This window comes from Ostrea edulis, chromosome 10, assembly GCF_947568905.1.
Source record: "Ostrea edulis chromosome 10, xbOstEdul1.1, whole genome shotgun sequence".
In the NCBI taxonomy this organism is placed as follows: Eukaryota; Metazoa; Mollusca; class Bivalvia; order Ostreida; family Ostreidae; genus Ostrea; species Ostrea edulis.
Genome location: NC_079173.1, coordinates 25,547,780 through 25,619,868, shown reverse-complemented (window position 1 = coordinate 25,619,868; position 72,089 = coordinate 25,547,780). Strand labels below are relative to the sequence as shown.

Here is a 72,089-nt window from a genome sequence, read left to right as displayed (position 1 = left end):
TTGCAAACTATGATTTGAATGAAACAAAAAAGGGCTACATGTATTTCAAACATCCCCACTTGGTATAAACGTATTATTACGTATACTATAATTATTGGTGGCTTTCAGAAATGAGAAGGCATATATTTCTGTTTATTAAAGGCAATATACATGTGTATCTTTCCTAATCATTGTAGTATATAAAGAATAATTCCAAGACGCGTTTGAAATGAATGATTTATATCGAAAATCATCAATGCTAAAGAGGTGTGTGGTTTTAATCATGACATTAAGTAGATCCATAACATAGAGCGCTGACAACCACACAAAAGTACCTATGATTTATTGGGTTCCAGGTAATTATTTACTCCTCAAGCAAAAAATCAAACCATGGACCAGGACGTGTTGTATTGTGTATTTCCAACAGTCAAACAGTTCATGGATCAAGCTTACGATCAACAAATATTGCACTATCTATTACCAACAGCCAAAAAGTTCATACATGTAAATCAACAATCAGAACGTGTTGCATTGTCTATTACCAACGGTCAAACAGTTCATAAATCAAATCAACGATAAACACGTATTGCAGTGTCTATTTCCAACAGCCATAAAGTTCATAAATCAACGATCAGCACGTGTTGTATTGTCTACTATATACAGGGTTATTTTCACCATGTGTTATTTTCGCCCTTCTATATGGCAGACGGTTTCGCCCTGTTTTAAATTCGCTCTAACGCTCTAACACCGCTGTGTGAAATGAGAGATAGGTGGAAGACAGCTTTGCCCAATCTTAAATTCTCCCACTGACAACAAGGGTGAAGGAAATAAAAACAAGGGCGAAGATTTCCCTGTATATAGTATTACTAACAGCCATAGGTTTTAAGTATTCACAAAGAAATTGGAGGACAATAATTATACTAAGGTAGGACCGTCCTTTCACGTTTCCAGATTAAATCTAAACACCGACTTTGAACTGCCAGTTATTCAAGGAAAGGAGAAAGTTTGCAAAGGTTTATATTTATAGAACTATTCTGCGTACATGAGTTAAACTGTCTGGAAATGTCTTAACCTTTACAAATACACGTATATTTCTAATACAGCGGTGTATCGTCCTCCATTTCTATGTGTAGGCAAATGTGAAAGCCAGAGGCCTACGAGGAATAAGGATCCCCTGTTGACCGGTCATACCCGCCGTGACCCAACCCTACAGTTTGATCGGGTAAACAGAGTAATCCAAATCCAAAATCAGTATGTAAAGAACATCACAAAATTGGTATAGAACACGTCAGCCAGCATTCAACCCAATAACAAATTGTATTTGCAAATTAAATCATTATACACTGTATAACAACCATAAAATTTTGTGAATTGCTGACTTTAAACGAGACTGTTGCAACCTCTGTATCATCATAGTATTTTTCAGTAGTTTGTTTCGATTTTTAAATTGATCATAGGCAGAACAAGCTCTACCGTATCGAATCAGTTGAGACACATAAACACCATATTCATATGAAGCAGAATTTATTCGGAAACTTCTACGTGAGAAGAAAAATATCTTTTGCTGTGGCCTTCAATTCGACATTTACATAAAATTTTATTTTTCAATTCTTATTGTTGACAATGCTTAACTAAAGTATTACTATTGGTCAACCAAAATTTGAATATCAGTTGTTGAGTTATAAGTGAGATACGGCACTTGCAATTCTTTATTATGTAAACAAGGATCGTGCCATGTTTTTGTTTACATTAGACTGTTTAATAGAAAATAATGTGTTTAAAACAAAATGTGATGTGCCAAACACTAGAAAATATTAAATTGTGTTAAGAATTCACTTATAAATTCAAAAACTCTGCTTTAAACGAAACTTTTACTAGTTTATTTAACCTATGTAAACAAAAACATGACACGAGCCCTGTTTACATAACAAGGACTTGTGACCTCTGTATCTCCCATGTACCTTGACTACTGACGTTCAAATTGTTGCTGATCATTCGTAATACCTTAGTTAAAATTTCTAAACATTAAAAATTAAAAAAAATAGAATTTTAAAAAGCTCAAATCGAGTCCATGTCCTAGAAAAATGAATATATTGATTGAAATAAACAACAACAAAAATCCGGCTCTTGAAATGGTTCAAATTTATTTTGTATACTGTGTAAAATAAAATAATAATTTAAAAAAAACAGCGTATGACCTATGTAAGAAATGTCCAGCATCTACATGTACGACTATCGACACACTGTACATGTATTTACAGGTATGTACAGGTATGCACCAGTAAGAAACAAGGATCACAGTACGGAGTCACTGCCCACGTGCACAGATATTTGGGAGATGCAACGCCCATGCAACTTTATCAAACTCCATCTTCTAAAAATATGAAATTCGATGTCGTTGAGAATGTTTGCTGTCAAAACACGGGTGATACAGAAGATTTGATACAAGATCAGTAATAAGTAGAATACAGGTACGAAATATCCTGAAGGAAACACTAAATATTGTAAATATTCTAATTTATTGATTTCTAAGTAACTTCCTATTTCTCTATTAGAGTTTATTACACATTATTGTTTCTGGAAAACCAACTGCTCATGAACTTCAGATGAAGGGGTTTGAATTTGACCGCTATCAGATTTACTGTCCTCGGTTTGCTCGACAAACCACTGTCTACTTTCCAGACTAGTTAGAATGACATTCTGTTTAAATTTTTACCCTCTCTCGAAGGACAAGTGGCTTTTCTTTAACCTTATAGACGTACTCTCTTTCCTCGATTTCTAAAAACATCTTCTGAGACAAAGCCAATAAAGCTTTGGGATAGTATCGTACTTTTTCATTACATTTGAATTATGATCCCAATAATCTCCGAAGTTACACGATAAAGATTTTCATGATAAACGGAAAACCTGATACACGCAAAACACGTTAGACGATAAGACACGATGGACGACAAACTTGATAAATGCAAAATGCGATACGATAGGATACACGCGAGATACGATGTAAAATGTAAAGATAAAGAGCAGTGACCAATCTCAAACCCTATAAAAAATATAATCAAGAGTTGGGCAAACACGCACCCCTGTATATACCAGAGGTGGTATCGGGAGCCTAGGAGGGGTTAGCATCCCCTGTTGACCGGTCACATCCGCCATGAGCCCTATATTTATCAGATAAACGGAGTACTTCGTAGACAAATCAAAGTGTAAGGTACGGCTTAAAAATTGATATGAAATACGCCAGACAGCATTTGATCCAATGACAGGCTGTATTGGCAAACTAGATTGTTATGATGACCATAGGATTTGGAAAATGCTGACATTGAACATCACAACCATATTTTACTACACGACCACAGTACATGTGCGTAACAACGACAACATTTTACTTACATTATTTCATTTCTGTCAACCAGCAATTTAAACTAAGGTATTTGAAAAAGAAAGAAAGTAATCATCTACAAATATTTTTATATTCGCAACTGTGCCCAAAGAATATCAGAAAAACAATTTTGGTAATTCGCAGTTTGTTTTTGTTTTACATCACATATGAAAGAATAACAAGAATACCATTGCGTGAATTTGTCATTGATCAAACTAACAATTGACTAGAAACTAAAATTGCATATTACATAATCTTATATAAGACATATTGGTTGGACTTACAATGTACATCAGAGAATTGACTGATAACTACAAGATAGAGTTTAAAACAAGATGACAAGTCATATGATACAAAGTAGCCCAGCCAATGAAACCTGTCCAAATGCTTAAAACACTAAATAGAGCAAAAGGTGCATATTCACTGTAGGATCCTTTGTATTTTGCGAAATCGCCGTTTAGCGTAAATTCGCAAGAACCGGAAGTTGCATGTGCTCTCCTCGGTGATACGTAAAAGGAGATATGTATCTTTCTTTCGATGTAATGGTTGTGCAATTTATACGTATGTAAATATTTCAGGCATTATCAGTACAATATCGCACAAACGAGAAAAAGCTTGATTTCTATTGTTATATTTTTTTTTACAAACTTAAAAACATTGGCATCTATGAAAGTGCACACATCAAGATAAGCTTTAAAAATGTATAAAAACTCTTATCAAATAACACGTCTTTCTTAACCACACAAAAAAAAAAGGATTCAGAGTGGTTGGTTTGATAGTTTCACTCATAACTAAGAATTTGATGAGTCTAACATGTTTTTTATGAAATGAAGAGACCTGTATTTAAATTTTGGTTAGACTATGTTTCACTTTAAAGGAACATGTGTTTTAAATTAATTTAACAAAAATTTTAATTAAATAATATGGCAGGCAGGATGATTGATCCCGGTTCGTGTTACTGGAAATTACATTTAAGACTTTAATAAACGTCATATTTTGCTCGGTGAATCCGCATCTGAGACAAAAGTGACAAAAGTGACAGCATTGAAATTAACTTAAAGAACATTTTCTACGTGACATTTTATATTGAATAAAACACATTGCTTCCTTCAAAGAAATCCTGTGCATCTATTTCATATAATTCTAAGTTAACTGTACTTGTAAGAAAATGAACGTCCGTATTGTAATGTGGTGTAAACCCTAGATATTGCTTTGGGGACTTGTAACATGTATTAGTATTACAGAGTGTCAAAAAGTGTTAAATAACAACACTATTAAAAACTGAGAAGAAAATAAAAATCATCCGTCCTTAATAATATATCATAATTACTATAACTTCCTGTACTTTACCACGGCTTTATCATTGTTATATTAAATCAAAGTATCTAAAATATTTGTTTGCTTTTACTTACATTCATTTGACATTTCAACAGCGCTTCCCCCACAAACAAGGTTTTTGATTTACTCCAGAATTCTTATTGTTTACATGGGAAATGAATGTGCATTATGGGTAATCAAATGATTAGAAAGTGGTTAACTCGGTTAACAAGGTGTTAGCTAAGCACTGTGTTAAGTTGCTTTTGAAAACACAATTAAACAATTGCGTTAGCTGATCGCGTGTTAGGACTTCACATTGTGTTAAACTTAATCTCTGTTATTACTAACCAGCTTTCTAAAAACCGGGCCATGTAATATGAAGATATAACACAGGTTCTCAGGGATACCATATCCTCCGGAGGGTTTATTCAACATTTGAGTGGACTGTCACTTTCCTCCAGACGCAGTGGATTCAATATTACATGGGCGCCATGTTGTGGCATTTCATCCACAGTTTATGTCGTCTCAGCATGAGGGAATTCTCGAAGGGATGTACAGACAAACAAACAAACAAACATGATAATGCGCATCACTATACATGTATATTGAAATATAGTCACATCGACTAGCAGTAGAATCAACACAGCCTTATATCAGACTATAAATTATTGACATTTTGCCAACAGCTGTGAAATTTGCTTTCGTTTAATATTGTTATATGCAACTTTCTTTCAACGTTTATTTTTCTCTCTCTCCAAACCATATAATTTGATGTTAAATTTACAGCTGTGAAAGTAAGCTTGGATTGTGGTCTAGGTAATTCCAGCGTTTTAGGTATGTGAGAATTTCATATTTCATTGTCAACATCACCTTGTTACAGACTAGATTTACATTTTTTCTAATTCCCCAGCACGTGTGACCTTTCTCGAACGACATGGTCTGCTTACTAGGTGACAAAAATTGATATTCAAAGGAAACAAATGAGGTGGTTCTCCTTTTACCATATTGCAATGTCTAAAGGACATTGTTTTTCCAGAATATATTACTTCATAATCCCAGTAGTTAGATATTATGATGTTACCATTTTCATCACGTTTCTGGATAACAGCGTATTTTCATAAAACCCAATGACTGATGAAGTTAAGGAAGGCTTTGCATACAACAGTATTCTATTAAACACATAACCTTTAGGATGTTATATGAGCATACATCCAAGCGACGTTGCAATGGTCATTGCATGTACATCATTTGTTGGCAGTTTTTCTCAATGAAAGGCGAAGATAACGAACAATAATATGATGTAATCATACATATAAAAATTAGGGTACCGCGACGCGACTTGTTACATCGACGAACAAAAACACTGAAACAGAAAAGGTGTATGATATATACTATTCTTATTTTATTAATATACAATTACACTGATTCACGATTTCTCTCTTTGTACAGAAACGGTCCCGACCAAGCTCATGATATAACATGATTCAAACAAATAGTTGGGTTGAACAGCATTGCCTTTGTAAGTCGGACCTAAATTATCGAGTGTCCCATACTTCATCAGTCTTATCTTACAAATGCGAGAATAAAGAGTTACTTCAAAGCAAAGTGGATTTTACGAAGCTGTTCGGTGGATTTTCTCCATGGGTTAATTGATTGATTTTATATTATTTAACGTCCCATTCGACAATGTTTCACTTATACATGGATTCGAGTTGGAATAGTTGCCTAGATGAAAATAGACTCGGTTTTTCATAATATAGGGTCTCAAAAAATATAAATTATAACTACGAAAATCTCTTTAGTTTAAAAGAATGAAAAAAAAAAACCAAAAAAATTTGTTAGCGTCAAATGTTTCGAAAATGGAAACATAAATTTGATGTTTGATGTCCACGATTACAAGAAAATGGAATTGTAGACCACTTAATCATCACCCACCCACCCACCCACACTTCGTTTTAAGGCTTATTAAAAGTTTTAATTATTAGAATCTTATTCTTACGTGTAAATACTGATGGGCTGTACTGCTCAAAGTTGTATCAATGAAGGCATAAAGTGTTAATATATCCAATGAAGTAATATTGATGGGTGCTATTAATTAATGTTAAAATAATCAAATAGCGATTAATTTTGACCATTAATCTGAGGGATTTTCCCAATGATCATGGAAAACTGCATTCTTGTATCAAATGAATTACCATCGAATTAAATCGAATTTTGTCTCAGATGTGCACATTTGAATAAATGACAAGAAATAACTACATGTAACTTTTAGTTTGTCTTTTTAGATATCGAAATGTTTGAAGTTAGGAATATAGTTATATTTTCCTCTCTTCAAAATAAAGATTTCCGATTTTCAAATTAAACGTGCGCTTTTTAATGTTGCATGTCAAATGTATCAATCGGTGACCCAAATTATCCACTTCTGTGTTAGACTATCTTAAGGCATAGAGTAAACAGGACCTCAGAAACACATATAACCATTGCTGATTCCGAGGCATTTCTTACTTTAGAAACGCTATTAGCAAAGATATATGTATAAGATACATAGTTTATGTTCTGGGTGTTCCACAGATCACTTCTAACATTGATATCACGTGACATATTAACGAAGCAAAGTACTGCACTCCACAAAAATTATCTCCTTACGCCACAGTTAAAAATGTACATGGACCTTAGCTAACTCTTCCCCTGATGTTTAGTCCGGTGTAGGTCTGTCTGTTTGCATGTACATGTATAATGTATCAAAATTTCGTATGTTTTAAATTCCTAATTCCATCTAACCAATGACAACAAACTTCACACAAAATATGTCTTTTCGTGTGTTCAATCAACAACACTCTGTGAAAAATTGTAAATTCAATTAGACAATAAAGCATGGCTATAATTTACAAACATTAATTTACAAACACGTTCATATAGGTCATGATCAATGGGTCGTCCGTGAGATCAACCTTATGAAAGGCGAAGACAACGAACAGTGATCAATCTCATTACTCCTACAAGCAATACAAAATAGATAGTTGGGCAAACACGGACTACAACAAAACACAATACACGCATCTATTGTAGGTGAAGATAACGAACAGTGACCAATCTCATAACTCCTATAACGAGTACAAAATAAAAAGTTGGGCAAACACGGACCCCTGGACATACCAAAGGTGTGATCAGGTGCCTAGAGAGAGCAGGCATTCCCTGTTTAGCGGTCACGCCCGACATGACCCCTATATTTTGATCAGGTAAACGGAGTAATCCGTAGTCAAAATCAGTGTGTTAAGAACAATCTAACAATTGATATGAGTCAAGAACAGCCTAACAATCAGTATGAAACACGACAGAGAGGGTTTGACTCAATCATACGTTGTATTGCCAAACTAGATCAAGCGACCATAAAATTTGCAAAATGCCGAATTCAGTCGAGACTGTTGAAACCCTTGTAACATCTACTTGTTTGTCAGTAGTCTGCCTCGATTTAAAAACTTATCATACGCAGAACAACCTCTCGCGTATCGAATGAGTTGAGAGATATAAACACCATATGCAGGTGATAATGGAATATTGCTACATGCAAGGTGAAGATAACGAACAGTGATCAATCTCATAACTCCTACAAGCAATACAAAATAGATAGTTGGGCATACATATGGAAAGTTTACGATGGTGAATCTGAAATCATCCCGTTTGTTAAAAATTTGAGTTGTCAGTTTGCTGTTAATATTAATTTTCAACAATATATTTGCATGTAGCAGATTTGAAGGACTCTGTGGTGTCTTTTATCTCGAGTTCACAGGGATATATCGAATCGATTTATAAATGAAAATGATTATTATTAATAGATAAAACATCGTCGATATATCTAAAGATCGAGTTGAAGGCAACAGGAAGAGATTTTTGTTTCTTATTTAGAAGCTTTTGAACAAACTCTTCTTCATCAGACTATTAAAGAGGTCATCTATCAAAGGGGTACAATTCATGCCAATGGGAATTCCAAGATACTTTTGGAAGATCTGATCGCCAAAGACTACGAAGATATTGCCAATAAGGAACTCTAGCAACTATTTTTTTTTTAAATTTCAACTTCAGAGTACTTGTGTGTGGAATAAGAGTGGTGTTTGACAAAGTATTCTTTTACTGACAAATCACTAGATACGAATATTTTCTTTTACCATTTTTGAGAAGCAACTGTCTCTGATGTCAAAAAGTCTAGTCAATCGTTAGGAATAGTCATGTAAGGTGTTGAAAAGTCATACGTTTTGATGTTGTTGATTTGGGGAACATTTTGCGATTTCAAATTTACTGAAAGTTCTTTAGATTGTTTTAGAATCCACATTTGATTTATATTACTTCTAGCATATGTTGTGGCACAGGACCTTTGAAGTGTCATCTTCACAGCCGTTACTATTTCATGAAGAACAAAGATATGAGCTTGGTAGAATAGTTACTCGATCCAGCAATGTATCTTTCTTTGATAAGGATTTTTGTGAAGTTTGGGAATCCAGTAGAGGTATAATAACATATATTCACCCATCCCATTAACTGGGATATCAAATGTGTCTAAAATATGTCTAAAACTGAAACATGATTTTGAAGAATTTCATTTGTTGAAAGGGCAGTTGGAGTATAAGTACGATTTTCAAATGTGGAATTAATACCAAGTTCGTTAAAAATACAGTTGTAATGATGAGGCTTACAAAGACATTGTTGTTAAAAGCTTTGTCAGCTAGAATCAAAACATATTTCTCATCTAACCTATCTAATTATTTTATCACTTTTGGTTTACTAAAAACAGAAGGATAGTTGTTTAAGTGTAAATTGGGATAATTACAATCATTAGAGTAAAAACTTCGATATTTTGATTCACATTACACTAGCTCCATTTACCTGATCAATATATAGGGCTCACGGCGGGTGTGACCGGTCGACAGGGGATGCTTGCTCCTCCTAGGCACCTGATCCCACCTCTGGTTTGTCCAGGGGTCCGTGTTTGCTCAACTCTCTCTTGTATTGCTTGATTGGGTTATAATATTGATCGCTGTTCATTATCTTCGCCTTTCATACAATTATATTTTTGACCCATTGATTCACTAACAATAGTAATCTAACAAATATTAGCTGTCTACATCTGTTATTTTAATTACATGAAAATGGAAGTTAACGAACAGTGATCAATCTCATAACTCCTACAAGCAATACAAAATAGATAGTTGGGCAAACACGGACCCCTGGACACACCAGAGATGGGATTAGGTGCCTAAGAGGAGTAAACATTCCCTGTCGACCGGTCACACCCACCGTGAGCCTTATATCCTGATCAGGTAAACGGAGTTATCCGCAGTCAAAATCAGTGTGCCAAGAACGGCTTAACAATCGGTATGAAACACGTCAGACAACATTTGACCCAATGATAGGTTGTCCTGACGAACTAGATCGTTATAATGACCATAGCATTTGCGAAATGCTGACTTCAATCGAGACTGTTGAAACCCCTGTGCCATCAACTTGTTTGTCAGTAGCTTACCTCGATTGAAAAACTGACTATACGCAGAACAAGCTCTTGCGTATCGAATCAGTTGAGATATATAAACACCATGTGCAGGTGATAATGGAATATTGCTACATAAATATGGGAAGTTGACGATGAGTATGAAGCAGAAGTGGACGACTCTGTGGTGTCCTTTATTTCGAGCTCACATGGATATATCAAATCGACATATGAATGAAAGTTATTATTGTTAATAGACTAAACGTCATCGATATATCGAAATGTCGAATTGAAGGCCACAGTGATAGATTTTTTCTTCTCACGTAGAAGTTTTTGAATAAATTTTGCTTCATATGAATATCATATACAAGTTTGTATATGTACTTATCCTCTTTGATAATTAGGGAGAGGACTCGTATACGCTAATCATCCTGTCCAATCCCATAATTCATTAATTAAACTAAGAACATCGATACTTTGGTACCGTATGTTGAATTATTTTAAAGTAGTTTGCTATAATATCTTTGTTAGGGTCACCTTCATTCGTTTCCCCTTAGTTTCTAATGTATCATGGAATTACAAGGGAAGAAAAGCAACTCTTGCATTTTTAATGCAATTCTAAAATCTAACGTTAGTGCATATTGCCATGTACAGTGACGGTTATAAATTTGGTGAATTTCTTTGATCTTAAATCAGTGAACATACAAAATGATCTCTACATTTCAGTAACTGTAAATAAAAAAGAATTTCTTTCAAATACTGATCCTATCCGTGGAATTCTCTACATTAAGTGTACAGTAATATGAATATAATTTTATTTATAATATATATACTTGTAAAAAAAAAACCAATAGAGAATATCCTTGGTAAGATGACCAGGCTGATGACAAATATCAACAAAGAGAGAGGGAAATTAAATCTAAAAGGATACAGGCGTATTAGAAAAATACCCTTCTCATTCTATATGACTGTGTTTGTAGTCATATGAATAAACTTGAGGCCGATTGACTTATTCAAAATCCGGCTAGAATTAATTTACGAAAATTTCAGGTGCATAATCATGTCCTGTATATTTCAAAATAAGTACGAACACTCGAAATGATAACGTCTCATTCAAAATATGCAGGAAAGAAATCTGTGTAGTCTATTTACATCTGGGAATCAATTTTATTTCCAAACTAAATATAAACAATCCAATCCTCTACTTGACTATATCTTTGTCCCTGAATATATTTCACAAGAAGTTAAATGATTGCTGATTGGTTGTATATCATTAACGTCCCTCTCGAGAATTTTTCACTCATATGGAGACGTCATCATTGCCGGTGAAGGGCTGCAAAATTTAAGCCTATGCTCGGCGCTTACGGACTTTGAGCAGAGAGGGATCTTTATCGTGCCACACCAGCTGTGACACGGGGCCTCGGGTTTTAGCGGTCTCATCCGAAGGACCGTCCCATTTAGTCGCCTCTTACGACAAGCAAGGGGTACTGAGGACCTATTCTAACCTGGATTCCCACCGGAAGCTAACAAACAGTAAATAAAAAGAAATATTTCAAGACTTTTAATACAACGTGCCTGATCATTTCCCCCTCTTATGTGAAATCGATGTTTCTACGTTTTCGCCAACCTCCCTCCAGATTATTCAAGAAAGGTTATCAAATGGAAATCTGCCGACAGGAACGACTTACCAGCATTCCAGAATACACGTACTAACGTTCTGAACACAGTAAAACAGTACTCCTATCGAGGGAAAATATCGATATGTTCCTTTTCCGCCTATTACGAAATGCGGAGTTCAAGAAGGATGAGAAAATCTGAGGGGTCACGAAAAGATAAACACAGAGAATCATACATAAAGTATAGGTGCTATTAAGATAATTAATGTTAAATATAATCAAATAACGGAATTGGTCGATTTCGACCATTGAACGGGGAAATTTCCCCAAAGATTGTGAAAAGCTGCATTCTTTACCTTGGAATCTGTTTCATAAAAATTCGAATTCTGTCCTAGACATGCACGTATTAGTAAATAACAAGAAGCCGATAATTTTACTTTAACTTTCAGTTTCTGAATATCGAACTGTTTGATGTTGGAAAAATCCTCCAAAGAATGATTTTCTATTTCCAAATTAAACGTGCGCTTTTCAATGTTGCATGTCGGTGACCCAAATTTATACAGTAAACAGGAATATAAAAAACATATATCCAATGTTGACGGCGGGTGTGACCAGTCGACAGGGAATACTTACTCCTCCTAGGCACCTGATCCCACCTCTAGTATATCCAGGGGTCCGTGTTTGCCCAACTCCATTTTGTATTGCTTATAGGAGTTATGAGATTCATCACCGTTCGTTATCTTCACCTTTCATACTTTAGAAGGTATATTTTGAAGAGGAAAATGCTACTGTTATAAAATACATATATTCTATGTTCAGTATGTTCCACAAATGAAAGGTGAAGAAAACGAACATTGATGCAACATTCATATAAGGAATACAAAATAAAGAGTTTGGCAAACACAGACCCCTGGACATACCAGAGGAGGGGTCAGCTGCCCAGGTGGAGTAAGTATGCCCTGTCTACCGGTCACAAATCACTTCTAACATTGATATCACATGACGGATTAACTAAAATAAGTACTCCATTCTACAAATTTTATTTCCACACGCCACAATTATGAATGTACTTGGACATCACGTGACCATTATATATGTTTAGTCCTGTGTTGGTCTGTCTGCATGTAAATACATGTACGCTTTAAAATTTCATATGTTTTCCCCAGGGGAAGGTTCACTCTAGAGTCAGGCTTCCGGGGGAAGGCTCACCCTAGCGATAGACTTCCGGGGAGAAGTCTCATTATGGGGGAAGACTCACTCTACAACACCGACAATGGTGATGTCTTTATAGGAGTGAAAACGTTCTCGATAGAGACGTTAAGTAACAAAACCAAACATATTCTCAATGAAAACAACAACATTAAATTCAAACTGACTGCGTTCATGTCAGGTGGAGTTACTGAGCAGACCTAAATGGGTTGGACGCAATTGTTAAAAGATGAATTAAATATGAAGGAAGAGGACAAGCGTTGATTCTATGTACCGCTAGGATGAGAACGGGGAAGACGCATTCAAGAGGAAAGTAGTCCCGAGTATTTAGAGCAAATGAACTTCGGGAACAATTTTTTTCATTAAAAAAAAACCACACGAATTTTCCATCCAATCAACATCGTTATTAAGTCATCTCTTTAAAAGTAATTAGATGATAAGTCTGGGAATGGAATCGGTGCTTTTTTTTTCCAGGCATTAAAAACTTCGGAACAATACGGACTGAAACAGATGCGACAGAAGAACACCCCTATCGTAAATCAATCGTATCTCTTACATTGTCTGAACTACCTATATACCAGTGACTGAAATGAAAGTTTAGCCCGGTAGGTATATTACTTAAAGATTTAGGAGGAAGTGTTTTACAAACCTCTATTAGGTATTTAAATTTTGTTTCTATAATCCGATCTATAATACACAACGTACCGGTATTACTTCTTCAAACCCACATTTTAACGCACCTTGGTAAGGTAAGAAACACACATGTACATATGTATCTATAATTAGTCTAGAATTTTTGTTCATGCTACTATGTTTCATGTATTATGTTTTTGCCGTATTCGCAAGATACATGTAGTTTTAAAATTGAAACTGGAAATGAAATTTGAAATGACGCACATTTGTATGAGAGTTTCTGTCGTTTTGGGGTTATTCTTATCTCCTTATTCAGGAGAAGGAGATGCACGATTTAAAACCTACCGCGAAAACACGTTCCCTCCTTTCAAAAACAATCTTTATTTCCACAAACTTATATTGTGCTTTTTAAGATCCCCCATTTGGAACTACGTTCTTTAGTTGACTCTTTACACACACATTTTATTTTAATGGTCCGCATGAAATATGGCTTTACTATCGAAAAAGTAATGCAAGCTCTCAATTATTTTATGATTATTGTTTTTTTTTCTCTCGGGAATAATGAATAAGGTGTTTTATTCGAAAATAAGAGATTTTAAAACAAATCCTCGTTTTGAAAAAAAAAGCATCGATCCCGATCAAGATTGATGAAAATTACTAGAATAAGCACATTGCTGCTAATTCTATGCAGTGATCGTTTTATAATTCCGATCAGCTAGGTTTAGTTCAAATTTGAAAACTCACAATATTTCTGAAATTTAGCCACTTCATTTGTCCGATATATATTTGTTCTAATTGACATGTTTCTTGAAGATCTCAGTTGTCAATGCAAAGCGAAATATGGACTCTAAAATTACTTATTCGCAAACAAAACACCTTTTTTATCATTCCGGAAAAACAACCAAAAAATGATATAAAGGAATTGGGAGTTTACATGTCACTCTATCAATGGTGAAACCATACTTCATTCGAAATGCTTTAACGAGCCATTTAATAAAGTGTTAGCATAATGAACCACTTAAAGTGTCCCCCCCCCCCTCAAATATAAATTTTATTTATGAAACACAAATATCCATGCCTATCCGAGCCCTAGTTGATGCTAGAATGAGGGGGGATTTTCCTCCAATTAGCTCTGCGTTTCCGATGATTTCTATCTATCCCCACCCCGTCATTGAATTTATAAATAATCAATGATTAGTTGAAATCAAGGACAGGGTACAGGGTATTTTGCCTCTGGTAAAAAGATCAACATTTAAATCCCCGAGGATTAAACTTGATAAATCACTTCCTCTTTCCAGCCGACCCTGATAGGTTTTGCCAATATTTACTTAATAAGATTTCGAGGACCCATACACAATATGTTCATCCTCTAGACGGAATACGTTTTCTTGTATATTATTGAATGAATTTCTATCCTTTCTAAAGGGACTGTTGAAACCTTCAATGACTATGTTACTAATTAGAATTTTGCTATCCAAATATCTTTCTGTAAAACAGAAAATATCAAAATCGTGTACCAAATGTAAAAGGAAATTCATTTTGTTATTTCTTCAACTTCTTACATTTAGATAAATGAAATCACTATCGTTATGCAGACCTCTATCTTATGTATAACATCTACCGGTACCCGGTGGTTGTGTGTGTGCGTGCGTGCATTCGTGCGTGCGCGCACGCGTGTGTGTGTGTGTTTAAATTCTTTATTGGCACCGTATATATAAAAGCACAGAAATAGCAATGAATTCTTTTAAGCATGAACATAACATATACTTCCATTTAAGAGTTCATTGCTATTTCTGTGCTTTATATGAAATGTTTCGAATGCAATGTGTATCATGTATGATCCTCTTAAATGTACGTTAAATAACTGTATCCCATTTCCATTCTCAATGACCATGTAGCGTGTGACAGCGTGGCGAGAATTCCATCATCATCGAAAGCAAGATTTTGACTTGCCTAGATGGTGGAGTGGTCTAGCGAGCTGGTTACATGTTGCTACGAGATTTGGTTCCGCAGGTCGTGAGTTCAACCCCGGGTAGGGGCGGAAGTGGGTATCCAAATAAAGTGAAATTTTCTGTGCTTTATATTAAATATATCATAGGATTAAACATTTTTTTTGAAGAATTTATCGATGTGTAAACTTTATACAGTTACATGATGGAAAGGGGTTGCCAAGAATTTGGAAAATCATATGGTCGACACAAGAAACCAAAATTATTAAAACCTTAGTTAAACTCTGGACAATACCTCCCATGATAAACATATATACATGCCAACTTTGTAACTCCGAATATAATGATATGTTTAAACACATTGCCTGCAGTTGTCCCAACTTTTCCTCAAACAGAGAACAATTTTGGGACGATATTACAAACCTTGATCTGTGTGTCTGTGCAGAATTCTGTGCCCTTGATGAAGAAGATTTATATACATATATGTTAGGTAAAGCCCCAATTTATCCACTGTCAGAACAGAAGGGAAAAAAGTTACTACTTCTATGTGGGAATTATTTACTTAACGTTTTTGCTATATACAAAAGGTGCATATGAATTTCAACTAAAAGTTAGTATACAATAAGTTCCTTTTATATCACATTTCCTTTCTTTTTTATTCATTTACATGTAATTATGTAATGGTAGTTTTTTTTTTTTTTTCTTTTCTTCGTTGTTCTCACATTTTCATATTTGTACATATGTTGTATAATTCATCCTTAATGGAATATATATATTTCTGATATACTCTCTGCAAAGAGGAATAAAATATTGAATGAATGAATTTGTTTTCATGTGTGTATGAATACATAGCGTTTTCGGATTTATTGATGTATAAACTCTTGTTCAGCTTTATTTTTGTCCAATCAAAACAATTGTAATAAATAACATTGGAATTATATATATACAATGCATATATATATATATATATATATATATATATATATATATATATATATATATACATACATACATACATACATACATACATACACACATATAATGAAACAAACTTTATTTTTAAAATTCCTGAGGGTATGAACAGTGGCGCTTCACGCCGGCGGACGTCATTACGCGCTTCATGACGTATGCCGGCGTCAACATCATCATTCATAGCATTATGGTGTGTATTTTTAAAAATGATATTTATTTTTAGACACACAGTATATCGTGTTACTTTTTGTGTATATGGTTATTTGACCTTGAACAATGCAATGCTGTTTCTAGTCTAGAGAAGCCACATCTACTAGCAACAACACACGTTGTTTTAAGCAGTTTATAAAGCCTGGTCAGTCAGCAAACCCAAAGATTTATACCTGTAGTAACATTTAACTAGTAAATACAATACAATGCATGCAATAACAATCTGTTCATTCACAAATATTTACATTCCATATCTAAACCAACTGTTAGAGTCATTTCCTCATGAATGAAAGGTAAAGATAACGAACAGTGGTCAATCTCATAAGTCCTATAAGGAATACAAGATGGAGAGTTGGACAAATACGGGCCCCTGGATATACCAGATAACTAGACCATTATAACTACCATAGAATTTGCGAAATGATGACTTTAAACAAGATTTATGAAACCCTGCACCATCAGTTTGTTTTTCAGTAACCTGCCTTGATTAAAAACTGATCATGTCTACAATGTGCGTATGATGATTTCATATGAATACATGTATTTTAACGGTTGGAAATATTCCGTCAGAAATGAAAGTAAAATGTAAATATACATGATAAAAATTTATAATTATAATAATAATAATTTGATTTTTGAAATTACATGAAGGTATGAACAGCAGACACTCACAACCGCATACACTAATGCGCTTCATGAAATATGATAACATAGTGTCGCATGTATGTTGGAAAATGAAATATCCCCCTCTCTCTTTCTTTCTCCCCACCCCCTCTCTCTCTCTCTATCTCACACATCAATTTTCTGATACATTTTCATATCATATTTACATTCAATTTGTGTATTCAGCTTTATTTCTAATAAAACCCATTGCTTGTCACTTGCAACTATGAAATAACGCTTCCCTATATCATACGATGGTGTATATGAGCTTAAAGCACGTTCTCCTTCGATTTTATTTGTGGAATTTATTACCTAATACAGGTATGGAGAAATGTCAAGGTCAGGTGATTTTTAGGTCAATAATATCTATACTTTCCGTACTTGAAAGTATTTTATATAAAAATACAGAAAACTAGAAATATGAATAATATAATATCTTTCTTTGCTTTCTTATTCGGGAGAAGAGGGTCTGCAATAAACTAATATTTCATTCCTTCTGTTTTATTATGTTTGTATCTAACAAGATTTATAAAAATTATATCCCAATGTTATTCTTGTTTAGGTTGTCTGAGTTGTAATTTTGACACTGGGGATCTCTCTATTATAGGGGTTGTAAATACGTTGTCAACTTCCTCAATCGTCATTAATAAATTTCAACCAACAATATGTATTCTATTGTTAAGGAGATATGCTACACCAGAGAAATTTGATATGGGTGAAAAGTGGAGGATATGTACAACAATATTTTGAAATTGAAAACTTTCAAAAATAACAAAGCTGCGGGACATGAGAAAACCGGTTTTTTCGAATAGTATTCATATATTCTTATAAAAATGGAGAGCATATATATTTTTCTTGCAATGTTTACGACCTACATAGCCTGTTTAACAAACCAAAGAAAACACTTTACTATTTACTTTAAAAATTAAACTCATTATATTCATCGACATTATATTTAGCTCAGTCCCTATTCAGATGTTGATGCTGGTACTTAATTTTAAAACTTTCAAAATACGCATGTAAATATTTGAGATAGCAACAGTAAAAATGCCTATCTTAAATGTTTACAAATATTGAGTTTAAAGGCTTTTAAGGAGTTGTACAATTTGGGGAATGCCTCCAATGTGCCGTTAAAGTTCTTTGTCTTCAATGTGCCTTTAAAGTTCTTTTTTTTTTCTTTCTTCCAATAAGCCGCATGCCACCGTGTCGAGAACTGACTCTCTACACGTACTGATATTTTTATGTAGAATTCGTTGTCTGAAGAAACACTAATGATGTACACTCTGATATACAACAATGTATTTATACTTTACGTCATCAGACGTACAGATGTACGCCTTGATCGGTACAGAATATGTGACTTGCCATCGATCTAGCTGGTGTAAAAAAAATTATTTGGGAAATAAATACTATTTGTCATGGTATATGTTTGTTTTAGGAGGTATTTTCAAAATGTAATAAACTGACTTTTGTGTCTGTAAAATCACACCATTGCTATGTACCTTTTACGTCATAAAACTTACGTCTTAAATAAAAACAATAACGATTATGTGTGTACAGTATTGAAAGAAAGAAGAAAACAAGGCTAGCAATAAATCAAACAACTTTAAAATCACAAATTGTTGCCTGATTTCATGCATTAACTATTATGCATTATCTGTTACAGTAATATTCAAGCTAAAGCGAAGTTTGGGGGAACAAACAAACGAAAGAGAGAAAAAAGAGAGAGAGGAAAAACACCGACAGTAGACCAAAGTCCACACTATCCACGATAATTACATGTTCAGTAATCTTAAAAACCATGTTGTAACATTGGGTTTGAAATAAGATATTATGCAAACTTACATGAAATTAGTTATTTAAAATATTCATTCTGATCAAATGATTTTCGACATACTTGTAATACATATAGGTAAGCGCCATTTGAAAATAACGAACAGTAATTACAAAATAAAGAGTTGGGCAAACAAGAATATCAAATAAAAGTAGAGCATAGGTTTTACTTCATCGTAAAATCAATAGACACTGTTTATATTTCACGGCGTGGTATTCAACTCTTTGATAGATGCATGTCGACCACAAATAACTCCCGAAGACAGTGCTCAAAATGGACACGGACATTACCGAAACTCCACCATCCCCTGGTGAGGATCTCCTCAAACAAAGACAGGTAAGACTAACGAACCCCCCTCTCCACAGGTGTGTTCCAGTACCTGTTTATCAAACGACAACCCCTGCACTTCCGGATCTATATTTGGATACGTTGATTTTAACGAATGTAATGAACATTTACTAAAAATTACACAGATGGATTTAACTGGAAATTAGCTGTCTAAGTCACATGTGTTGATTATCTCGGATTACTAAACAACTGACTAATATTTATGTGTGTTAAAAAAAAAACTTATATTTTTTGTCGTAATTGGTCAAGCAGCAATAACAGGGCCGTAAATTACATGGAGGCGGAGGAGGCAGCTGCCTCCTCCAACTTTTGAGCCAAAAAAAATTAAAATTTAAAGTTCATTAAAATTTATGTTGTTTCCAATAACTAAGAACATGATACCTCCCTTAAAAAGCATTCCAAATCTTTCTTTTAGAATGAGTTAGTCAAGTAACATCTTAGAAGGCCCTAGAATCAAGGATTTTGCACGAAACGTGTTCAGTGTGCACAAAATGTGCTCAGCGTCTGGGGGCCTGGGCGGCCCCCAGACCCCCGCCTAATTTCCTGCCTCCTCCAAATTGAAGGTTAATTTACGGCCCTGAATAAACAACAAAAGTGGCGACACAACCTATGAAGGCACTCATCCATTTCAGGTGCGTGCGCCGATAATGTCCGTGCGCCGATAACCATTATCAAATATGCCAAGACAACACCGCGACGTTGGTTTAACCACTAAAGAACACATTTACAAAGCAACAATACATAATAACTAACCAAGGTAGAGATGAGAGTGAGTGGGTTTTTCAACATTTTAGTAGAATATAAATAACCTATCGGACAATTTTTTAGTTATCTCCAGCTACATGCAAGATGTCGGCTGCTTGCAGTGCAAGAATGGCGTCACGATTTGTAACTTCTTATATATGAATGAACTAGAATCCAGCTGACCTCGCTTCCTCTCGTAAAGTGACGTCAATCTTAAAGTGTGTAGATTGTAATAAACTGAAGGAGTTTAAAAATACAATACTGGGTACTTTTTGTCTTATTTCATTAATTTGGAAACATATCATACTTCAGGTTTATAATCTTTGATCAAGTTGATAAAGTCTTATATCCATCCATTTAAAGTATTCCCAAACGGATGAAACAAAATGGCTATATGAAATTCCCCTCCCCCAATTTATTTACAAAAATAAATTTTCTTGTTTCATGTTCACGAATCATCTCATTAACAGTTGCACTTTTATGATTTAAATGTTACACGGTGCATACATTCGCCACCACAGGCGTAGCTTGGGTTCGAATATTACCGAGGCAGGGGATCTGGGGGGCGCAGCCCCCCAGAAGCTATCGACATTTTAACAACGTAAAAGGTGTCTTTTTTTTTTTTTTTTTTTTTTTTTTAACCGAGGCAGCTGCCTCGGTTGCCTCAATGGAAGCTACGCCACTGGCAACACACAGTATATAGCTTGAGGTTTCCTCGTTAGCCGAAATTCCCATAGGGATTTGGCCCCGCCCATACCTTTACAGATCTAGAAATATATGGACGATAGTAGGTGCAGTTAGATAATCTAGGCTATGGTTGTATATTATCAAAAACTTTTTTTGTATGGCGATAAACGTAGCCCATATCGCCGATATTAAAAAAAAAAAATCAGCAAAACTTTTAGGAACATAAACACGCCTTCAACATCATGTACTTTAGACAGAATGTATTCGATACATACGGTATACATGTATATGTAATGTATTACACTTTTTCATAAATTGTTTTAGTTGTAAACGTGTAGATATCATTATCAGAAATAAGTTTACGTTTCTGAATCTAATTTTATAAACAAATAATTATATATTTTGTTTACATTACACGCAAGTGGAATGCACTGGTATGGTTTTATTTTCTTTATTAAAATACACACTATACAGGTAGATCTTTTGGTTCATTATTCTACTTGTAATATATAATTAACCAAAACATAAGGACTTACGCGTATACTACACATACAGGTATTTTTACAGCACGTACGTTCTTTTTTAAATATCAAAATAAATAATCAAGGTAAATGTATCCTAATATACGGGCCCAGATATTTATAGTATTTTGCTTCAAGGGAAATGCGATCAAGAGCCTGAGAAAAGGAGAGCAGGTCGGGCTAAGTATTTTTTATTCATTTTTGTGGGCACTTGTGACTTATATTTAGTACAGTGTACATAGCTATATTATATAGAGTTTGAACGAAACGTATGTTGACGGTTAACAGTTCTGCATAAAACTTCCGTATTTAGTTGAAAATAACTATTTGATGAATAAGATTTCTAATGATTTCTAATTTCATTTTTTTTCAGTGGCGATATCTCTGACCGAATATATTTTGATAACGTGTTTAGGTACATGTATTAGCAGTATCATCACAATGAATAAATAACATGCATTAAAAATACCAAGATTCTATAACACAATTAGATAAGTCACCCAATTCGTAAACGGGGAAAGGATATTCCTAAAGTGAATGTTGTCCTTTGTGTTAAGACCCGCCCATTTTGTTTATCATTATTCATGAAAAAGTACCATGACGAAAACTGCTAGTTATGGGGGTTAGAAATCAAATGATATTTCGACATTCCTCGTGACAAAAGTGAACTATTAAAACTATTCAGAAACCATTGCCTGTGGCGTCTATGTATAAGATTTAAACTGTTTTACAGTAGAATTACTTTTAGTGACCACAGAAAAGGGAGCCGTCTCCAATGGCTGGTTCACCTCATCCTTTTGATTTGGTTCACTAAAACCGGATAGGTTTATGACGGCGCGTAGGCGACGTTCTATTGATTGACAAATGGATTGAATTCTGCCACTCTTCCAACAACACCCTTCCCGGTTCTTGTGGATTCTGGGACGGCTGCATACACGTCTACCAAGCTCGTCACAATCATATCCAATCGCATTAACGTCTGGGGAAATGGCAGACCAATCAAGGACAATGCTACCATTTCTTTGAGGAAAATTCCGTGTCAATCGCGTAGTTTGTACTCGCGCATTGTCCTTCTGAAAATCTAATCTGTTACTTTGTTTGTGTAAATGTTTCAATGGCGCCAACACAGACTGCGGAACATGGTCCATATACGACTGTACAATTAAGTTTCCGTGCAAAATACTAGTAAACAAGTGGGGGAGGGGGGTGTTATCCGCACCCCAAACCAAGACTTTACTTCCGCCAAATCTGTCTCGTTAAAGTACATCATAGTCTACATAACGTTTGTTCACATGTCAGAAAACTCGTATTCTGCCGTTCTCGTTACTAACGTTGAATCTTGATTTGTCGATGGTTGGGTTTACCCTGTAAACCTTTAAAAGGTCTCCTGAAGAGAATCTCATGACGTTTCAGTTCTACGGTGAATTATCCTACCATGGTATTCAATTGTTTCCCCCCTCGTCGTCATCGCAGCAGACGTAACCTATTCCGCAAATGGCGTTGCCGCACGAACGCCTATTGACGTTGTGTTGTGACAAATGGTCGACCAGGTCTTGATTGATCATTAATGGACCCTGAAGTCGTATCAATCAGCTTTTAGTGATAGAGTGAACGTTAAACCGTCAAGCTACTTCCCGCTGACTGACGCCTGATTGCACCATACCGAATGCTTGATTTTGCATATCATTACTTAAACGCGGCATTTTTTACCTTTCTAATTTCTTAAACCCGCGCTTTCTAAAAATAAGTTCGAGTATATCATTGTTACATAATGTACCCTGGTCCGCCATACTTTCTTCTTCCTGAAACTCCTCCTTCATTTTGTCCCGCGGGGATCCGAGTTAAAATAGGTCTTCAGTAACCCTTGTTTGTCGTAAGAGGGGACTAAATGGGGCGGTCCTTCGGATGAGACCGCCAAAACAAAAACAAAAAAACCGAGGCCCCTTGTCACAGCGGGTGTGGTACGTAAATATTCCTCCCTGCTCAAAGGCCGTGAGCGGAGAGTATAGGCTTAAATTTTGCAGCCCTTCACCGGCAATGGTGAGTGTAAAATTCTCGAGCGGGATGTTAAACAATATACACCAACCAACCTCTATTATTTTGGAATATGATATGTGGTGTCCTGTCGATGTGCAATAAGGTTTCGAAATTTTCAATTTTACCCTGTGGGCCAAAGGGGGTTAAAAAACGATGGGTTTAGTTCTTTCAAAATTTTTCGTTCTCAAGACTCCTCATACATTTTATGCAATAGCCAAAATCATCTTTTGGAAGATGATTGGTTTTGCGAAAAGCATTTTTTTTTCAAACATCCCTCGGTGCCCGAAACTTTTCTTACATTTTACACAGTAGCTAGATAAAAATAATCTTCGAGCCAAGTACAAAGTGTAAAAAAAAAAAAATCAAAAAAAAAAAAACAACAAAAAAAAAACAAGGAAAAACCCGAAAGTTTTCTTTTATTTAAATCCTGGCTCCCATTGCTCCTCATCATTGATGGTGTGCTGTACATTCAGATTTTCATATTCTCATGTATTTAAAAAAACAACCCGAAATTTGTTTCTCAAATCAATATAAAACTGCATGCCCTCAGTGCACCTATCCATTGCCGCGGTGGTCTAGTGGTTATCTAGAGTGTTCGCCCCGCATGCGGAAGGTTAGGGTTCGAATCTTGGCCGCGCATACCTTAGTCGTTAAAACAGGTAGTGACAGTTCCATCGCCAAACGCTCGGCATCAGGTGTGAATGTCACGGGTCCTCGGATATCACGCTAAAGAACCCTCACTGCTCAATGGCCGTAAGCGCCGAGTAAGGGCCTAAATTTGAAGCCCTTCACCGGTCTTGGTGACGTCTCCATATGAATGAAAAATTCTCGAGAGAAACGTTAAGCAAGATACAATCAATCAATCAATCCATGAATGGGGAAAAGAAAAACACTTAAACATCTATCAAATGATACCGAATTATTTCTTATATTTATTTGTGTTCTTCATCTTGATGTATGTACTCACAGTAAACACTATAAATATCAACTCTATTTTTTATTTTTGTCGTAGATTCTTGCCATTCGTTTACAACGATCGATACGAGAGAAAAAACTTCACGAAGTTAAGAAATTTATAAAAGAAAAAGCCGATGTGAATTACAAAGACGCAGTAAGATATACTTTCTGTATGAAACGATAAAACAGCGTTATTATTCTGAAAAATATATGATAAGAAGGTCATATCCTTATATTAAATTTTGTACTCAGTTCTATATGATGATATATTCTTACCACCTAAAATCATCAGATAATTGCAGGTATATTTTGAAGCTTTTTACTCATTGCATTGTATTAATCGTTTGCATGGATTTCAATCTTAGACAGGTAGTTCCGCCATTCATTATGCATCACAGGAAGGAAATCTAGAGATTGTGAACATCTTAATTGATACCGGAGCCATTGTCAACACATTTGATAACGTAAGGACTAAGACCGTTATTAGTGGGAGTTTTAGCGAGATACAAATATTAGCGATTTTTCAATAAAAATTGGTATACATATATATTCAGCGAAAGCTAATTTTACCAACATTATAATTCCAAGAAAGGTAACTATTAATTCCAATGTGTAATGAATTGTTAGCGATAATCAATTTTAGCGATGTCAACACCCTCGTTGATAATTCCAAAATTAAGTCCTCGCTAAAATTCTGCTTATACCTCTGTTAGGGTACAATAACAATATTTGCATGTTATCTTTTATTTATGAAATAACAACGTGCAGTTTGTGTTATGGAAACATGGCAACCATGGAAGTGAAAATCTTCTCAAGAACCACTGGCCCTGAAAAGTTGAAATTTACATGCAATCTCCCGGAGTTAGTGTAAATCCAACTTTGTTCAGATTGTGGTCCCTTTATCTTCACAAGTCCAGGGTTATCAGGGCCGTAAATTACATGGAGGTGGAGGAGGCAGCTTTTGAGCCAAAAAAATTAAAATTTAAAGTTCATTAGAATTTATGTTGTTTCCAATAACTAAGAACATGATACCTCCCTTAAAAAGCATTCCAAATCTTTCTTTTAGAATGAGTTAGTCAAGTAACATCTTAGAAGGCCCTAGAATCAAGGATTTTGCACGAAACGTGTTCAGTGTGCACAAAATGTGCTCAGCGTCTAATTTCCTGCCTCCTTCAAATTGAAGGTTAATTTACGGCTCTGGTTATTGATTCGTTACCTCGCACTATTACCCTTGACACCAGTCATCATTTAAGGCATTCAATTTCTGTTTAGAACTACCACACTCCTCTCCACAAGGCCGCCATGAGGGGACACCCCCTAGTGGCTGTTGCCCTGGTAGCCGCTGGGGCAGAGGTCGGGGCTCTCGATTGGGTAAGTTCTAATTGCATTATATTTATAGCTAATTTAGAGGATTAGACGCAGACGTTAAGTGACATAATATCTATAACCATTTATTAATTCTTTTGCATGTCTTAAAATCATCAAAATTAACATGTACATGGCATGTGCATTTGGGTCAAAAAGGATGATTAATGATATGGAACCAATTATGCCCTTGAATTGACCTTTAAATGTTTTATAGTCACAAAATATTTTAATGAAGAGTTATATGCAGATTTCTGTGTTCCTATTTATAGAAGAAAGGTGGTTCCAAATATGACATCATCAATGTGCGCCTTCTACTCGTTTAAACGTTTATGAAATGTGCACATTTGTGTACCTTTTTTTCCGCACGTCAAGGGTGTATCGAAGATGTAGGCCTTAATGAAAGAACAAAAGTGTCCCCTAATTACATGCAAGGTGAAGATAACGAACAGTGATCAATCTCATAACTCCTATAAGCAATACAAAATAGATAGTTGGGCAAACACGGACCCCTGGACACACCAGAGGTGGGATCAGGTACCTAGGAGGAGTAAGCATCCCCTGTTGACCGGTCACACCCGCCGTGAGCCCTATATCTTGATCAGGTAAACGGAGTTATCCGCAGTCAAAATTAGTGTGCCAATCGGTATGAAACATGTCAGACAGCATTTGACCCAATGCGAGGTTGTACTGACGAAGTAGATCGTTATAACGACCATAGAATTTGCGAAATGCTGACTTCAATCGATACTGTTGAAATCCCTGTACCATCAACTTGTTTGTCAGTAGCTTACCTCGATTTAAAACCTGACTATACGCAGAGTAGTGATCATGTACAACAACGAAACAGACAATGAGTCCATTTCTCCAATACACTCAATGTTTAAAAAAACCCATTAAAATCTAGCATAAAATGTGACATTCTCATTGACACGACAGACAAAAAAAACAAAAAAACAACGTCATTCCGACACCAGATAATAAGAAATGGCGCGAAACTGGTTTTAGATATGGTGATTAATCTGAAGTGTGAAGAAGTATATTTAAAATTCCGAAGACTGTACATCGATTGTTGCTAGGGAATTTTAAAAATCTCGTTACACTAGTGTTACTTCACTTTACCCGGACATCATAATGAGGATAATTATGCCACATGGACCTCGTTCAGGACCATCCGGCATCATTCGGAGCGATCGCAATTCTTCGGTTCTCTGGCATCATTCGGAACAGGGGGGAAACTCAGAGGAGATGATATACATTATTCAGACAAGGGAGCTTGATTGATGGTATATTGTTTAACGTTCCTTTTAAGAATATTTTACTGACAAACACTTATGGCATTTGAACAGGGAGGGATCTTTATCGTGCCACACCTGCTGTGACACGGGGCCTCAATTTTTGTGGCCTCATCTGGAGGATCGCCCCATTTAGTCGCCTCTTACGACAAGCAAAGGGTACTGAGGACCTATTGTAAACCGGATCCCCACGGGGTCAGATAAGAGAGACAAAATGTGAATGCGATAATTATACAAACAAGAAAGATATTAAAGACAAATTGTAAATGCAGTAATTAGACAAAAAAAGCATGTTTTGTTGAAACTGCCCTCTTGTACTTGTCTCCCCTTTTCAGGATAATTGTTCTCCGTTTGAAAAGTCCATCATCTTCCAACATTATAAGTTGAGCAAAATCTTGATGCTCTTTGGTGCACATCCATATCTAAAAGACAGGGTAAGTTACAACAATGCCACAATTAATATTAATCCTCTATAGAATATTTTTTACGCAATTTACGTTTGGTATCGAACTGGATGTTATGAATATTTGTACGCACTGCTCCAATTCAGATCCATAAATTATTCTGTTACTGTAAAGATAGCAATTTCCTCACAAATGCGTTGCAGTTCTGAACAATGCGCGCATGAATCTTGATGAATATACAGTACACGACACGAGTTTTATATACCCCACCTTGGAAAGACCACGGTGGAAAATCCACGGAGACACACCGTGTCCTCCGTGTTCCACGGTGTGTGTTATTTGCGAATACACATACCTTCAAGGAGCTTTGATGTGGCCATGGGCGCCTTGCAGGATATGTGAAAATGTACTGCAGGCTAAATAATCATGATAAAGGTGGAATGTTAAGAAAAGAAAAAAATTTCAATACCTCCCCCCATACTTATATTGTTTTACAGCATTTTGAGCCAATTCCAACGATACCAAACACTATATATTATGTTTTTGAGAAAGCCTGATTTTGAAATTTTTTCTTTTAGTCTTCTAATCCCTTTCTTCATTAAAATATCCTTAAATTATGCGTACTTTCAGGCAATTTCTGTTTTGAATGCGAATTAGTATATTCACTAAATGAAAAGCATGCATCTCTCTCTCTCTCTCTCTCTCTGTGTGTGTGTGTGTGTGTGTGACAAATGCGCTATTTAAGGTACATAATTACTTCCATCATATTGTGTTACAAATATAACTTGATCCAATATAGAAATTGGAGCATTGTCGATGATTAACAAATTGGAATTAATTTATTACATAATTCATAGAAGCAAAAATACACAACCATCGAATGATTTATTTTTAAAATCCCGAATTAATTACATTTGACCGAGACTTATGTTCAATGCACTTTGATAGAGATTTTCTTTAAAAAAAAAATGTTCATCGGGAGTGTCTGAATAATGCAATTTATGATTTTTGTATAACAAGTATATACCAAACAAATTTCTAGGGTCTTTGTCACAGTATAACTAAATTACGGTTAGCTAGTTTGGGTATTTGAAATTGACAGCAGTTTTTGACTTCTTATGAAAAATGTGAAATATATTGGGTCGGCGCGATATCAGAATTAGTCTAAGATCACGGGTAACTTGCGCCGACCCAATATATTTCACACTTTCCGCCAGAAGCCACGCACTTCTGTTGATTTCAAAGACTCCCAATTGTTCTATTGAGGCGAAAACCCCTTCGAATTTGCATGGAATGTACAAGTTATACACAGGTAATTGTTATAGTCATAGATCATAGTCCCGCTAACCCGACAAATTTTTTTTTTATTATTTTAAAAAAGTTATTGAATGACGAAGTGTGACCAAACGAATGTAGGACAGAAAGTCACAGACAAAAAGTCACGGACAAAACGACCATGGACAAAAAGTCACAATAACAAATTTTATGAAAGTACAAATGTAGGACAAAATGTCACAGGACAAAAAGTCTAAGTTTTAAAAGAAAATAAGACAAGAAGTCACAATTTTTTTTATGAAAGTAGAACAAAATGTCACAGGACAAAAAGTCACAGTTTATAAGAAAATAAAAAATATTGATTTTTGATATATATTTGAAAACATATCTGTTCTTTTTGTAAAGTTTAAGAAAATATTTATGCAAAATTTATATTTTCTATGAGATTTTGATAATAATTATAAAATTGTTATTCCTTTTATCATATCTATTGTAAAATTTTGTTTTGATTTTTGAAAGAGATATTTTTTATTCAGATAAAATAAAAATAATATATATGGGGTCTCATTTGCGAAGTCATTTTTGTGACTTTTCCTCCCGATTTTGTGACTTTTTGTCCAGTGACATTTTGTCCTGTGACTTTTTCTCCTATCTGATCCAAAGTCATCATTGTGACCTTTTGTCCTACGGATTTTGTGACTTTTTGTCCTGTGACTTTCTGTCCGTATACCGACCAAACTGCAGATTGAACATTAAGATGGTTGTTAAATTGTCCGATTATGAAAACCTTCAATTGTGTACATAGGTGTGTGTGTGTTTGGGGGGGGGGGGAGTAGTCTTCATCCGCTGGAACTCTCAATCCCCCTTCCGACTTCAATTTCTTAAATCGCGCAGTGGGTAGGTCGCTACAAGGATAAATTCTTAACTTTCAAATTACACCCCTTCCGATTCTACGTGCCTGTAATCAATATTTAAGGATGTAAAACCTCAGTGTCAAATGCAACTAGTTCATGAAAAAAAAAGACTAATATCAATATAAACAAATATGACTTTACGATTTGCATTTTATTTGCTTCTATGGATTATTAAAAATTTCAATTGCCATATGAAATAATTTTTAAATTTAGATGCATTGGATAATGAAAGCAACAGAGAGAGAGAGAGAGAGAGAGAGAGAGAGAGCATTGGTAATCATTGATTATAATATATATGAATGTATGCAGATACGGGAAGTTTAAAACGTTCAGTATTAATCTTGAAAGTACAATTTCTTTCTGATTAATTATCCATCCCTTTTCATTCTGATATTGTTTTTTTATTTCCCATATTGTTTTCTTTACATGTTAAATTTTTCGGCTGGTCCGGGTTAGGACTAATGGATGAGTCCTCCCCCCCCTTCTAAAACGATGTCACGTGCTTAGCTGTCTATCACCCTCTCAGTCAAAATTAAAATAACTACAAGCTATCCTACAACATTTGGATTTACTGGATAATTCTTCGATTTAAACTTCATAATACATGTTTATGAAAGCGGACGCGGACTATCTAGGTATTTTTTTTCCATCTTCGCTAACCAAGATTATTCGTCCACGAAGGCACAGTTGACCCAAAACCCATTGCTGGCGGAGATTAGATGAATTGTACCCCCGTATTACATGTATGTTATACATGTCACTGACCAAAACCTAGTGCGTTTGTTTTACAACTTTCATTCAGAAGACGGGCAAGTTTGTGAGTCACTGAATAAACGAGAAAACGTCTGCATTTTTATTTCAATCGTTGTCAAGTGTATACTTTGTGATATTTCAAGACTACATGTACTCAATTCAATTTATTGCAATGATATACAGAGATATAAAGACAAAAAGCTGTTATATATACATTTAATGAATAATACATGCGTGAAATAGAGTATTTATCAAGTTAGAAAAAAAAAACCGTGTTATTATTAATGTGAAGTATGGGCATTCTAGGTAAGGGAGCACATTTTATTTATTTTCCTAATGAAAGTAGAGTTTTACAACAACAACAACAACAAACAAAAAAAAAAAAAAAAAGAACATTGATTGTTAGACATGATTTGTTTAAAAGTAAAGATATTTTTAATTTTTATTTGATTAGGTGATAAAAATTTCATTCTTTGTTCACATTGCATCACAGTTGAGTACATAATGAAATTCATCTCCAATGCAAACATGTATAAAGCAGATTTTAATCACATATTCCTAATTACAATGGAAACCTTACGTTAGAAAACCCCCACTGCTTATGTTATACATTTCTTTGAGCTGCTATTTTACTGGCATGTGATTGTCGTTATTTATGACCCTTCTTTTATTTGGTGAACTTGTGCTGCACGTGCCGTGAAACAATGTACCGACGAGTGGTGGGAATAACACAGGTGTGTTTATATACCAGATGTCGATAATTTGGCTGCACGTGCCGTGAAACAATGTACCGACGAGTGGTGGGAATAACACAGGTGTGTTTATATACCAGATGTCGATAATTTGGGCGTTTCATTAAAAGATTTGAACGTCTGCAAGAAAGTCTACATACGAATATGTACCGAAAACACCATCGTATCATTAAACAACAATTACGAAATTGAATGATTTATAGCTAACTTCTAAATAATGAATGGTGTGGGTTGCATGCATGCTGGCCAAGCAAAACGGTTTTGTACAGGTGACATCCACGGAGATGCGCGGTGGCATCCACGGAGACCCTCCGTGTGTTATATAACCCTCTTTGGCTATTTTATGTAGAAGTACAGCCACCCAACTTCACAGGCACGTTTTCATCTTATTTATTTCGGAACTTACTCCAACAACAGAACACATAGTAACAAAAGCCAGCATGGTTTATGATATCCGAAATGCAATCCAATGTCGTGGTCAATAATATAACACACACACCCCCCCACCCACCCCCGCAAAAATATAAAATTATGTTAATTTTATAAGAACCATGTCATTGAGAAAGCAATCCAGTTACACTGACCAAAATGTGTGTGTGTATATATATATATATATATATATATATATATATATCACAGGGCATAATGAAAAGTGAAGATGATATATAAAATGCAGTCACGTGTTTGAAGTGAACACCAATGCTACCGGTAATATTCATACAATCTGAGTGCAAAATATACACCTCAGCAAATAAACTTTGCAAAGTGAAATGACATAATCAGTAACATGTTACTTTCAACCTTCTGTCATTCATGTTATGTATGCAAGTATATAATGGTGTGTAAGCTCACAAATCATTCCTGGGTCAGTGACTAGAACATTTACACAGTGGTAATACAATAAATGTAGTTATATATCAATACTTCATCATATGATATGAAACCACTATCATACGCTGACATTAAACTGATAAATCCACATAAAAGTAGACCTCAAAACAAAGTGGTCATATGCCCATAAATGCAAAATGTGAGAGAAAACAAAATTATTAGGTACCTACCTCTTGAGTAGAAAAAAAAATAACTAAAGAGGCAAGAAAATATATCCATATAAAAATATTCATGGTTCATAAGCAGTCTCTTGGAATGATTATTCATACACTTCTTCAAAATTCAAACAATACATACATATACATGTATACATGTTTATTTAACCCTAACATGTTAATTCACAAAAAACTGTAATACCTATAACCCAGTAAAATATACAATTATGTCAAACCCATTAAAATATACAATTATGTCAAACCCATTAAAATATACAATTATGTCAAGAATGGAGGAGGATTTTGCTTCACTAATTGTTGAGTTTTGGCATTTAACGCTTCCCATGGTAACCACATAGAATTTTGAGCAGTTTCACCATAAAAGTGAACAAGGTATTCCTTTGAATGACCTTATCCTCTTTGTCCAAGGACACGTTTCACTTTGTACCAGAGTCTGACATTGAACTAATTTCAACTGACAAAGGATCCTGATGGTCCAAGTCTCTATACCGAAGATGTTTCTTCCGGAGACGAGAAGGTCGCACTCGTTCTTGTGGCACAGATGGCTTAGGATCACTCTCTTCTGGAATAGCTTCCCGGGGTTCCTCAGGCATAATGCCATCCTTAAGATCAAGTTCCAAGTTTGGCTGAGCGTCTGTCTGTTTATGTTTATCAGAGGATGTAAGTGACACAGTGGTACGAGTTACAACTGGTCCAAGAAGATAAGGCTGCGGTGATGGTGCACGTATATAGGCCATTTTCAATCTGTTGACATTGACAGGTTCACTCAAAATCTTCCCTGTAGTCTGATCCTGGATCATCACACGAGAGTCGGAGCAGACTGAATGAACTATGTAGGGTACAGAAAACGTGTCTTGAAGTTTGTGCGCCGGTCCTACTGCAGGTATGGCTTCAACTCTGTCTGGTGGTGGGGAAAGACCGTCTTTAGATATTACATGTCCAAGGAAAATACATTCCCGTTGTGAAAATGACCATTTGCTTGGATTGAGTTTAAGACCAGCCATTTGAAATCGTTCAAAGAGGTCCGATAGGTCCTTCATGTGAGAGTCAAAAGTATCAGAACAAATAATCACAATGCTGAACGAAAGGTAAATCCATGTAATACTTTGTTCATCAATTAGTTAGGTGCTGTGCTGAGTCCCATTGATAGTCGTAAAAATTTGTAAGTCCCAAAGCATGTGTTGTATACAGTGTATTGTGACGATTCTGGAGCTATTCCCATTTGAAAGAATCCGAAACTCAGATCGATGGTTTGGTACACGATGAGTGAATGATTCTGCTTACTCCTTTAAGTTAGGTATGGCATACCTGAAATGCTGCGATTGGGAATTCAGGTAACGAAAATCACAGCAGAAACGATACGTCGACAGATTAGACTCCTTGGAGCCTGGTTTTTACACCCGGTTGTGGTTTCTTTCTCTGGCTTACTAGAACAATAGAGCTTGTAATGGGCACATTCTCATCAGCTGCTACAGATGCGATGATACCTTGATGTAAAAGTTCCTGTAAGTGGTGACGTAACACTTCCTTTTTGTCAGGGTTCAACCGATATGGACGTTGGTGTTTGGGTCTAATGTCTGGATTAAGATGTATATGATGCTGAACCAGTTTTGTGAATCCTAAACTAGGATTTTCCTTTGTAACAAACAAATTTTTGTGTTCATAGTGTTTTTGGCAAATCAGATTACTGAGAATCAGACAAATGTGTTTTGCTAAGTCAAAGTTTGACATAAATGACTGAACATCATTAATTTTGACATCTACATTGTTACACTGGTTGTCAGCTTGACTGGGGCTTTGCAATGAAATGACGTGACATGTGTCATCTAACGGTGACAACTTTGCCAAACATTGGCCTCTTTTCAACAAAATATAAGAAGAGGTAGTATTAAAAACTTTCAAATAAATAACATGATTACGTGGAACAGTAATAACTGCTTTAGCAACTAGCAATCCCAAGTCTACTGCTTTGTTTGATGTCATACAAATACCTTGGGTACTAACATAAACAGACCTAGATACCTTAACCTGCACAATGCTCTCTGTGGAAGGTGGTAACTCAACATAAGTACCACATTTCAAATTACATGTTTTAAACTGTCGAGAAAAATCCCTATAGTTCAACACAATTTTGTGAGATGCTAAATATTCTGTACCTAGAATCAAGGGATGTGAAGTATTTCTAAGTATGTAAACAGATATAGAATGTTTACCAGAAGGAACTCTAACTTTCACAAAGAAGTACCCAGTACATCAACTTTCTGTCCACTAACAACCACAATCTCATTGTCTTTACAACAAGTTACTAAAGGGGTACAAGATTTTTGGGGTAGTGAACTAAATAATTCATATGACATAATATTGATTGTACTACCACCATCTAATAAAGCAGAAATGTTAACATGTTTAACTGACACAGGCATATTCAATATCTTTGATGAATTCTGAACAGTAACACTTGTATCATTGACAATATCAGAACTGTCTATATCAGAGGATGTTGACAAAACATTGCTACCATGAGTATGATTATGAAGACATGAATTTGCTACAGGTAAAGCACTGTCATTATCAGTGCAGGAAAATTCACACCTGCATGATTCACCGTTACGAACACACGGACGTGTACCAGGTAAAGAACTGTCACTGTCAGGAGAAACACAGTCACGCATATTGCACGGTTCACACAAATTCATCAGATTCATAGCAGGTTCTAAACTGTCACTGTCAGTAGAAACACATTCACGCGTTTTGCACGGTTCACACGAATTCATCAAATGCACAGCTGGTTCAAAACTGTCAGTAACAATGCGGCATTGTGGTTGACTGCGACGACGACGCTTTAGTTGCCCCTTTTGAGCTGCCCGCGTCCGTTGGCGCCCGAGCCTCTCTGATTTTCCGGAGAATGTGCAATCAGAGTGTAAAGTGGAATCTGAAGCAACATGTCCAAATTGCATGCAGAGTTGGCATTGCGTAGCTGGCTGACTGGCTTTGGATCCATTCCACTTACACATATTCCGTCGATGACCTGGACCCTGCCACTTGAAACAGATATCTATGTTGTCAGCACCACTGTGATGTTGGATTGGAGTAGATGTTGATCGTTTCAACATGTCAGTCAAGGGCATCACCTGGGCAGCAAGATTGTTGATTTGATCCTGCAGGTCACGTGCTGGCACATAAACTGCATTACATGAATGTGGAAGTGAAGTGTCAGTGTTGTGGTTTTTCGCACCGTTACCTGTACCATATCCCACTGATTCTCCTACTCGTGCACTTTGTAGTTAATCATCAAAGTTGGTTGGTCTCCCTGCACAAACAAAGAATTTTAACTGATGCGGGAGGCCATCAATAAATTTGGCCATCCAGTCTAGTTGGGACTTCTTCAGCTTTTTACCCAGCTTGAGGATATTAAAATAAAAGTCCTCCACAGTCAACCTTCCCAGATCCAGATTGTTAAACGCCTCCATCTCAGCGATAAGAGAACCATTTGCGCTTGGACTGAACGAGACATATTTATCCCTGAATGCATCAATCAAAAGTGACCATGATGTCTTAAATGTAGGTGGTAGGGTCTCGAACCACAGGAAGGCAGGTCCTAATAAGTATAGGGAAAACGCAGAAATTTTTGGAACATCATTTGTAATGCCCTGTAGTGTCATAGCAGCAATAAAGTCGGACACAAACTTCTCTGCATCTTCATGGGCGTACCCACTGGACTTTGACAAAGTAATTGGGATCATAAGTGTGTGGATGATAGGTGGCATTACACTTATAGGGGGAACGTATGGAGTAGATTGGTGCACAAAAATGTCATTTGGGGAAGGCCATTCGTGTGAAATACTCTGAGGAATGCCATGAAACAAAGCATGCTTAGGTAAGTTCGTATGTATGGGCTAGTTACACAATTCATCCATGGACGACAGAACACGGCTAATTTCTGGCGGGTTTATATCCCCTCGATCCGTACTGGGATCCATAATTATAATGATACAGTCGTATTTAAAACTTATCTTAGAGATTCCCGAAAAACGACATCACAGCAAAAATTCAATATGGCGGGAAACGTCAGCCATACGCACATGTATCTGGCCCGTGAATGTTTGTAGTTTCTCCAACTCACCCAAATGTATGACATCAAGTGACGTAAAAGTTTAGATTCTACACCATGTTATATAACCCTCTTTGGCTATTAAATATTTATGTAGAAATACAGCCACCAACACACAACTTCACAAGCACGTTTTCATCTTATTTATTTCGGAACTTACTTCAACAACATAGTAACAAAACCCAGCATGGTTTATGATATCCGGATTGCAATCCAATGTCATGGTCAATAACATAACACGTGGACATCAATTTCTAGCTCGCGCGGAAAAATAGGACTTCAAAGGTGCCGACAATTTTGAAAGTCCACCGTGTTTGGGGCAATTTTTTTCCACCGCGTTGCGTGGAACACGCATAAAACTCGTGTCGTGTACTGTAGTACGTCTATTTTAATGGCTGTGATTTCATACAGAAATTAAAGTAAGATGTAAACCAAAAACAATCGTTTTTGAAAAAAAAAACAACTGAGGGTATGAACTGTGATGCTTCACGTTGACATATGTTTCATTAAGCCCTAACACTTATATGAAAGGCGAAGATAAGGAGCACTGATCAATCTCATAAATCCTCTAGGCAATACAAAATAAAGAGTTGGGCAAACGCGGGTCCCTGGATATACCAGAGGTGGGATCAGGTGCTTAGGGGGACTAAGCATCCGTTGTCGACCGGTCACACCCGCTATGAGCCCTATATGTTGATCAGGTAAACGAAGTTTTCTGTTGTCAAAATCAGTGTGCCAAGAACGGCCTCAAATCGGTAAGAAACACGCCAGACCGCATTTGACCCAATGATAGATTGTGTTGGCAAACTAGATCATTATAACGACTTTAAACGAGACTGTTGAAAGCCTTGCACCATCAACTTGTTTGTCAGTAGCCTGCCTCGATTTAATAACTGATTATACACAGAACAAGCTCTTGCGTATCGAATCAGTAATACATGTGTAAATTTCAACGCATTACATACATGTATGATTGTCCTTCATTACAGAGCTGGATCACCGACAAACTGTCTGCAAGTCAGACTGAGGTTCTAGAAACAATTCAAAACGAAATTACTTTGGAGACGGGGTATCGACATGGGTATAGTAATTCTGTAACATATTTCAAATATGTTGTGCGGATTTCTGTATGATTGACTTTATCACTTTGAAATTTACGTTGCAGACAGATTTTACACCATGTCGCCAAGATAGAACCTGGAACTCAATATGTCTGTGAACAATTAGGACTTGTGGTTGATGCCACAAAAGAAAAAGATGCCTTTTTCTTCTTCTGTCGCAAACTTCCAATGGGTTTTACAGACATTAAATATCTGCTGGCGAATGAGGACACTGTTCTAAGTGACATGTTTGAGATACAGACTTGGAGATTTGTTCGGAAAACATTAAGAATTACCATCGACATTGAGGGTATTCCGAAACACAATGAACAATTCGGAGTGGTGTCCCAAGACGGTAATGTTGGGAAGATACAGGATTTCGAAAAGCTGGAAGAGGAAAATGTGAGGATCATTAGATGAATTAAAAATAATTAGCATCATCTAGAGATTTATTTCAATAAATACACGTATATTCGTTTGATTTGAATACTGTTAATCAATACTCTGAACTCAGTTGCACAAATGCTTGTTAAATTCAAATTAATTTTAGAACTAGATGTAACTGGTCGCGGTAGCTCAGTAGTAGAGCGTTCGCTTCATAACCGGGAGGTCGTGAGTTCGAGCCCTGTTCGGGCCATGGTCGCGTCAAACCTAAGACGTTAAGGAGGTATGATTCACCATTTGAAATTTGATATGGATTTACAACAATATTTTAAAATTAAAAAAAATGTAGTTTTAGTAGAAAGCAATCTGAAAAAAAAAAATCAAAACCCCTACTTGTCTCCAACCCGCGATCTACAGTTCTGTAGTCGACGTGCTAACCTACTGAGCTACTCAGCTAGGCAATGAACTTGGAAATGAATAGAGCAATACTGATATTTATAATTTCATCCATGTTTTAAAAGAAAGTCAGCCATTACGACGATGTAGTGTACATCCTTAAAATAGGTAGTGATTGCTCCTTCGCCAGATGCTCGGCATTTTGAAGTGAGAATCATGGTTCTTTCGGATTTGACCTTTAAAACGGAGGTCCCGTGTCGCGACAGACATTGGCACGCTAAAGAACCCTCACTAGTACGGCACTGAGTACCACGCATAAGTCTAAATTTGTGTTACTTCGCCTAAAGCTGTTGGCGTCGCAATTTAAGTAAAAAATTATCAACGAGACGTCAAAGAAAGAAAAAAAATCAATCAATATATAAATTAAAGCGAACAGTGTGTAGAGAAATAAAGAATAAAATACTAACGACAATTTTCAATATTTCTTCCCAGCTCTAAAATCATGAATACATGTATAATAAATCTTGAAGAATCTTGATACATGTACAATGTATATTGTTTTACTTTTAAAGATCACAAAAATAACAATAGACATCAGTCTAATGTCAAACAACACTACTACGTTTGCCATAAAAAGCACGCAGAAGGGAGAAACATTTGCCATTTCAAGGGGCTCACAAGATATCAGCCTGATATCTGAACCGGGAGCGGAAATACATCTACCAAGCGATGCCTTTAAGGATGTGGCAGAACTTACTGTAAAGGTATTGCTCAGCTTCGTATTTATATCACAAATTGTATGCATTGAAACATATACAGTATATGTGGACTAATCTCAAAAGTAACCAAGCCTTCCAACAAGCACCCTCAATATCGCTCTACCTGCAGTTAGCCCGACTACAATATTCCTTCCAAAACTTTCATCAGAAAATCTATCCTTTGTACTAATTTTCATCAGATATACAAGTTGTTGTTTGTTCAGAGAGAGAGAGAGAGAGAGAGAGAGAGAGAGAGAGAGACCAACACGGTGCCTCCTTAACGGCTGTAAAAACACAAAAAAATACCGCTTGATCATAACCTTGATGATTTCCAGGTCTTGGACTCTAACGATGCTAATAACGACGAGGAGGAAGCGACAGGACCACTAGTCCTAACTAATGTCATAGACATGACGGTGAGTGACGGTCAGCAACCACAAAAAGAATTGGTGATACGGCTACCTCTGCATTACGGTGACCAGGAGGAGCAGGATGTATGCGTTCTAGCCACGTCATTGGAAGAAGCAGACGACGAAAAGGACTGGGAGGTGCTCAGTAACTATATAAAAAATTATTGCAATAAATACTTATTCATTCAGCACGCACACGTGTATTAATGGCGAAAATTCATATACCTTCGTGTCTTTGCTGAACTGACGAAAAGTGCCGGATAGTAACGTCTAATATCATTAGACAGTTTCAGTTGTGTTAATAAACATTTTAATGTCAATCTTCATTGTTTTAGGTGTTAGAAGCTGAGACAGATTCCGCGGGGAAAACGGCTACCTTTAAAATCAATCATCTTTCAGTGTAAGTTAATATCATACATACTTGGTATGTAAGACGGTTGAAATACTAAGAATCTGCATGGTTAATTTTGCTGCAAATTATTCATTTTTTATGTTTTTGTTAATTTTTTTCCAGCTGTCTAGAATTTAGTACATATTTTTCACAACAATCTATTCTGATGATATACATATGTACTTATAATAATACCTTTTAGCGTCAAAGCTTACAACATTTTGGTACATAAATATAGATATTTGGTGCCCACAAATCCCCAGATAATATGTTTTATTATACCGATCCCGGTAGTTCAGTGGTAGTGCGTTCGCTTCGTTACCGTGAGGTCGTGAGTTCGAGCCCCGCTCATGCCATGACCGCCGCAAACCTAGGAAGTAAATGTCGGTAGTGATTGCTCTTTCGCCAAACTCTTGGCATTAAGATGTGAGAACCACGGGTCTTTCGGATATGACCTAAAAATGGAAGCCCCGTATAGCGGCAAGCGTTAGCACGTTAAAGGTCCCTTACTGCTGAGCGCTAAGCATAGGTCTGAATTTGTGGTACTTCACCTGCAGCTGGTGACGTCCCAACATGTATCAAGACATTAAGGTGGCTCACTACACCCTGACATAGTTTCTCAAATCAGTACTAATTGATTTAATCATAAAAGATATGATGATATATAATAAATGCACATACCAAAAAGGCAGAAAATGTGCAAATTTGGATAACAACATGATTTTCTAACAAAAGACTCCGGCGGATTTGAACTCGAGATCTGCGGTTCACCAGCCCAATGCTTTAACCACTGAGCTACGATGATAGACAAACAAATCGATTGATACAAACATTCTCACAAAACATTTAAATCGCCATCTTGTGACGTGGTGTCATACAGAGTATAAGCTTTAGTGTATTGAGCTACCCAAAGTCGCCATTTTGTGACGTAGTGTCATAAAGAGTATAAGCTTTAGTGTAGCGAGCTACCTTAATCACATAAAAACCAACCACATCATACATCTCGTATTAATCACGTACGTCCTTGGTCCCTTTTTGCTGATGACCAGCAGCATTTGAATGCGTGTTCGCCCATCCGTTTGTTTAGTATTTTAAATAACCCCGTAATCAGTACCATTTAAACTCCAGAATATCCTTGTAATCCATGCATAATTGTTACTTTAGTTACGCTGGCGCCAAGAAGAAAAATGTCAGAGAAAACAAACAAGAAGTGGTTGATGTTATACAACGGTCTCTGAGTGGGACCAAGAAAGTCATCATCCGCGCGTTCGCCCGCGAGAAGATAGAAGACAGAGTATTTTCACTCGTTCTGGAATGCATGATCCCCAGAAAACTAAGGAAAAGGAAGCGGAAGTGGGAGCTGGAGGGATACCAGTTGGTGGAACCTTATCTCGGGCCCTTCGTCACCCCCAGCAACCAAACTTTTCGGGCAAGATTTGAAATTTACATTAGAAAATATCAAAATAGTGTATGCTACACAATACGGGGTATTATTATGATTAACTTCAAATATAACGTGGAAACAAGAGAAACAAAGTTAGGATGATATATTTCTTACCCGATGCATTAAATCAGAGTGTTTTTAAAATTGTTTTTCACAGATAAGATTTAGCAACAATATTGAAATAGTTAGAGTTGGAAATTTAATGGAAGAAGAAAATAGCCAATCAAACGAAAATCAAGAGGAAGGTAAAAAAGATCAGGGAGAGGTTTTCAACGTCAATACTCAACCTTTCACTACGTTGGATTTTGTGGGCCGTGCAGGTATTAACTAATACACAAGTTCCGAGATTATCTCTACCCAGAGTTCGCGTTCCTAACACGCAAATATACCTCACGGTCAACTTAGCAGTCTTATACCACTTTCACGGTTAATGAAAATAAAACTCGCTATCAGGAAAAAGTAGGACAAGCAACTTATTGTAGTTTTTATGTCCCATTACAGTGGGTATCTACCTACATGTATTTAGTACAATCAATATCAACAAAATTCATTGCTTCTTCTGGTCACGCACGTCTGCTTAAAATTGATTTATTTACGTATGTTTGGCATCTAGTCGAAACTATATTTTCTTTGAGCACTTATGTGACGGGGGGTGGGGGGTGGGGGTTAGTTATTCCATTGAACGGGTATATGTACAGCGTTTACATATGCTGGGGACTGGTAATGTAGCTAATGTATTTCAAACCGCGGAGAACACTTTGAAGGGATGTAATGTTCATTTCACTATTTGAGTCAAATGCTTTTGCGATATCTTACAATACACATTACATATCGAACAGCCCTCGTATATACAATGTACCTACATATATGAAAGCACGTAGACTTATTCCTAATGGAGTCAGGGAGCATTTTTAAAAAGGAAAGGAAACCGGATAATACCCACGTGTCTAACCACCACGCCCTCTTACAACCAATGCAGATCACGAGGATTGAACTCGGGTCGCAGCCGTGAAAAGTGCTACCTCTACGACACCCAGGCACCCCTTTTGCTCAGATTTAACACAATTCTACATCTCGCTTGATTTCACAGTTGTATTACTAAACCGTAAAATCAATAAAAATTGGATTTCTAAAAATAATTATTGAAATCACGGTACTGATCGCAACTTCACTGTCAATTTCTACTTGCAGGATACAACTTCACTGTTGTCAATCTTAAGTGCAAAGAGAACAAACAGATCAAGGAGCAGGTCATAGTGGAAAAAGAAGTCGGAACTACGGAATGGATTTCCCAGACAGTGACTGATCCAGATTCTGGGTGTTTTAGAGTTAAGGAAAGGACTGAGAAGAAAAAAATACCAAAGCTTGTGTACGAACGTTTGGTAGACTTTCCTTTGTCTTTACGGAGCTCTAGAAAAGTTGAAAGCCAGAAGGAAGGTACAGTGTATTCTGCAACAAAAGACCCTCATTATTTTCAAGTATTTATATTGAGAATTTTGAAATAAATTTTAATAAAAAAGGCATAATGGCTGAAGAAAATGTACCGGGATGAAACAAATGCAACCTCATTGACGACTTCAGAGTATCACATTTCCTCTTGATCTATTTCTATTTTCACATAACTGATTTTTAGATACAGACTCTGGTGCGTGCTCCTACACCTCCAAAGTGTTCCGTTTCATTCCATGCAGACCGTTCATCGTTCCGTGCAAATCGCTCACTGTTCCCTGCTAATCGTTCAGCGTTCCGTGCAAACCGTTCACTGCCATAATCGTCCCGTGCAAGATCTAATCACGCCCAAAGGAACGTACAGATCGGTCACGCCACGCCCCAAAAAACTTAAAAACTGTGCAAGGCATTCCATTATGGGATCAGGAAATGACGCCATTGATTAGAATTCAAGCAATTACTTTAGAATTACATTTAAGGTTTAAGGTAAACTTTCAAACAAAATAATGATGTTAAAACCACCAGGCAGCGCAAAACCCAGTACATTCTTAGCTCCCGAAGCAATTTGAATACTCTCTCTCGTTCGTTATACTTGTATGACCAAGTTTTGTTATTAAGTAAAAGATTTGAAGGATTATTATAAAATGGATCAATATAATTTCTTTCTTAACCTTTTCTTTCAAGATCAAGAATATATTGAAAGTAATTCGACTTTAATAACCGCAAGAAAAACCAAATAATGCTGAAAAAATTAAGCGTGCGGGAGGGGGCTACAACTCCTCAGAATACCTGTGATTTTTTCGATCATTCTAATTATCTGTTTGTTTCTTTACTTAACCAAAGTTGATACATGTATTTTATGTTTCAATATTGAAATTTACAACCTGCAACTTACGATTTTAATGATCAAGGCTCCATTGGACCGGTTTTTTGTTGGGTTTTTTTTTACAATTTTATTGATATATTCCACTTTCTAGATTCATATTTGTAAGCTATGTTTCATGTACTGAAGCTGAACTTCTGTATGTTAAGTTATTTGCATACTATAAGCCATTATCAAATAGTGTTTATATCAATGTTTGAGTGCGGAGGTCGTGGCTATTGGAAAGGTTTAAATTTCATAACGTACAGTAGTGTTTGTTTTTTTCTGTCACCATATTTTCCTTTTTGATTTTTTTTTTGGAACGGCTAGAGTTCGTGTTGAACAACTACATTTTCGCGCCGATTGTCATAGTTTGGTTTTTCATTAGATCCACCTATGAGATCTTGCGATAACAAGGACGGCGGAACAGACAAATAATTGTGTATGTTGTACCTGATATTCAATGAAAAACACCTTTATTACACACCACGAAACGTAAAATTGGTACTCCTTTTAGTGTAAACAATATTAGAGAAAAACACACGGAGCTTATTATAAGTTATTCGTAAAAAAAAAAAAAAAAAAAAAAAATTAAAAAAAAATTTGTACCATTACGAAGATCCTATGGAAACATAGACCTCTCCCGAAAACGTCAGAATAAAACAAAATCGGATCGGGGAAGGCTACATTGTTGCAGCTAATGGTGTGGTTGTTCACTTCAGCGTCTGTGTGTGTAGAGGTGTCTCCATTAAGGAGTTCTAATAGTTAAGGTGTTCGCGGTAGCATAATATTGGATACTAATAATCTATATCAGTAATCTTACCTGCACATATACATGTATACGAAGATCTAATCATGATGCTGTTTTTATGACACGTTTTTTTTTATCACATTTAACAGATGTGCTCATTCCATCAGAGGCGACAGAAAAAACCTTCCAAAGTATTCTTGAAGATTTTGAGAAAACATATCCAAGTAAGGCAGTCAATATTCTCCACTTTCTACCTTAACATGACTTTTCCTAAACACACACTGAATTATAAATCATCATTCCTTGCGGACTTCCAAATATTTCCGCTTAAGGAAGTGTCCGATCTACATTATTCCTAAATTATTTTTCAAGAATCATTGGGTATTCAATCCGTAAAATTTTATCAAATGAAATATTGCTGAAAGATTATTTGAAATCGGCAAGACTTAAAGAAAATATTTAATATGTAAATTATCATTAATTAGGTTAATCATAATTTCCAAAGAAAAAAGATACCTGCTACCATGCTCTTTCAAAATATAATATTTTACATGCAGTTTTCTCGTGTTTGCACTCTGCATGTAAACTTTTGTTAATGATGTTTAATACAGCAAGTCACGTGCTCATGGGATAGTATCACACAGATAGTCACATGAAAGGTGACGATAACGAACAGGGAGCAATCTCACAACTATAGTATATAGTATATTGTTTTCAGTCACGACATTGTACCGCATAAATGTCCGGCGGATGGGACGTTAAAGGGTACCCCGTGTCAAGGATCATAACGTCCTTGACACGTACAATAATACTTTAACCGTAGGCTCGTTGGAAACTGTCAGAAAAACACAGAAAACTCTTCAAAACCCATCATACTTCATTTATTTAACCGCTGTGAAGTTGCTGAAATATTGGCAAAACGGTGTTAAACAAAAAGCAATCAATCAAATGTGTCACATAGTCAGTCAAATGGTCAAGTATATTACGTCAGTCACATTACATAGAAATAGTTAATCACATGATATGGTCACAGTCAGTCACATGCTATACTGTCACGCATTCCTCACATTATATCGTATCATATATTCACTTACATGATGTACTGCAGTACATTGAGTCATATGATATCTTAATAATCTTACAATCAGTCACGTGATATAGAGCCTTACAATGATTCACGTGATATAGAACCTTAAAATCAGTCACGTGATATAGAGCCTTACAATAAGTCACGTGATATAGAACCTTAAAACCATTCATTAGATATAGAGCCTTACAATAAGTCACGTGTTATAAAATCTTACTATCAGTCACATAATATAAAATCTACTTATCAGTCAAATGACATAGAGCCTTTCAATCAGTCACGTGATATATTTATACAACCAATCACATGATATAGAGCCTTACATTCAATCAATCACATGATATAGAGCTTTATAGTCAATAGATCACATGCTATAGAGCCTTACAATCAATCAGTCACATGATATACAGCCTTACAATCAATCAGTCACATGATATACAGCCTTACAATCAATCAGTCACATGATATAGAGCCTTACAGTCAATAGGTCACATGATATACAGCCTTACAATCAATCAAATGATATAGAGCCTTTCAATCAATCAGTCACATGATATACAGCCTTACAGTCAATAGGTCACATGATATACAGCCTTACAATCAATCAGTCACATGATATAGAGCCTTACAGTCAATAGGTCACATGATATACAGCCTTACAATCAATCAGTCACATGATATACAGCCTTACAATCAATCAAATGATATAGAGCCTTTCAATCAATCAGTCACATGATATACAGCCTTACAGTCAATAGGTCACATGGTATACAGCCTTACAATCAATCAGTCACATGATATACAGCCTTACAATAAATCAGTCACATGATATAGAGCCTTACAGTCAATAGGTCACATGTTATACAGCCTTTCAATCAATCAGTCACATGATATAGAGCTTTACGATCAATCAGTCACATGATATAGAGCCTTACAGTCAATAGGTCACATGATATACAGCCTTACAATCAATCAGTCACATGATATACAGCCTTACAATCAATCAGTCACGTGATATACAGCCTTACAATCAATCAGTCACATGATATAGAGCCTTACAGTCAATAGGTCACATGATATACAGCCTTACAATCAATCAGTCACATGATATACAGCCTTACAGTCAATAGGTCACATGATATACAGCCTTACAATCAATCAGTCACATGATATACAGCCTTATAGTCAATAGGTCACATGATACAGAGCTTTATAGTCAATAGATCACATGATATAGAGCCTTATAATCAATCAGTCACATGATATACAGCTTTATAGTCAATAGGTCACATGATATAGAGCTTTATAGTCAATAGATCACACAATATAGAGCCTTATAATCAATCAGTCACATGATATAGAGCCTTACAGTCAATAGGTCACATGATATACAGCCTTACAATCAATCAGTCACATGATATACAGCCTTACAGTCAATAGGTCACATGATATACAGCCTTACAATCAATCAGTCACATGATATACAGCCTTACAGTCAATAGGTCACATGATATACAGCCTTACAATCAATCAAATGATATAGAGCCTTTCAATAAAACACGTGATATAGAGCCTTAGAATAAGTCACGTGTTATAAAATCTTACAATCAGTCACATGATATACAGCCTTACAATCAGTCATGTGATATAGAGCCTTACAATCTGTCACGTGATATAGAAGTTACCATCTGTCTCGTGATAGAGACCCTTATAATCTGTCACATGATAGAGAACCTTACACTCAGTTTCGATCTTAAACCGTGCAATCAATCACATGATATAAACCCTTACAGTCACATGAAATATATTCTTACAATCAGTCACGTGATATATATAGAGGCTGTGCTACACATACAATTGTATGATGTACCCTATGAATGGATCCGTCGGTGGCTTAATCAAACAATAGCTCTAAATTTTGTACCCACCAAATTGGTACGGTAGCTTCATTTTACTTGCATTTTAGCCTTGTATAAAAGTTATATCTCTAGTATGAAAGGTGAAGATAATGAATAGTCATCAATCTAATGACTCCTATAAGTGAAACAAAATAAGGAGTTGTGCAAAAACGGACCCCTAGAATTACCAAAGGTGGAATTAGGTTAGGTGCCTAGGATGACCTTTCGACCGATCACACCCACCATGATCGGCTGATGTGATCGGTCGATAAGGGATCCTTACTCCTCCTTGGCACCTGATCCCACCTTTGGTATATCCAGGGGTCCGTGTTTGACTAACTCTCTAATTTGTATTGCTTATGGGAGTTATGAGATTGATCACTGTTCGTTATCTTCACCTTCCCTATATGTTGATCTGATAACGGAGTAATCCGTAGTAAAAAATCAGGGTGCCAAGAACGCGCTAATAATCGGTATGAAATACACCTGGCAGCATTTGGCCCAATGATAGGTTGTATTGGCAAACTAGATCGATATAACGACTATAAAATTTGCGAAATGCTGACTTTAAAGGAGACTTTTGAAACCCTTGTAATATCAATTTGTTTGTCAGTAACCTGACTCTATTTAAAAACTGATCATACGCAGAACAAGCTCTTGTGTATCGAATCAGTTGAGAGATATAAACACCATATGCAGGTGATAATGGAATATTGCAACATAAATATTGGAAGTTGACAATGGAGAAGGTGAAATTATTTCGTTTGTCGAACCGTTGAGTTGTTAGTTTGCCATCAATATCTATTTTTACATGTAATATATATTATGTACGAAGCAGATATGGAGGACTCTGTGGCGTATTTTATTTTGATGTGGATATATTGAATCGACATATGGATGGAGGTTATTATTGTTAATAGATAAAATATCGAAATATCTAAATTTCGAGTTGAAATATTTAATGTTGTTCTCTTAACACTTTATTGTAGGTACAGTTCCTGGTATGGACACCAAAACCCTTGGTATGATTGGGGGAAACATTGATAGAGAAGAGGCCAAAATCTTCGGAAGGAATCTCGGTTTATCGAAATCAGTCATAGAACGTTTTCTGAACATGTCTCAGCCAGCAGTACGAATGCTAATGAAATACAGAGGTCAATTAACGCATTACGGACAGAAGATCGTTCTTATTACATCTCTAAAGGCCATAGGGAGACAGGACCTGGTATTGATGCTCACGTCCACTTAGTCACGAGATATTTCTGGACCATTCTTGGTTATTCGAAGAAATTACACTTAATTTCAATTGATAAATTTTATTATTATCAAAAATCAAGTTCGTTTTGTTTTTTTCCATCTAAGTCCAATTTTCTACTTGATCTGATCGATGTATTATTGATATTATAAGTAGCTAAAATCCATGATGCGATCACATTTCAATAATTCAAAATGTCAGTAAAGTATTCTTGGAATTCTAACATACTATAGTGATGTATTCGAAATTTCAATTATTACTTAGGTCTATTTTCACTTTAATCATGAAGCCGGTTTTCTGCTTCCGAGAAAATATTCTCACACTCAAATTTTAGGAATCTACATAATAAATGAACCAAAACGCATATTTTAATTTTTACACAAGGAGCACTTTATAAAAATGAAAAGTGAAGATAACGAACAGTGATCAATCTCTTAACTCCTATAAGCAATACAAAATATACAGTTTGGCAAACAGGGACCCCAGGATATACAAAACGTGGGATGATGTGCCTAGGAGGAGTAAGCACCCCCTGTGAACCGGTCATACCCATCGTGACCCTATATCTTGATCAGATAAACGGGGTTATCCGTAGTCAAAATCATTGTGCCAAGAGCGGTCTAACAATCGGTATGAATTTCCTTGATTATCATTATGAAAAGGCGAAGATAACATAAATAGTGATAGTTCGTTCGCCAAACGCTCGGCATTTAGATGTGAGAATCACGTGACTTATCACACTCATGATAACTTCTCCCGTCTACTAAATGGGGCGGTCCTTCGGATGAGACTGGGAAAACCGGGGTAACGTGTCACAGCAGGTGTGGCATGATAACGATCCCTCCCTGTTTAAATACCAAAAGCGGCGAGCTTTTGCAGCCCTTCACCGGCAATGGTGACGTCTCAATATTAGTGAAACATTCTCGAGAGAGACGTTAAGCAATAGAGAATGAATCATTCTCCCGTTGAATTATCCAACACTATCTCACACTGATATATATTGTGTATGAATCTATATAGACACGTCTGCTCACTGTGGCTACATTTTATTAATTACTAACACATTAACATGCATTAAGCTACAATACAAGAGTTTCAACAGATTATCAAACATCAAATTCTGGAGAGTCAGTGCTTTTCATAGGTTATCCAATAGCAAATGTCAGAATCAATCACTGTTCCAAACATTGTCTTAATTATAGTTGGAAATGCAGGAGCAAACTTTACAATATAGAACTTTACAACAATACATTTATAACATTTCTTCCCTTTTATGTTATGAACATAAAACATTTGTAATATTCAAAAGAACACAAAACTAGTCTACTTAATTGATAATTAAAGTTCATCAGATTATGTTATTGTTACAATGTTTATGTACAAAGTCAACACTCTTCAATGAGTCTTTTGGTTTGTTTTCCCACACGGGTCGGATAGCCTTTATTTCACGGTTTCAGGGATGAGGCGTTTTCTGTGTGTGTATTGACCGGAGACTCGCTGATACATGGCGCGTTTGAGTCAGACGTCACGGACTCTTGTTCACATATTTCTGGCATAGGGTCATGTACATGCAACGAACACAGATTCATGTTTTGGTTTTAAATCATGCATTTGTTCCATTATCTTTTCCATACGCTTCATTGTACTGTTTTAACCTCATAAGATAATGGTCCTAATTTCGATCTCATCTATCCGTTAATCCATTTATCGTTATATTGATAATTCAGTACATTCACATGATCATTTCTCTTTGAATGTACTAGTTGTTCCTTTTTCTCCACGGCGTTGTTCATGCTTTTTTCTGCCATAATTGTTCTGGTATCTGTTCGTATCAAATCTAGGCATGTCCGTAGATTTCTTCCTTGAAATAATTTTGCTGGTGTTTCATTGGTTAAACTATACAGTGCGTTCCTATACAGCAAAAGGAAGTTGAGTTAAGTTCATGCTTCGTTTTAAAGTTTGCACAAAACTTTCGGCCAATCCATGAGGTGCTGGGTGATATGGAGCGGGTTTGAAATGTTTAACTCCAATTGTCTTTGTAAAATCATCAAATCCACATGACGTAAACTGTGGTCCATTGTCCGAGATTGACTGCTCTTGAATTCCATTCCTTGCAAAAACTGTACGTAGAATTTCAACGGTTTTAAATGATATCATTTAATTCATTTGGAAAACTTCAGGCCATTTAGAGTGCGCGTCAACCATGATGAGAAGACTCGTATCAAAAATGGTCCTGCAAAATAAACATGTATCCTCTGCCAGGGTGCTGAAGACCATTCCCAGGGATGTACTGGAAGAGTTTCCAATATTGCCTTCCGAATTTTTGTCGGAATTATGACTTAAATTCCCACATCGTACATCCCTGTTGTGTGGTAATTTCATCTCTACGATTGTAGAAGGGCATCAAGTATGTTTCTTCTGCTTTCTTCCATCACGATGTAACATTCTGGTAGACGCAGCTCCGCATAGGATTTCTTTTGCAATTTCCTTTGCAGTTATTGGCAAATTCTTTGTTTGCTCAAATTTAAAAATTCAGATGCATCTGGTCTGTCCTTAGCTTGTCATTCGACTCCGTGGGTAGTCAAGATAATGCATCTGAATGTGTGTGTTTCTTGGTACTTTTGTACACAATTTCATAGGTGAATCCTGACAAACACAGCATATCTTTGTAATCTTGAAACAGATGTTATTGGAATGCTTTTTGAAGGATTGAGAAAACTCCCCACTGAATCTTGGTGATCTGTAATCATAATTGTAAACTTCCGTACAAACGGGTAAGAATAGAATTTCTTACATGTAACTGCCCAATAAATCGCCAGTGTTTCCTTTTCAATTTGGTCATAGTTGCGCTCTGTTTTTGTCAACATTTTCCAGATGTAAGCAATCGGTCGTTCGCTTTTGCTCTCGAACTTGTGCGACAGCTATTGCGTACGGTGAAGCATCACAAACGAGACGTAGGCTCATTTCAGGGTCATAATGCGCCAGGACTGTATCGGATGTTATTAGCGTTATTGGGTTTTTTTTCGAAAGCCTTCGTTGGTTTCCTTTCCAAGACCTTTTCCCAACAATTCATGCAATGGTCTTGGTTCGTTTGCTAGATTAGGTAAAAATCTCTTGTGATGATTTACTAGACCAAGAAATTATCGAAGTTGAGTAAGGTTTTCAGGAGATGACGTCTTTAATACTGTTTCAATTTTGTCTTTGGTTTTCTAGATTCCCTCTTTAGTGACGTCATGTTCAATGTACTTAACGCTGTCTGTCAAAAATTCACATTTTTCAATGTTAGCTTTCAATCCAAGAAGAACACTATCCAAGTTTCTTTTTGGTTTACGTGTGACAATCACGTTGCCTAAGATACAGGGAACTCCTGGTTTTCCTTGTAGAATCTGGTGCATAGTTCTTTGTTAAATTGATGACGATGGTACTACCCTGTTTAACAATCTGTTGTATCGATATAGTCCTTTATGAGTATTAAAACCACTTCCATGTGTAGATAAGCCTGTCTCAAATCTATTTAAGAGAAATGTTCTCCATGAGACAATAGCCCAAAAATATAAATTTTTGGAGAGGGATAACGAGTGTTTTTGACGTTTTCCCATTCAAATTCAATTCTATCAGCCATGATCTTCTTAAAAAAGGTTGTTCTATTTGTTACCACGTAGCGCTCACAAGCGGCATTTTGTATAGTGTGTTCCACGTTTACATCTAGAACCCCTACTGATTCCAATGTTTCTCCAAAGTACGATCGTACGTAGGGAATTTAATATTGCTCGATTTCAATGGCTGCTTTCCGAATAGTTCTCGGAACATTTCTTCTAATATCACAGATTCAACCGATCCGGTATCTAATTCCATTTGAATATCCTTTCCATTGACTCTGATATTTAAGAGTACCACACAATCATCATATTTGATGACGGAATTTATGCTTAATTTTTCTATTGCGCATGACGAATCGCTGTTATCGCTTTCACTTTGGTCCACACTTCTTACCCATGTCTTTTGTTTGACTGTTTTGAACATGTATAAAAATATATACAGAACAACTTGGCCTTTCGGGATGCAGTGACATTGGACATGCGCTTGAACATGTGTATGGCGTTCTTGTACAATCTTACCACTTGTTTTCACTTATACGAGAAGAGTCCTGTGGAGATCCGGGTTAGAATAGGTCCTCAGTACACCTTGCTTGTCGTAGAAAAAGACTAGATGGGGCTGTCCTTCGGATGAGACTGCAAAAACCGAGTTCCCGTGTCACAGCAGGTGTGGCACGATAAATATCCTCCCTGCTCAAAGGCCATAAGTGCTGAGCATAGACCAAAATTTTGCAGCCCTTCACCGGCAGTGGTGACATCTCCATATGAGCGAAATATTCTCGAGAGGGACGTTAAACAATATTCAATCAATCAATATACGAGAAGAATGTAAAAATAATATAAGCTTATATTTTTGCAATTAAAGGACACATCGCATGTTTCTGAACTTTTTAATTTTTTCAGCAAAATTAATTCATTTCATGCCTAAAACTACGTTACATATCTTTTAAATAAAACAGTTTGCGTAGTTTTCGAGTCTGAAAGCGATGAAATTCAAATTTTGCGATATGCATATTTTCTTCGATATTTTACGCGCCATTATGTGACGTCATATGAGACCTCGAGCGACAAGATTTGTAAAGAATTGTTAGCCATTTCATAAACAGAGTAGATTTAATTGACAAAAAAACAAAAAAAACAATTACCACATTAACGGTTTGTAAATAACACTGCATTAGGGTGTTTTGTGCCGTTTAAGGGTATACTTGCTGTCAGTAGAGAGGATTTGGACTGTGTTTTTTTTTTCAATTTTCGAAGGAAGGTATGAGGGACAAGACTTGAATATTTTTTGTCGGCACAACGACTTTGCTATAAAAAACCAGTAGAATTTGTCCCTGTACTTTTTCAAACAAGCACTTGGACAAAACGTACCGGTAGATTAACTGTGTGAAAATGGTTCTATCGAAGCTACGCACTGTTACATGTAGGGCTACGGCATGTGCTTTCTGTTCTGCTCTCAAATTCAATACACACTCGCACCAACTGACCTTCACCTTGTAACAACATATAGGCAGAACCTGTGATCGGAGTTTCTACCAACTGGTAGTTTTAAAAAAGAAATTTAAAGATAAAAGATAATTGAACTTTCAATTATAAATAATAAAATGTGATATTTTCCAACTTTGAATTGAATTATAATTAGGCCTAATGCTTTCATTTTTTTTAAGGAACGCGTACGTAACAACAACAGCACGCCGCACTCCCACTTCCTAAGTAACAACATATAAATTAAAAAAGTAATGATTAATAAAATTGCTTGAATATAATAATTTAAAAGTATTGTGATTTTCACTATAAATTTGATCATTTTTATTTATTTATTTATTTCGAAATGCACCCGTGACGGTATGCCTAGTTGTCAATGATACGTAATCGTATCATAATTTAGGCCTATCTAACCTATCCAAAAATAAATTTAATAATAATTACACTGTTTATTTTAGAAAAGCAACAACGCTAATTACAGTTGTTTAAAGAAATGGCATTATCTAATAGTGTTTAGACAGCGATCTCATGTAAACATTATTTACTCGCAAATGCAGATGTCATATACTCGCTTTCCTCGCTACATTTGGGTCGCTATTTGTATGCATTAATGGCTAAAAGATATACGATTCGGGAAATTTGTCAACATCGAAATAAATGTTATCCATGGTAAATAAATTAGGCCCCTAAAACCCGAGTTTTTAAAAATATCTAACATTACTTTTACAACAAGTTGATTGACGAAGGTCGCATATGACGTCACTGTACCATGTGACTGTGACTACCTATCTAATTAACTAGGCTCTTTGAAATCGGGGCTTAGATTTAAGTCCGCATTGTGGCTAATTATCGCAGAACTTCAACGAACGAACTATTACAATTAATTTCTATAAGCATAAGGAAGACAAAATGCATATAATTCTGTATACTTTGAAAACACGAGATGTGTCCTTTAAGTTCTTCACAAACAAAAGGAACTGAACAACAATAAATGACAAGAAATGTATGTTTGAAATTTACGTAATACTATTTTTCAACCTATTGTCCTATATTGTCATTATATTCTCCGCCAACACATTTTCTTTAGCTCTTGTCTGAATTCGTTATCAGTGAACAGGTAGACGAACGGATTCAGAATTCCGTTGAGTGCTACGATATCTGGAAAATATTCCTCCACCACATCCTCCAGTTTGGAAATTCTCTGTCTTGGGAAGAAGTATCTCTTTGTGACTATAATGAACTGGAACACTGTCTGAGAAATAAAACTGACTATCAAAAACATGGATATAATGGCGAATCTAATTGCAACACGCCTGTTCCGTTCCGAATCCTGATCGTCTGCTGACTTTTTAGCGCGATTACTCCTTTTCTTAGGTGTTTCACTACCCGACGTTTCTTGTCCAGATTTGGAACTGATGCTACTAACTCCGTATCTCATTTTCTGTTTTGATCTTGCTTTCTTGACCAGAGCTGTTCGTATTCTTATTTGTAATACAATAGTTATTATAATAACAATTGCAGCTGCAGCGAAGACAAACCCTAAATGTAGAATTGGTAACAAATCTCTGTCATTTTTGTTTTCAATAGCACACCTGGTAGCATTAATATCTTCGACTGACACATACCTCTTCCCATGAATCAAATAAATCGGGAAATCTACAAGAAAGCTTAGTAAGACTGTGCTCATGGATATAATCGTTGATTGAGCGACTGTGATCTGTGGCTTAAAAGGTGTACATATTTTTTTGTACCTCTCAAATGCAATGAAACCAATGATTAAGACAGAGGCATAACCAACAGAATTCCCTATATAGTGAGAAATTTTACATATAATGGACGAGTAATAATCATTGCTCTGATTGTAGACATATACCATCCGGTTAATCTCTTTTACAAAATGTGCAATACAGGTAAACAGGTCGACAATTGATAAAAATATCACGAAGATTCTGTAATTGGATGATGCATTAATACGTGTACGAAAGACGTGTAGAACTAAAATGTTTCCAATGATTCCTGTCAGATTGAAGAGATAGCTTGCAGCGCCCAGTGGAGCCCTCTCCTTCCTCCCTTCTATGTTTTGTTCCAGCAAAAGTACATTTCCCATACTGACGCCTTCTTTAATACAGGCAAAAACCTAGAAGGAAAACATAAATTGAGAGATCTTGGAATGCCTTAGTAAAGACCGCTTACGTTAGCTCAGTGATAGTGCGAGGGGTCGTGAGTTCGAGCCAGCTCGGTGAAACCAAAATATGTAAACATAGGTATTGATTGCTCCTTCGCCAAACGCTCGAAATTTAGAAGTGAGAATATATGATCTTAAAAACTGAGGTCGCAGCAGCGGTTTGCACGTTTGAGATCCCTCACTGCAACGGTCCTGGGTGCTACATGTAAGCATAGGTCTTTTGTGGTACTTTACCTACAAGCTAGTGACGTCTCAAGCTAGTGACGTCTCAATATGAGTGACGTAAAACAAACGGGGCGTAAAACAAACAACGACGAAACTTTAGTATAATACTGGTCTATGACATGAACGATGTGAGGGACGGACTACCTGAGTGAAACATCCCGGTCACGGTAACCTAATAATTATGGGGCTCACCTGGAAGCCGGGTTCCATTTTCGATCGCGGTGATTTTTCAGATCTAACCTTAGAAAGGAAGGCTCCGAGTCATCGTATTCATTGGTGCAATAAATAAGCCTCATTGCTACGGCAGAAAGCGCCATACTTGAGTTAAAAAAACGTGGTACATCACATGAAGCTGACATTTGTACATAGGTGGAAAAATTCGCAGATGGGAAGTACAAGTCCTTTGTACAATGAAGAAATATTGCATGTAGTTAAAATTCTCAATACAGTCTACTTACAGATAAGATCCGTCTCTTGTTTCAGTTGTATAAGAAATAGATAACGTTTGGTCAGCTAGGTTGGCTTTCACTTTCTGTTTTGCCCTCGGTCAGTTTTACTTCAGCTCTGGGTTCACGTAGAGTCTACTCAGTTAATCTGGAAAACAAATATGTGGAACATTAACGGGGCATGGACACGATTTGAAAATTTCCAAATTTTACTTTTCCATTTCTAATGTCTACAATGCTTAACTAAGGTACGTGTCAGCAAACAATCAAATGTCAGCTGTCGAGTTACAAGAGAAATACAGAGTTCACAATTCTTTGTCATCTAAACAATGCTCGTGTCGTGGTTGTGTTTACATAGTTAAATATACTAATACAAGTTTCAATTAGAGCAGAGTTTTCACTTTTTGTAGCAGTGTGTTTTACCTTGTATATATTATATGATACCATATTTTAATAAACATGAATAGTGCATATGAATTAAAAGCGCATTTTATGATTTAAGTCAAACTCCCAGATCCACCCCTTTATTTACTTAGTGTAATAGGTGAGTGAAAAGGTTCACAGGTCTTGGTATTTCATTGGCTGTAGAACTGAGTTTTATTCAGTTAGAATCTAGAGAGTTTTTGGTCAGGTTGGTCGTGGCTTGCTTTTAAGCAGTTTTAGTATCTTTGTGCTGATTTGGCATTTTGGTTTTGACAAAGACATTATTAGACCTTCAAATCCAGACCTGACAGTAAGTACTAATTTTATTAACATTTATCTTCATAATATGTATATATAACTAATATCACTGTTTGAGAGAAGAGTGAAAGTTTAAATATTATGAAGAACAGTAAATATCAATTTAAAGTTATTTCCTCTCAGTATATGCTTATCTTATATCTATAGTTATTATAGTGTATATAGTACTGTAATGATATATTTGTTATAAATAGATTAGAAGCATCCAGGCAGCATTTTGATGTTTGCATGCATTGGGCCTTGTCCCATAGATAGGTAATTATAAGATATTACCTTTTATTATATTGAAAACATGTAATTTCATAGTGTTACATTATTTGTAATGCAACTGTAAATATTTGAGTAAAGTATATTTTACTATATTTGAATTAAGGGAGATAACTCTTAAGGTTGAAATGTACTCTCTATTGATTGTAAATTGCTGTGATATTCATTGTTAATATTTTGTCTTTTAGGGCCATTTATTTTTGTAATCAACATTATGTAATCATCGTCATCATCCTTATTTGTTTTACCGTACAATAAATGACTGCATTGTGAACCCTAAGCCAGGAGTTGGTTATTTCTACATTACAAACCACCACCCCTGCAACATTTGGCGCCCACGTTGGGACCCTGGATGTCTTCCTATTTTGACGAGATGAATGGAATAACGAGCTAAGGATCAGGTCGACCGAGTGTGATTAACTGTGAAATTCTGTGAGCCGTGTCTGTATTGTGCACGTGTACAGCTGTGAACTTCAGTGATTCCGAAACTGGCCAGTATCTACTCTAGAGGTATTGTGTACGTACACTAACTGTATATAGAATTGTCAATTATATGTGTATATAGTATTTACAGGCATGCCGTAGTGTATTTTAAATTTTTGCATAAAAACTATTATGTGAACAACACCATGTGAATGCTAGCTGTAGTCTAAGGAAGATGTAATTTTTTTTTACTATTTTCACTTATATTTTGGGTATTTAAATCCAGTACTGGTTATTATCAGCTTATTATCGTATTTTGGTCATCTCTTTTGGAATATATTATATCAATTTTGATTAATAGTATGTAATCATTTTTTTTCAATTTTGTTAATTGTTAAATTTAATTTTTTTTACTGATAATTTTTTAAAAAATTAAAACCAATTAAAGTTAGGTAATTAGTGAGAATTGTGTGAAAAAGTCCTGAGCACAGCATTCAACTCCCCATTTCTTTTTCAGTTTATTTTAACAATAATATTTGACAGATTCTGCTGACCTTATAGACAGTGACATATCTGGAGTGGTGTATTGTTTGTGTTTATCAGTTAATTTACAAGTTTACTCAATCAGTTATTGTGAGTTTGTCAAGTCTGCAGTTGTTATGGGAAATTATGTAGTTACTGAATCTGATCAAAGTATGTCTGCCGTTATTATCCCGCACACCATAGATATAAAATTTAGATTTAGTGTAGTAGATAGTATTTAGATCCGCGCCCGTCATTTCGAGGTTCGTATTTAAGATCGGGTTCGAAGTCCGTATTTAAAAGTTTACCGGAAGTCGATTTGTTTTGATGTTTTCTTGAAGAACTAAGAAGATTTTGTCCTTTTCTCAGTCATATAGGTAAAGAGGGTAGTTTTAAATACACAGTAAAGTTATCATTAGTTACTGGAATCATACTCATTCGTCTGACTTTGCGTAAATAAATTTTTGCCCATTCAATTACCAAATTTTGTTGACGTTTAGACTTATGTCAACTTCACGTGTTTTGTGTTATTATTTAAAGAACTTTGCGCTAAAACAAGTCTGTTTTGAGGGGTCAACAATCACTGAATGAGATTGAAATCTGGTTTCAGTATTTGTGTGGTTTTTTTCAGCTTTATTCTTTTCCAGGAATTATTTTTTTAATGCAGACTTATTTGATGATTTTCTCATTTGAAGTTGTAATATGTTGCACGATTTGCAAACCGGAAGTGCATTTCTACATTCTGGAAACATCAACTGTTTACATGAGTAGTGTTTGTTTACATTGACTATGCAAATATTTTATTCCTTTTATACTGTATGCTTGTATTGCAATCATGTACAGTCATGCACATTGTTGTTTGATATTGATTGAACATGGAATAATTGACAAATGCATTTCTCTCTGATATTTAATATCATTGTGTGTACTTTGTATGTCTCGATAGGTACTTGCAGTGTAATTTCATACTATTGTACTATGGAGTTCTCGACAAAAGAGACTGAAAACATTGTCAATGCTTTTAAAGAAATGGATGTTAAACCAAATGTAGATTCACCACAAAGCTTTATAGAATGGATGTCTGATTATAGTGGTTCTGTTTTGCCTATGCATATTCCTAAATTGTCATTGTTTTCAGGAAGCGGTGCAACTTCATTTCAGCTCTGGCATTATGAAGTTCGGTGTCTACTACAGGATGGATACCCTACAGATAGGATACTTCAAGCTATTCGACAGTCCCTTAAAGGCGAAGCGAGCAGGATTGTGATGAATTTAGGTGTTGAAGCAACGCTATCTGATATTCTCACTAGATTAGACAGTGTTTATGGACTTGTCGACAGAGCAGAGGCTATTCTTGCGGAATTTTATTCAGCACGACAGAAACCCACTGAAGATGTATCATCATGGAGTTGCAGATTAGAGGACATTATGTGCAAAGTGCGACATATTAAAGACATTGATTCTAGTGAAAAGGATTCCATGCTACACAACATGTTGTGGATTGGACTTGAACCTTCACTTAAGAACATCACTAGATACCTGTTTGACAGCATCCAAAGATTTGATGAACTTAGAGTGGCTTTAAGGAGAGTGGAACAGGAACACAAGAATGATAGAGACAATCCTGTAGAAAACAGAAATTCTATGGATCAAAAGACAGGGAAACCAAAACCACCAAAGAGAAAGAAATCTGTGCAAAACAAAGACACTAGTGACAGTGTGATTTTTAATGACATGCAGATTTCGGTGAATTCAGATATGAATAATCCTATTGTAAACACTCAGGACAACAGTGAAACAGATATAGAAACTGTATCAGCATCATATGTTTCACATAACAGCCCAAATCATTCTTCTTGGACAGCCAGTAAACATGATGATGAACCTGTGTGCTTCAAATGTGGACAACATGGTCACATCGCAATAGGATGTCGAGTGATTACGCACCACAAAAGACGGCCGTACTACACTCAGGAATCCCGAAAACAAGGATATGTACATCAACAGTATACGCAGTCCTCAAAGACTTACAACAAGAAGTCCTCATTGATAGGAGAGTGCAATGAAGTGTCTATCAAGGTTTTCAACATTGCAACTACTGCATTACTTGACACTGGTTCCACTATCTCTACCATAAGTGAAACATTCTACAAGGAACATTTCCCTGATATCCCACTGCAGTCATTAGAATTTGCACTAAGTGTAGAGTGTGCAGATGGACAACAGCTTCCATATTCCGGATATATTTCACTGGACATACAGATATCGGGAATATCATCATTTCCATTACTCAATGACTGTTTGTTCCTGGTTGTTCCACAGAGTGATTATAATTCGAAAGTTCCAGTTCTTATCGGAACCAATCTACTAGGTATCATTATGGAAACCACAAAGGATATGTATGGATACCAGTTCCTACAGAAAGCAGACATGCATACTCCGTGGTACCTATCCATGAGATGTTTAGTGATGCGTGAAAGAGAACTTTCCAAGAATAGGAACATATTGGCTTTCATCAAATCAGCAGAGAATAAAAAAATCACCATATCTGCAAATAGTGAAGTTGTGATCAATGGTTACTTGGACAAGAAAGTTCTGTATGAACCAGTATGTGCCATTATACAACCGACATCTTCATCGTTCATCCCAGATGACCTGGATATTTCGCCTACTTTGGTGACATATGATTGCCAAAAGACTGAATTAGTTCCCATTCATATCATGAATATATCAACTAGAACAGTTACAGTTCCACCGAAAGCATTGTTGTGTGAACTTCAACCTGTCACAGTAGAAAGTCACAAGAGTTCAAAGGAACAGAAACTTCTGGATACTGACATTATGGAGAAGATCAAGATAGATGATAGCAACTTGAATGCAACAGAATTCCAGAAAGGACTCCAGTTAATCAGAGCCTTTAACGACATCTTCTCGAAAAATGATGAGGATATTGGACTCACTGCTCGAGTGAAACATCAGATTGAACTTACCAATCCTGTGCCATTTAAACAGCGACACAGAAAGAGTCCACTCAGCATGATTGACGAAGTGAGGAACCATATCCAGCAACTGCTTACTAGTGGTGTGATCAGACGTTCTAAGTCACCATGGGCCAGTAACGTGGTGTTAGTGAGGAAGAAGAATGGTCAGCTCAGGATGTGTATCGACTATCGACAGTTGAATCAGAGGACAGTGAAGGATGCGTATGCCCTTCCGAGAATTGATGACATCTTAGACTCTCTGCATGGCAATCGTTATTTCACGGTTCTTGATATGAAGAGTGGATATCATCATATTGAGATAGAAGAGAATCACAAGGAGCGCACTGCCTTCACTGTAGGACCACTCGGTTTTTTCGAGTATGAGCGAATGCCATTTGGGTTAGCCAATGCCCCTGCTACCTATCAACGACTGATGGAAGACATATTCGCCGATCTTAACCTTAGCATATGCATCATCTACCTGGACGACATCATTGTATTCTCAAGGACATTTGAGGATCATCTGGAAAGAGTTTTACAGAGAATACAGAATTCGGGATTGAAACTGTCTCCATCCAACTGCCAATTTTTCCAGACTAAGGTTAAGTACGTTGGACACATTATTTCCGCTGAGGGAATAGAACCAGATCCAGAGAAAGTGGATAAAGTGAAGTCTTGGCCAACACCAAGAACACCCGAAGAGGTCCGGAAATTCCTAGGATTCATTGGTTACTACCGGAAATTCGTCAGAAATTTCTCCAAACTTGCCAGACCACTGACAGATTTAACACCCAGTCCACAGTCGTCAAAGAAGAAAGGGAAACAACAATCTTCAGTTAATTGGAGATGGGGTAGAGAACAGCAAGAGGCTTTTGACGTTCTACGACAGCACTTGATATCACCACCTATACTTGGATACCCAGACATGACAATTCCATTTGAACTCCATACTGATGCTAGTTCCAAAGGACTTGGAGCCATTCTTTACCAAGAACAGGCTGGGATGAAGCGAGTCATTGGATATGCTAGCAGAGGACTTACACCAGCAGAGAGAAATTACCCTGCCCATAAGCTTGAGTTTTTAGCTTTGAAATGGTCCATCACTGAAAAATTCAAAGATTATTTATATGGATCAAAGTTTACTGCCATTACAGACAACAACCCATTGACCTACATTCTTTCCAATGCCAAATTAGACGCAACAGGCCATAGATGGGTTGCAGCATTATCTGCCTATGATTTTGACATCAAATACAGACCAGGCAAGAACAATGCAGCCGCAGATGCACTATCCAGATTGGAGGAACCAAACAGTGCAGAGATGGTCACTATTTCATCAGACTCAATTAGCACCATCAACAAGTCCCAAACAACACTTTGTATAGAAACTATTTCCTTCTCAGAACAACCATTGGCTCAGTTACAAGATCCTCATGGAATCATGAAGATTGACATCGAGAAAGCGCAGCATGATGATCCTGAACTATTGCCCTGGATACATAGCATTTATGATGGATACAGGCCAAAGAAGAGCGAGCTATCTGGATCTTTCTCAGACACCATTTTGTTCAGGAACTTCGACAAACTGAAGCTGATCAACAACATTCTGTACAGAGAAGTGAAGGTGGATGAGAAGACAATCAATCAACTTGTTGTACCTTCAGGTTGTGTAGGTCATGTATTGAGATCTTTACACAACATGGGACATCCTGGGAGAGAGAAAACGTAAGGTTTACTACGGGATAGATTTTTCTGGCCTGGACAGTACAAGGATGTTGAGAATTGGATTAGAGAATGTAGGAGATGTATTCTAAGGAAAACACCAACACAAGACAAAGCAGAACTTAACAACATCATCACCACCCAACCTCTTGAATTGGTCTGCATGGATCTCCTATGTCTAGAGAAAAGTAAGGGAGGATATGAAAATGTACTCGTCATAACGGATCATTTTACACGTTTTGCCATTGCTGTACCAACTAGAAACACAACAGCTAAGACAACAGCAGAAGCATTTTTCAATAATTTTATCGTACACTATGGACTTCCTAAACGTATTCATTCTGATCAAGGTGCAAATTTTGAGAGCCGACTTATTAAGGAATTATGTGAACTTTTCGGCATTTCAAAATCAAGAACTACACCATATCATCCAATGGGAAATGGACTTTGCGAACGTTTCAACAGGACTTTGATTAACATGTTAGGATCTTTAGAACAATCAAGAAAAGCAGATTGGAAATCTTACATAGCTCCCATTGTAGACGCATACAACTGCATGAAGCAAGAAACTACCAAATTTTCACTCTATCACCTTATGTTCGGACGGGAACCTAACTTACCAATAGACATAGAATTCGGATTAGATAGACAGAACGAAAGATCAAAATCTCTTACCAAGTATATAGACAACTTAAAAGAGCGACTGAGGAAATCCTACCAGTTAGCATCAGAGGCTATACGCAAATCACAGGAACGACAAAAAGACAATTATGATCTAAAGTCTAGAGGAGTTGTGGTAGAAGCAGGAGACCGAGTGCTAGTCAAAGTGGTAGCATTTGACGGACGCCACAAATTGTCGGACAAGTGGGAAGAAGACCCATACATAGTGATTAGTCAGCCCAATCAAGATATCCCTGTTTACAAAGTACAGAGGGAGGATGGTGTTGGAAGAGTAAGGATTCTGCACAGAAACTTACTGCTACCAATTGGACATCTTTTTGAATTCCAACCGAAGATGGATGCAACACCAGAGTATTCAGTTCCACCAATGCGGAAGCCAAGACCAAAACCTAGAACCAGACAAAGGAAAAGGGAAGACAGTGACACTCAGTCAACTGCAGAAACCCAATTTGATACAGATGAGGAAGCAGTCTTATGGGAGATTCCTAGAGGAACACAACGTCATCACATTGATGCCCCTGCTATAGTGTTACCTGAAAGGAGAGAACCCGTACTAGAGAATGCAGATTTCCCAACAGATGAGGACGCTCATCAGGTTGAAGATCATGCAGAAGAGGAGACTGCTATGGAACCTGCGCCACAAGCAGAAGATCCAGAATCTGAAACTGAACCAGCAGCTGATGCTGAACCAGAAACAGATGATACGGATACAAGTTCACCTGTTACTGCTCCACGCAGATCGACCAGACCCAGAAAGGAGCCAGCATGGTTACGAAGTGGAACTTTGTAAGGCTTCAGCAGGGAACTATTGACCCGCATTGGTCCGAGAAAGCGAAATTTCTTCAAAACATTCTGCAAGACGAACACTGCCAAGGTTTTGAAAGAAATGAGATTTTGAAGACTCTTCTTGAAATTGTGAAGAAGACTTGATGCTTCCATTTTCATGAATTGTGTGACAGAGAACTATTTCATTGTCCACATGCTTTTGTAAATAACTTATATATTCTTCTCAGAGAATGACGAGGACGTCATTTTTCAGAGGAGGGGAAGAATGTAGCAGTGTGTTTTACCTTGTATATATTATATGATACCATATTTTAATAAACATGAATAGTGCATATGAATTAAAAGCGCATTTTATGATTTAAGTCAAACTCCCAGATCCACCCCTTTATTTACTTAGTGTAATAGGTGAGTGAAAAGGTTCACAGGTCTTGGTATTTCATTGGCTGTAGAACTGAGTTTTATTCAGTTAGAATCTAGAGAGTTTTTGGTCAGGTTGGTCGTGGCTTGCTTTTAAGCAGTTTTAGTATCTTTGTGCTGATTTGGCATTTTGGTTTTGACAAAGACATTATTAGACCTTCAAATCCAGACCTGACAGTAAGTACTAATTTTATTAACATTGATCTTCATACTATGTATATATAACTAATATCACTGTTTGAGAGAAGAGTGAAAGTTTAAATATTATGAAGAACAGTAAATATCAATTTAAAGTTATTTCCTCTCAGTATATGCTTATCTTATATCTACAGTTATTATAGTGTATATAGTACTGTAATGATATATTTGTTATAAATAGATTAGAAGCATCCAGGCAGCATTTTGATGTTTGCATGCATTGGGCCTTGTTCCATAGATAGGTAATTATAAGATATTACCTTTTATTATATTTAAAACATGTAATTTCATAGTGTTACATTATTTGTAATGCAACTGTAAATATTTGAGTAAAGTATATTTTACTATATTTGAATTAAGGGAGATAACTCTTAAGGTTGAAATGTACTCTCTATTGATTGTAAATTGCTGTGATATTCATTGTTACTATTTTGTCTTTTAGGGCCATTTGTTTTTGTAATCAACATTATGTAATCATCGTCATCATCCTTATTCGTTTTACCGTACAATAAATGACTGCATTGTGAACCCTAAGCCAGGAGTTGGTTATTTCTACATTACAAACCACCACCCCTGCAACATTTTCAAGGTAATTTTGAACACAATTAAACAGTTTCTAGTGTTTGTTACATCTCAGTTTGTTTTAAACATGTTTTCTATGAAGTAATATACATTTTGTATTTGTACACAAAAACACATCTTCGGAAACCGACGGTCGGTCGCACGTCTTGTACTTCCCGTGGGAAACAACGCCGATTTATGGGATTGGTCGCTTTTAATTACCATTCCTTATTGCGATATTCATCCAATGAATCACCTTCCTGTTTCCAGTGTTCAGGAACATAGAAAAGCATGGCTTTTAAAGCGAAGATTTTGACAAGTTACATAGCTTTCAGCGAGATGCTTTACAACTTCTTTGTCATTTTCTTTTGAAATTGATTTTATTCAAAATGTAAACATTACTAACAACTTATCACTTTCCTCCTTCATCTGGTCCACTTTCGTGACTTGTTGAATTTGCATACCCGAATTAATTTATTCGTTCAAAAGCTGCACGCAAATGATGTGTCTGCTGGGTGAAAGTTGAGGCACTCTAGAGAATAGCTGACTGTACTGTTCAAGTGAAGTTTTTGACGACAAAGCCCTGTAACCCCGATCGTTGATAGTGGCACAACAAAACACAATTTGATGGGTGGCGCCATCACCACTGAGGCTTAGAGTTGCGGGAATACTTACGATGATTCTCAATCGACCTCGATAGGTCATGTAAGATCATATATTTTAATGATTATGATAAAATATTCGTGTAGTGTCTCACAGGAGGTAAAAGAAGTGCGATCGACCATGGATTTCCGACGATGACAAAAAAAAAAGGCACGAGTCTTGTTCTAAGGACAAAGAATTGTGAGTGTTGTATCTCACTTGAAACTCAATAAATGATATTTAAATTTTTTCTGACCATTAGAAATACGTACTTTAGTTCAGCATTGTAAACATTAAAAATGTGGAAAATAAAATTCGAAATTGCTGACCCAGACACAAAAGGTAATCAAATACAATTATTTTGTTTTTAACATAGGCAGTTCTTTAAACACTTTGAACATGAAAGTTCTAAGGATACAGACGTCTCGATAACTTGAGAAAATTTTCATAGAATTTAAAGGTAATGCTCCGATTCCTTTAGTAATCACTCTGTCCACCTGTCTGTACGTCCGTCAGTATTTTCTGTGGCACGCGATAACTTAATGTTCCCTACGAATATTTCATAGATGTGGCACATAATACTTGGATAACATAGATGAAGACCCTTTCGATTTACAGATTTATCACATGACCCTTTCTAACTTGTATTTTATCCCTACCATATTCAATCAATTGCGATTCCCTTACCACATCCCTCAAAACCATAGAATTCATACAAAAAGGAAATCTCACCGATACCTTACTTTCACTCCTCCGTTTTAGGATCCTTGCGTTGCTATATACAAAATATCTTTTTAAATGTCTCTGTCGAATGAAATGGAAATCCTGGTTCGGTTCATTTATATATCACGGTCAACAAAATTCCTTTAGAAATTACCAGTTCATACCTACCACTGTGTGTCACGGACATCGGATACTGCTACCTACAAAACACGGAGAGGTGTTGCTGTCGTCATTGGCTAATTAGCCCCTTTTGGAAAGCATGAAAGCTATCATATTGTTAGCTTGATTATTTTTTTCTAATAAAAACCCCTGCAATAACTGTACAATATATAAAGCAATTTCCATCCCATATAGACGAACAATAAAATGCTGTTCATATACAATCAGAACTGCATGGTCATGTTATCATTTGTCTGATAAACAGCCGACTGACTGTTGTGATATATAAAAAAAAGTAATTTCTGTAAAGCTGTGTATGAAAGGACCGAGTCAAATGATTTCGCTTGGGGGGGGGGGGGGGGGTGGAGGGGTACAGTAATAAGGTCACACAGTCTCACCTCTGGTGGAGAACTTCTAGAGACAGTAACATTTTCCAGCATTGCAATAGACTGTGAATTGAATTGAGTTAACAGAAACGAACTTTTTTGTCTTGCATACACGTACAGTGTTTCATGAACTTGGTTTATGGCGAACATGTAAGATGTCCAGGTTCCTATCTACTCCCGAGGTGGCGAAATTACGGTGAAAACAATGCATGTACTAATGTAAACGATCGATGTCAAAACACTTATTTACACGTTTTCTGTATTTCACGGATAAATCTACTCTTGTAGATTAACATTTTACCAGTAAACTCGGAAACTGCTTGCACATTTATTATTGTTCCATATGTGTGGTGAAGTCCGTAAGCTATAATAAAAAATTTACTTGATTAGTAAATGTCGTAAAATTAATTAAAAACTTACTTTCGTTTTCGATAAACTACCCTGAAATAGCAAAAATGAGAGTACAGTGGCGGACACGCTTTGGCGAATCTAAGTCAGTTTTGTTTGCTATTTTTAATAACAACTTTCGTTAATAGGATATGAAGTAAATCCGTTGTTTATCAATGTTTGATTTTGATCATACAGAAGTTTCCAGAACGAAGCGCCAAAGAGATTACATCGCTATAGACACTTATGTCTACAACCAATCGTACATTATCAGGCCTTTCCGGGAAGTTGTAATTTGTTTACAACGTGATTAGCATATTGTGTAGGTTTTCAGTGTTAGTTATATCTATACATCTTATAGTTTTGACTGGGTCCATATTTATCATTTTATGAAGATATGTAATCATATTTCTGCAACGAAGGACACCCCCTCCCGAGACCAACGATCTGACGCATTTATAACGTTTTAAATACGATATTCATATAATATTTCCGATGTTCTTAATTTTTCCCGTGATTATAGAAGTCATTGTTACGACTTTTTTGTAATAATTCATTAACAGTTACTGATATATGTACAAACACATGGATAAACACAGTTTTTATTTTAATTGAACATGTTTTGTGATGAAACAGATTTTGAAAGTAAGTAATAAGTCGAAAAATGCCCAATATGTATGATATCGAATGGTCATGGGGTGTTCTGGGATGTTTGAGCCTTATAACTTAAACATTTTACCGAAATTAGGTTCTACACTACCTGACAATGTCCAAGATACCAGACCACTGTTTACAATAATCATTAGTAGCAGTTTTTCTGTTTGTCATTCATAAAGTTGTTGTGTTTGACGAGAAGCTGGAAACGACGTGTATTCATAATTTTGCCCTTAAATTATTGCACCGGACAAAACACTATCGTTGTAAACACATTTGCAATACTACGTTTCACATTTTGAAATTATGACCGTTCATTTTGTCTTTGGTCAACTATTCGGCATGACGGAATGCAATTGCAATCATAAAATCATTATCTAATTTTCAATACGGAGATGGATCATTTATGTTACATAAGGAACATTTAATTTGGAGCTACAAGTGACTTCCTAATAATCAAGATTTATTTACTGTATATGATATAAATAAATATTTTTTATACATAACTAAACATAACTAATGCGTGCAAATATTCAAAAATTGTTCTTAAATTCATTTGAATTAACGATATCGTTCATTCAATTCATGTACATAATAATTCAAACACGCATTCTAAAATAGTCCTTCCTCTATTCAATATTATTCAATTGTGATTTCCCGCGCTTGCACGGGCCATTGACAACAATGAGCTCGAAGTCGTTCACCAGTTTACGTACCTTGGGTCCACCGTTACCGATAACCTCTCCCTTGACGTTGAGATCAACAAAAGGATCGGGTTGGCAGCCACAACATTTGCTCACCTAACATCAAGGGTGTGGAACAATCCCAAGTTGACCGTGAAGACGAATATGGTTGTGTAAAACGCCTGCGTCCTCAGCACTTTCCTGTATGGTAGCGACTAGCGAGACATGACCACGTACGCCCACCAGGAGAAAAGACTCAACACCTTCCACCTCAGAAGCCTCCGACGCATACTAGGTATTTCCTGGCAAGATAAGGTGACCAACACTGAAGTCTTGTCTCGCGCTAGCCTCCCCACTATGTATGCTCAGCTGAGACGACGTCGGCTGTGCTGTCTTGGTCACATTCGCCGTATGGAGGATGGCCGAATCCCAAACGATGTCCTCTACGGTGATCTTGTCGCTGGGCAGAGAAGCATCGGCCGCCCTCAGCTACATGTAAGGTACAGGGACGTGCGCAATGGAGACATGAAGACGTTCGACATCACGCGGGTATGTTAAGGCAGGTCATGCTTCATTTATGCACGTAAACTGCATAATTTTTAGAATCTGTCATACACAGAGAGAGGGAGCTACTAACTTTTAAATACTATTTTGGTTGTTTACATGAGAACATTTTGTATCATAACAACATGACAAACATGCGCTTCCGTATGACGTCATTGCATGACTGTTATAAATAGATCATGGAGGTACTTTAATAGAAAATGTAAAAGTATCACATTATCCCAAGATTTAAATATTGGTGTAACTGGCGATAATGACGGTAAATACCCATAGTATATCAGAATTACTAATAGAATCCTACCACCGTCAATAAGAAATAATTATTGAACATTTAAACACGAAACCATCTAGCCCATGTTTTACATTTTGCACTGATGCTATGCAGTTTTCTTTAAAAGTTTTCTTAACAGACGATTCTATCAGTAATTGCCGTGTACATTAGTTTATGACCTTTCAAACGGTGTATAAAAAGTCTCTAAAAGTATGCGGCCTAATGCGCTACTTTTGCAGTTTTATTTCAGTCTGTGACCGAGGAAAATCGGATCGACATGCTAAAAAGAATGGTTTCTCCGTTAAACAAAATTGTCAATGAATGATATCAACATACCTTCTTATTATCAATAAATTCTCAGCGTTTCACATATATATTCCATATATCCCATGCCATATATTTCAAATACTCCACATTTTGTCGATATTTGCATGGCACACATAAACAAATTCCTTGCATGTGTCAACGTCACTCGATGTATAGTCATGACGTCATCAGTTTACTTTCATATCGATCAGACAGAAATTACACAACAGCAGTATAGCATTTCGAATTTCGTTGGATCTTTGTAGCTGCATGGTTTATTTTATGCATAAATAAAACTTAAATAAAAAATAAAATCGGAATTTAATATATACTTAGTGATATCCTTATTTCAATTATGACGTCACATTGTTTCGCGGATTTTATCCCAGTAAAAATTTTCACAACCTGCCTTAACGTACCCGCGCAACATTAAATCATGGAAGGACTTTGCAAAATTAATTACCTCGCCAGCTGGAGAAGCATCCTTCAGAAAGAGCTGCATGCTGGTGACGAGAAGCTAACAGCAGTGGCAGGAGAGAAGCAAGCCTGCAGAAAGGAAACGACAGCCAACAGACCAGAATCATCGTACCAATGCGACCAATGCGACACAGACTATCACTCTCGTATCGGTCTCTACAGCCACAAAACGCACTGCTCAAGTTGAGCAGACTTCCCACACAGACAGTGGACGGAGGGTCATATGCGGGGTTTCATCTAATATTTCTTAAATATACATGTACATTTTCAGAGATCTAATATGACTGAAAACGATAGAAGCGAATGATAAAGACCCCGCCTATTTTCATCATATGAGAGAAGACAGATCTATGACATACATCGTACGGTACTGATGACACGCTTATGAATGCAAATGTATTGTAAACTCCTGCATGATCCACTAGTTTGTCAGTAACCTGTCTCGATTGATAAACTTTTTAATCATTCTATTTGATCATAAGCAGAACAAGCTCTTGCATATCGAACCAGTTATATACACACTATACTGCAGGTGATAATGGAATATTGCTACATAAATTTGGGAAGCTGACGATGGAGAAGATCGTGCAGTTTGTCATAAAATTGAGTTGTTAGTTGGTGGGTTGGTTGTGTATCGTTTAACGTCCCTCTTAAGAATATTTCATTCATATGGAGACGTCTAATTTGTCGTTAATATCTATTTTTCAATAAACTATTCATGTACGAAGCAGAAGTGAACGACTCTGTAGTGTCTTTTATTTTGATTTCACAGGGATATATGGAATCGACATGAATGAAAATTTTTATTGTTATAAATTGATAAAACGTCGACATATCTAAATGTCGAATTGAAGGCAATAGCAAGAGATTTTTTCTGCTCATGTAGACATTTTTAGATAAATTCTGCTTCATAAAAATATAAAAACAGGTCAGCTAACAA

At 36.3% G+C, this 72,089-nt stretch overlaps 2 protein-coding genes across 2 annotated transcripts; one reads left to right on the top strand and one right to left on the bottom strand.

Moving 5' to 3' along the window:
• Nucleotides 1–18,512: 18,512 nt before the first annotated feature.
• On the top strand, nucleotides 18,513–49,286 carry LOC125665632 (uncharacterized). The gene is made up of 16 exons (XM_048898375.2): nucleotides 18,513–19,193; nucleotides 19,478–19,582; nucleotides 24,596–24,694; nucleotides 24,906–25,004; nucleotides 25,813–25,911; nucleotides 27,536–27,634; nucleotides 37,466–37,557; nucleotides 37,642–37,978; nucleotides 38,929–39,120; nucleotides 39,450–39,662; nucleotides 39,860–39,924; nucleotides 41,080–41,344; nucleotides 41,517–41,679; nucleotides 42,551–42,796; nucleotides 44,571–44,645; nucleotides 48,396–49,286. The coding sequence occupies exons 2-16, from the start codon at nucleotides 19,520–19,522 to the stop codon at nucleotides 48,653–48,655; spliced, it is 2,367 nt and encodes a 788-aa protein (XP_048754332.2). The 5' UTR covers nucleotides 18,513–19,193; nucleotides 19,478–19,519; the 3' UTR covers nucleotides 48,656–49,286.
• A 5,513-nt stretch (nucleotides 49,287–54,799) lies between these two features.
• On the bottom strand, nucleotides 54,800–56,362 carry LOC130050682 (uncharacterized). Its single transcript, XM_056150899.1, has 3 exons — nucleotides 56,345–56,362; nucleotides 55,723–55,879; nucleotides 54,800–55,281 (listed from the first exon to the last, which is right to left on the bottom strand). The coding sequence occupies exons 1-3, from the start codon at nucleotides 56,360–56,362 to the stop codon at nucleotides 54,800–54,802; spliced, it is 657 nt and encodes a 218-aa protein (XP_056006874.1).
• Nucleotides 56,363–72,089: the final 15,727 nt, after the last annotated feature.

What these genes read in the sequence shown, in the direction of transcription:
- LOC130050682 (XM_056150899.1), bottom strand. An exon ending in TTTAGTTCTACACGTCTTTC is followed by an intron (nt 55,282 to 55,722) that starts GTACACGTATTA and finishes TTCTACATTTAG; the next exon opens with GGTTTGTCTTCGCTGCAGCT.
- LOC125665632 (XM_048898375.2), top strand. Translation starts at nt 19,520, where the DNA reads ATGGACACGGACATTACCGAAACTCCACCATCCCCTGGTGAGGATCTC. An exon ending in ATCCATATCTAAAAGACAGG is followed by an intron (nt 27,635 to 37,465) that starts GTAAGTTACAAC and finishes CCTTCATTACAG; the next exon opens with AGCTGGATCACCGACAAACT. An exon ending in TGGCAGAACTTACTGTAAAG is followed by an intron (nt 39,121 to 39,449) that starts GTATTGCTCAGC and finishes GATGATTTCCAG; the next exon opens with GTCTTGGACTCTAACGATGC.